The sequence below is a fragment of the Prenolepis imparis genome, unplaced genomic scaffold (genome assembly GCF_030444845.1).
Source record: "Prenolepis imparis isolate NDT839.2.m4 unplaced genomic scaffold, iyPreImpa1.0 SCAF_36, whole genome shotgun sequence".
NCBI lineage: Eukaryota > Metazoa > Arthropoda > Insecta > Hymenoptera > Formicidae > Prenolepis > Prenolepis imparis.
The window spans coordinates 211,791-283,879 of record NW_028141194.1 but is presented as its reverse complement, the minus strand read 5'-3'; the positions used below and the strand labels follow the sequence as shown (position 1 = coordinate 283,879).

The 72,089-nt window shown below is 31.9% G+C and overlaps 3 protein-coding genes across 5 annotated transcripts; 1 reads left to right on the top strand and 2 right to left on the bottom strand.

The window, feature by feature from the left end:
- Positions 1-12,311: 12,311 nt before the first annotated feature.
- Positions 12,312-26,845, bottom strand: LOC145947012 (uncharacterized). Its single transcript, XM_083056787.1, has 3 exons — positions 26,295-26,845; positions 18,834-20,418; positions 12,312-12,365 (listed from the first exon to the last, which is right to left on the bottom strand). The coding sequence occupies exons 1-3, from the start codon at positions 26,309-26,311 to the stop codon at positions 12,312-12,314; spliced, it is 1,656 nt and encodes a 551-aa protein (XP_082912913.1). The 5' UTR covers positions 26,312-26,845.
- A 2,411-nt stretch (positions 26,846-29,256) lies between these two features.
- On the bottom strand, positions 29,257-42,586 carry LOC145946988 (uncharacterized). Of its 2 annotated transcripts, none has more exons than XM_083056747.1 (8): positions 41,928-42,586; positions 41,673-41,787; positions 39,038-39,268; positions 38,731-38,937; positions 38,364-38,624; positions 38,017-38,255; positions 37,186-37,345; positions 29,257-29,379 (listed from the first exon to the last, which is right to left on the bottom strand). In XM_083056747.1, the coding sequence occupies exons 3-8, from the start codon at positions 39,234-39,236 to the stop codon at positions 29,363-29,365; spliced, it is 1,083 nt and encodes a 360-aa protein (XP_082912873.1). In that variant the 5' UTR covers positions 39,237-39,268; positions 41,673-41,787; positions 41,928-42,586; the 3' UTR covers positions 29,257-29,362. The 2 variants fall into 2 exon arrangements, with proteins under 2 accessions (XP_082912873.1, XP_082912872.1); XM_083056746.1 differs by lacking the exon at positions 29,257-29,379 and adding an exon at positions 36,520-36,942.
- Positions 42,587-45,696: 3,110 nt separating this feature from the next.
- LOC145946987 (uncharacterized) lies at positions 45,697-62,485 on the top strand. 2 transcript variants are annotated; one of them, XM_083056744.1, is made up of 9 exons: positions 45,697-46,099; positions 49,802-49,845; positions 50,037-50,156; positions 50,745-50,952; positions 53,925-54,400; positions 57,031-57,208; positions 57,347-57,568; positions 59,135-59,364; positions 62,246-62,485. In XM_083056744.1, exons 2-9 carry the CDS (start codon positions 49,825-49,827, stop codon positions 62,423-62,425), a joined length of 1,635 nt encoding a protein of 544 aa, XP_082912870.1. In that variant the 5' UTR covers positions 45,697-46,099; positions 49,802-49,824; the 3' UTR covers positions 62,426-62,485. The 2 variants fall into 2 exon arrangements, with proteins under 2 accessions (XP_082912870.1, XP_082912869.1); XM_083056743.1 differs by having other exon boundaries at positions 45,699-46,099; positions 49,647-49,845.
- Positions 62,486-72,089: the final 9,604 nt, after the last annotated feature.

The following is a 72,089-nucleotide window of genomic DNA, read 5'->3' as shown; positions in this document are numbered from 1 at the left end:
CGCATCTCGTAGCTAATTTTCGACTGACTCTCTTTCTTCCTTACGAGGAAGACCTTACTGCTGACCGTCATTGTCTACGCAGGCTAGACCGAACCCTTCGCGTTCTCCATATGACGGTCAGTCCTCTGTATGACGGCCAGGCATGAAAAACGCGGACGTCGTAAATTTCCCTTAGTAGTTGGCGTTCTCTCTTTTCTTTTTTTTTTGATACGAGTTCATATGTTAAAAGACAATAGAACAAAATGTAGCTACAACGACAAATCTGGAAATAATAAAAGTCAAAAAAAAGGTCTTAAAATATAGATCCTCCGATTCTACATATATATGTGTGTGTGTGTGTGTGTGTGTGTGTGTGTGTGTGTGTGTGTGTGTGTATCTACGAAAAATATTGATAAAATATTATACATTGTATATCAACAAATAGATTAATTATTCGTTAAAATATTAATGCAAATAATGGAGTTTATCCTTATTTCAGTTATTTATCATTTTATTTTTATCGATATTTTATCGTTTTATTGCATGTTCTATAATCGAATTATATCGATATGAATAGTAGAAGTTAATGATAAAATTGGGTTAAAAAGAAAGAAGAAAAAAGTTCGAGAAAGCATATTATGTATTATACATATGTATGTGTGCATGTATTTGTCAAACGTGCGAGGGAAAGAGAAAGAGAGAGACTGTGCGTGAGAAAGAAAATGTGTTCGAGCAAGCCAGCGAAAAATGAATTTGTTTTAAACGAGAGCACGTCAGAATAAGATTTCGAGCTGCGAAATGAATTACCGATCATAGAAAGAAGAGGCCATGACGTAGATTAAATTATCTTATAATCTTGTCTAGTGAACTGACGAACGCGACTTATATTTTCCAGATGTAACCTCATAATTTGTATACAAATCTGGAACAATCATGTGGTTTTTAGATCGCTTACTGTTTTTTTTATTTTTTTTTTTTTTTGGTTAAATTTTATTGATCATCGATTGATTGATCGTGAAGCGAGTTGTCGAACATTAATTTACGAGAATTCTAATTACATTCTCCGGACCTTTTTCCAAATGCACGATTTTCGATTGAAGTGTAGCGAATTGCTTTTCTATAACACATATTATCCAATATTTTTTATTTTTATATAAAGTACGCGAAAAAGGGTCAGAAAGAGAGATAAAAAGCGAGAGAAAAAGAAACGCGAAATAACAACAAGTAAAGACGAAAATGAGAAACTCGGAGAAAAAGATAGAGATAGAAGACTTGTTTTTTGAAACGAAACAATTGGCGTTATAGAGATGATGTATTACTTTTCGTTAAACAAAAGAAAAAACGAAAGCATATAATAATTAGAAAACAACGAAAGAATTTAAGCAGTACGTTGTACGTTTAGAGGACATTTCGAGACATCGCGGCTTATATAGAAAATCTGCGAACGTTATTTGTTCTTCAGTTTCTCTTTGAAAAACATCGAAGAAATCCGAATTTATTTAAAGTGAACATTGTAGCATATATGAGTGTTATATTTTTGCTTTTCTTCAAATTGTGTAAATTGCATTCTCCATCCACATTTTCTCGCACGCGATCAATCGTGGTCCATTCACTCTAGAAGCAGTAATTCACGGATGAGTTCGAGGTAGGAAATCGCGAGATGATTAAGTATAAAACGTTATTGACTGTATCTAAGTATCATATATCTTATAAAAGAGAGAGATGTTTTTGATGCCACAGACGGCTTGTGAATATAAAGTAATTCAATAATTACGCAGACAGCGTTTCAATCACTTTTCAAGTCACAGTTGTTTTTCTTCTTCATACAAAGAGCTGTAAATTCATATGTAGAATTATCATAACTCTTTAAATACGTTTAAGAGTTGACTCTTGTTTCTTAACTTTAAAACGTCTTCATTAGTCAATTGTTATTATCTTAATATACTATATTATATCATTTGGTAAAGATATTTACATAACGCTGTTACATTGCACTATATACTTTTTTCGAATTACTAATTATTTGATAAAAAAGTCGAAAGATAAATGAAAATTGATTATAATTGCTGCCATAATTGCTTATTTTTTAAACAATTGTATTAAATTGAAGAATACAAAGCGAAAAATAATGTTTATTATTAATAATAATAAAATCTTGTAATAAATATATATACATCGCAACATTACTTTTTATATAATAACATTATATAAGTAACATTACAGACTACAAAAGAAGTCATTTATTCTTATTTAAAAATAAAAAAACTGAATCGCAGTTTTGATAGAAATATATAAAAATATTTTTTATAATTTTAAAAGAATAATACAGCTTATTTGAATAATTTAATTTCAGAACATTTTTTGAGCACATTATGATTATATTGTTTTTTTTTTTTTTTTTTTTTTTTTTTTTTTTTTTTTTTTTTGTAGAAATGACAATAATTCTAAAAAATTATCAACGAAAAAGAATTAATTGCATTTTTTAAATCTAAATATATTATAGAATTTGTGCTACAGGCACAAAATGTCGTTACTTTAAGACATAGATAATTTGGTGCAAACTCGGCGGAACCTATGGTATATGATTACACAGGAAAAGTTGAATTTCTTTGCTTGTTTTTAACGAAAAAGGTAAGCGCATCTAAAATTCTATTAACCAGAATCGAGTCCAAGATAAGTCGTTGTAGAAGTTCCAGTGAGAGAGAATAAAAATATATTATTTAAAAAATTTTTTTTTATCGAAGCATTTGGTCATTCTTAGTCTCTAACAATAAGACTGTTTATTGTTTATGATGCAGTAAGCCTCGTGCTCTCTACAAAATGGAGTTAGTGTATACAATATCAACCGACTCGTCAAGAACGACTTAAAAACTGCAAATTATTTTTATATTGTGTCATATATATTTTCTCGCATAAATAATGGTTACGATAAAGGATTTGCCTAATGAGATTATTTTCACAATTCCGGAAAACGAGAATATTAGCTTAAAGGACTTTGAAAATTTTTCAGTGCTTAATCGATTATAATTTGTGGAAGAAAAAGTATGCTCGGAAGTAAGTATTTTATTTTTTTGTTATTTCACTTAATCGGCATTATTCTATTCTATATATATAAAAAAGAACTTTGCAAAAACCTGGCCAAAAATAAGAAAATGTTTCTTGAAATATTTGAAATTATATTCTGGCATTTAAAAGAGTTCAAAATATGAATGTAATTAGAGAAATTTTAAAATTTATAAATTAATTTGTGTTTTAAAACACGACTTTTTTAGTCTTTCTCATTAAAATTGTGTAAAAAATTTATAGCTAAAAGTTGTAAGATCGAATATATCTGTCCCGAATTAAAAGACTTATGAAAACTACAAAAATTCTATAAAAAATATGAAAATAATATTTTTGATTATATCATCAATAACTACTCGTGCACAAGATGTAAAAATAATAATATAACTATGAACTATGTTAATGAGGTGATTCTTCATGTTAGGATAATTCACAAAAGCAAACTGGAAAACTCAGAATGTAATTATTTTTTATACTAAAGAGTTTATATTTTAATTGAAAGAGAAAAATTAACTCGCGTAAAATATTTTTTATATTATTATCAATTGAAAAAATAGATAGTATATATACGTCATACATAATAAACAAAAAACAATGTCGTTAATAATTATTCAGCGTGCTGAAATTTTATACGAAACTTTTATGTTATCGAAGATTGATGCTGGATTTTTTCGTTAGATCGTTTAATGTTACAAAAATCTAAAAAATTATTAATATTTTATATTACTACCTACTTGTAAAATTAGGCAAACGTTATACATAAAAACGACAAGCATAAAAATTACCGGTAACATAATATTTGTAATATGTATATAACATGTGTATAAAATAAATTTATAATATAATTTATACATATACATATATATGTGTGAAACAATTCAATTATTGAATAACTTGAGTGGTAATATAAAATATTAATATCTTTTTAGATTTTTATAATCTGACTCTAAACAATCTGACGACAAAATCCTGCCTGAATCACCGATCATCACATCAAAGTTTGGCATAAAATTTCTACTAATTTCTACTAATATCTATTTTTTAAACTGATAATAATATAGAATATTTCACGCGTGTTAATGTTTCTCTTTCAATTAAAATATACACTCTTTTGTATATATAAAATAATTATTTTCTGAGTTTTCGAGATTTCTTTTGAATAATCCTTATCCCTCCGAAAAATTATTTCATTAACAGTTATATTATTATTCTTACATCTTGCACGGGTAGTTATATCGATAATATAAAAAAAAGAAAATTTATTCTTTTATTTTTTATAGAACCTTGAAATGTTCATCAATTTTATAAATCGGAACATATTTTCTATCTTTAAGCTATAAATTTTTTTAATTTACGAAATTTTATTGAGAAAGGCTGAACAAGTCATGTTTCAAAACAACACAATATCTGCAGAAATTTTGCAAGTTTGAAAATACTAAGTAAAAATTAATTAAAAAATTTTTTTAATTACATTAATATTTTCAAATTATTTAAATGTCGAAATATCATTTCGAATGCTTCAAAAAGCAATATTTTTGCATAAAGTTTTTTAATTTTATTTCTCGCTAGGTTTTTGCAAAGTTCCTTTTTATGCGATATGTCCATCTAGTAAAATAACTAATAAAAGGTTTATAAAAATAAAAAACTTACCTCTGAGCATACTTTTTCTTCAGGAAATTATGATCGATTAAGCACTGAAATCTCGTGCACGTGGAACTAAAATTTTCAGCGTCCGTTAAGCTAATATTCTCATCTTCCAGAATTATCAAAATAATCATCTCATTAGGCAAATCCTTTATCATAACCATTATTTATATGTATATATGTATATATGTATATATGACACAATATAAAAACAACTTGCAGTTTTTTAGTCGTTCTTAATGAGTCGGCTGATATTGCGTATACACTATATAACTCCGTTTTGTAAAGAGCACGAGACTTACTGCACCGTGGACAGTCACAGACTGACAAATGTTTAAAAAAAAAAATAATAAATAAAGTAAGAATAAATATGTCCTTTTTCGCTTACTCGAGTTTCCACAACGACTTTACTTGATACTCCTGATCCTGGAATCTTAACTACGCCTACCTTTTTCATTAAAGGGAAACAAAAAAATTTAACTTTCCTTGTGCATTTTTTTCACGTCTCGTCCAATTGTTTGCAGTGAATTATCTATGTTCTAAAGCTAAAGTAACGGCATTTTATCCCCGTAGCAAATTCTATGCTATTTATATTAAAAAATTATAATTGATTCTTCTTCGTTAATAATTTTTTAGGATTATTTTATTTTTGCAAAAAGCAATAATCGTAATATGCTAGAAAAATCATTCATTTTTTTTAAATTAAATGATTTAAAAAAGCTTTATTTATTTTAAAATTATAAAAAAGATATTTATGTATTTCTGTCAAAACTGATACAGTTTTTTTATTATTAATTAATAGATAAATGTCTTCTATTCTATAATTTATAATGCGTTATTTATATAAAAACTACTGTTGCTATGCATATTTATTACAAGATTTTATTATTATATATTGTACATCAAACACACTTTTATTTCACGTTGTACTCTTAAAATTACAACTTCTTGTTTTAAAATTAAGCAATTATGACAACAGAAATTCTAACTTTCAATTTACGTTTATCTTCTGATTTCCAGGTTATCAAGTAACTCATAATTATTCAGAAGAAACCAGTCAAAGTAGCGTTATTTAAATAGCTTTCTCAATTATCAAATATCAAAAAGTATTAATCGATAATCGTATCATCTAATGAAGACGATATAAAATCCCTGTCAGCTCTTCAGCGAATTAAGAAAATCTTGGATAATCTTACATAAATTTATTACTCTTTATATATAAAAAGAAAATTATATTAACTATGACATAAAAAGTGATCAAAATGTAGCGAAATTATTGAATTATTTTATTATCACACTGCATTTTGCATGGGGAATATTTTTTATCACACATATGATACTGGATACAATAATCAACCCCTTTCATAAAAAATCACCTCGCGATCTCCTATCGCGAACTATGCGTTAGTGAAATAACAGCCTTTAAAGCGATCCGTGGTTAGTCGCGTGCGAAAAAATATGGAGGAAAAATACATATTATAATTTGGAAAAAGGAAAAAAAAAAAAACGAAAATACAACTTTTATATCGTGCAATGTTCACTTTGAATCAATTTGTATTTTTTCGATGTTTGTCAAAAGAAAAAGATGAACGCTCGCAGAATATATGGACCAAGATTCTTCGAAATGTCCTTTAAACGTACTGCTTAAATTCTTTTGTTCTTTTGTAATTGTTATGCTTTTGTTCTTACTTTTGTTTCTTACTTTTTTTCAACGAAAAGTGATACATCACCTCCAATGACACAAAACGTTTCAAAAAAGCATGTTCTTCCTCTTTCTTTTTCTTCTTTTCTCTTATAATTAGTCTCTCTACTCTCGTTCTTTCGCATTTCTTACTTTCTCGCTCCCTGTCTTGTATCTTTAAAGAAATAAATTCAAACATTTATTTTGATGAAAATATATAAATATGTACACATCCACCGTGCACGCGCGTTTGCGTCTTCAGCAACGACGAACAACGGTATTGTATAATTTAAGAATCTTTCTTTTTATTATTTGACAGTAATAGTAAAACTTTTTTTACGCGCGCGCATATCATCTTACGACCGATTCGTAACTCATTTAAGAAGATATCGGATGATGTGTTAAAGTTAAAGACAAACAGTTTGCTATACTTCGATTAGAAATTATGCATTTGAAAATTGGGCTGGAAAATATAATTAGAATGCTCGTTAATTAATACGCGACAACACGATCAATCAATGTGATCAATAAAAATAAACTATAACAACGACATCTATAGAAGTAATCTAGAAACCGCATAGTTTTTAAGGTCCGTCCAAATAATATAATGTTACATTGGGGAAATACATGTCGTTCGTCAACTCATGACAACACAAGATTAGTATGTCATAGTATGTTAAAAAAAAATTTTCAATTCAATTTTTTCAGAGTTATTTAGAAACAAATATATTTTGCCGAAGATCTAAACATTAAATGCATATATGCGTTATAGTTTTGCGTTTTTCAACATTTCTTTATTCGAAAGTAAGGTTTATTCTATTAGAATATCAGAATATTTTCAAGCATATATATTGTTACATTTTCAAGAGAATTTAATTAATAGCGTTTTAATTTTATCATAAATTTTATTCCATGCGATATAGATATACGTAATATTATCCTTCATACGTATCTTTCTCGACACACTAAACTTTCAAAACGACGGTATATTTTATTGAGATTTTCCTATTATACATGCTATAGCATATTTTTTCTTCTTAGTGAAAAGTTTTAATTATTATTAGTGATAATTAAGAAGAAAAAAAAAGGCCGTAAGATCCAATCACAGCATAGTTAAGACACGTACATTTAATTGTAATTATAAAATAATTGCAAGTATATATATCACATTGTAACTTTATAATTGTCAAAATTTCTCAAAATTATTATTATTATTATTTGTATGTGTCATTTGATAATATTAATAGTTTATAGCCATAATTGTACCTATACTAAAAAAAATTTTTTTCCAGTTTATAGAAAGATAAATAAAATATACGATATTTATTATAATAAATTTATTATTTTTGCCGACAGCAAAAAATTTGTTGACATCATAAAATGGAGACAATACAAACATTTCAAAACTACCGAAAAAAAAAGATATTACTAATACAAACATTTTAATGTACATATACATATTCTTTATTTGTCAAAAAACAGACCTCTTTATATGTATGTATTTGATATATGTGTGTCATTTTAGAAGAAGAATTCTATTTTTTTCGCAAGATATTCTCGATAGTTTCTCATTGCCTTCCAAAAGATATGGATCTATTCGATCATCAATGATTCTGAATTTTAACTCGGATTTCAATCCGGGACTTTATTAAAAGGAGCAGATGCACAACACACTTATGTGCCACTCAAAGTATCAGAATTTATTACTACTCAATATTTTGCGAACGACTTCGGCATCGTTTGGATAATGCTTTTCTACTATTTTGTTTGGCACATAATGAGTACCTTCGAATTTACAGAAATATCTACCAATTTCTGTATCTTTGATCGATACCGAGATGCATATCGATGTTATAGCGCCTAAAATAAAATTAAAAATCTATTATGTTATGTAATGCAAATAATATATAAATAAAAATATCACAGAATATACAAATATAAAGTATGATGAAGCACTTAATAATATACTCGTACATTGTGGAACATAACACAGGCCATTATCAGTTAACAAAACATAGTATGGTTGGAATTTCCAATTATCGATGTTATATTTCTGCATACATTCGTCTTTAATATCATTCGGAGTACAACATATTTCCTGATACTGAAAGAGTTCACTTTGGCATTCGTATTCGTTGTGCCATCCAATTATGACACTAGCAATATCTGTATACGTATTATCTTCCGTTTCATGCTTATGAATAACCATCAATCCAATTGCATATTTTAAATTAGGCGGTCTCTTTTTGCAAAATGTTTCATCTGATGGAATACATATCGACTGAAAAATTAGTATAATTGACGTTTTTTCATATTTTGTAATTTATACATAATGTAATAAATTTTTAATTAAAAATAATTATATAATTAGTAAGATTACAGATATAATTATATATTAATTTGTTATATGTATAATAATAAAATGTCTTTAAAATTTGTAATATATATAATTTGTAATATTAACAAAATGAATGGATGCAATTATCTTACCGCATCATAGTCATACAATGGCATGTAATTATCCATTTCAATTAAAGGAGAAAATTCAATTAAATCAAACAAATATTGAGGAGTCGTAATAAATTTCATTGCCGACGTCCATCTTACTGCGTCGAATATCTGAAAAAAATTGCAATTAAATTTTGAATCAATCACGAAATCATCTGTAATCACTAAATTCCAATGACAAATGTGTATAGAAAAATAAAAAATATTTATATAAATTTGCCAAACTCTATAATCGAAAGCTAAGGTTGTAAATTATATGGCCTTTGCAATTTATTAGAATCAAGCTTATCGATTTCAAAATGTTTTCAAAATATTTTGAAGTTACAAACATCAGAAAGTATAAGTCGATCTCTTATGGCCCACAAACGATCCTGCCCTGGTAGACATTGTCTTATGTCAGAAACCCTTACATTGTCTTGATCATCAATCCAATCAAAGGTGAAAAATTCTCCATAACTTCTGAATAAATAGTAAAGAAACATAATTATACATATGTGTATTTTAAACTAATTAATATTTCCACAATAAAAACATCTTATTTAAAACCATTTCTCTTTTTCATCTATAATTTTCTCCAAAAGTTTCTCTGTCTAAATTATTAATTAAAATCCTGTCTTAAAATCAACTAACTTGTTGGAAGTACAAAGTAATCTTAATTGCTATTATATCAATTTAATTCATAAAATCCTCTAAAATCCTTAAAAATATATAAGTTTACATTAGAAATAAGAGAAAACTTTTGACTTGGATAACAAAAAATAATTATAAAATTATGAAATTCGAATAAAATAAAATTTGTATTTATTTATGCGTATAATACAAATATCAGAATAAATTAAGATAATCTCAAAGCTAATATTATATATCACCTGGGATGTCAAGCCAAATAAACCAATGGAGAAGGATGTAGTAAATAGATTAGTAATATTTTAAAATATAAACCCAATCTCCTTGCAACGCAGATATACATTATTATCCAAAACATTTCTCTATGTCTTAATTTTTCTTCTCGAGTCTGACGAAGAACAATAAATATGAAAATATAATAAACATAATTATAATCTCAATATAATAGAAAAATATTATAATATTTATGATAGTTTTAATTATTATAATTTATGATAGATAATAAAAAGACATCATATATATAAAAAAAAACATACCCACTGCTAGAAGAACAAATCCATTCGTATTTGATTCGGTTCCATCCATGAATCATAGGAAGCAAAACTTACAATAATTTTATCGAGAACACACTTAATCGCCTTTGCGTCCTCTTCGCTCCAGAAATTCATACGAATTTTATAATTTTTCCAAACCGAGAATTCTTCAAGTGATATCAACAATATTGGGTGCGAGGGATTTTCATTTTTCAAAAACTGTAATACTTTTTCCACAATATTATCTATGAATTTATATATAAGCAAGTCAGTAATAAATTTATCGGGATGACACCATTGTAATATTATGACAATTAAATCTTCCAAACGCAGTTTGTGTGCTTTTTGTAATTTTTCCCATCTTGAATTGAATATTTCTCTATTTACATATTGAAAAATTTTGATGATATAATACCATTCTGTTAAATTGGATTGACTGAAAAATAAACATATATTTATTGTTAAATTAATATAATAATCGATTAAACATACTAATAATATACTAATAGTATTTTAATATACATTTAGTCATACCGTGAATCTTGTAATATATACATGCTTCTAATAAGTTTATCAAATAAGATAAATAAATTCAGAGGATGCTTTTTTTTTATACAGACGGAGCCTGGTGGAAATACTTCTTATGATATATTTGTTTGTACGGTAATGATATATCTCAGACATGCGAGGCACATAACGCTTCCACAATATGTCTTTTACTCTTTTTTAAATCTTCAACCTTGGCGTAATAAAATTCGACATCCATTGAGTCTTTATAATATGCCTTCGTAAAAGGACATCTAAAATTTAAATACATAATAGTTTAAATAGTTTTCAAAAATCATAGAAAAAATTCAACACATCGTCCTATATTATGTATTGATAACATCAGATTTAAGAAACTGACGATGTTCAATCATCTTAAATACCGAAAATGCTAAGAGATGTTAATGAAGTCTCTGTAAAATATAATATTATAAAACGTTTTGCGCAAAACACTATTTTTAAATACATACCTATTTAGAAATACACGTTATATATATTTTGATTTGTTTTATATAGCGTTTTATTAGGACAAATTGATATTTTATGTTTGATGAAGTTGTTGCGATAAAATGCGTAATATAGTAAGAAAATTCTGCAATTACTATATTATAGCGCGACGAAATATGTAGTTTGTATTACACACACGTGTAAATTATACTATACATATTTATGTTATACACGTTATACATTACAAAGGTATGTTACCGATAATCCACATGATTGTTGTCGTTTTCATTATATAACGTTTGCATAATTTTCAAAACTAATAATAATATAGAATATTAAAATGATTTTCTGGATTTTCTCACAATATCAAACCTGACGAAAAAATTCAACGTGAATCATCGATCATATTATATCGAAGTTTCGTATAAAATTTCTACGACACATAGATTTTTAGTATTATGTATGACATACATATATGTATATTATCTATTTAAATTGATAATATAGTAGAAAATATTTCACGCATGTTAATGTTTCTCTTTAAGTTAAGATATAAACTCAAAGTTTCGTATAAAATAATTACTTTCTGTATTTTCAAGTTTGCTTGTTATTTATTCTTATTCTTACGCAACAAATTACTTTATTAACAGTTATATTATTCTCACATCTTGTATACGAGTTGTTGTCGATAATATATATATCAAATAAATTATTCTTATATTTTTTATACTTTTGAAGTTTTCATAAATCATTTAAACCGAAACAGATTTTCTTATATCATCTTATGCCTTTGGCTATAAGTTTTGCGAATTTTGGAAAAAACTAGGTATGAATTATAATTTTAAAATTTCGTAAATTACATTCAAATTTGGAACTTTTTTAAAAATGTCAGGATATCATTTCAAATGTTTCAAAATACTTTTTTTGTGTAAAGTCTTTTAATTTTATTAATTTTATTTGTGGCCAGATTTTATAAAGTTTATTTCTATGCGATATGCCGATTAAGTAAAATAACAGAAGATTCACAGATAAAAAACTTACCTCTGAGCAAACTTTTTCTTCCAGAAATTATGATCGATTAAGTATTGAAATCTCGTGCACGTGGAACTAACATTTTCAATGTCCTCTAAGCTAATATTCTCGTTTTCCAGAATTGTGAATATAATCTCGTTAGGCAAATTCATTATCGTAGCCATTATTATTGCGAGAAATTAAATATAACACAATATAAAAACGACTTGCAGTTTTAGTCGTACTTAACGAATCAGTTGATATTCTATGCACTAACTCCGTTTTGTAGAGAGCACGAGGTTTTCTGCATCATGGACAGTCTTAGACTAAGAATGACCAAATGCTTCGCGGTACAAAAAAATAAAGATAGAATATATATATATATATTTCTTTTCTCTCTCACTCTTCTACAACGACTTATACGACTCGATCCTGCTTAAGAGATTTTGGCCCTACCTACGTCTATCTTTTTTCTTAAAGAGAAACAAAGAAATTTGACTTTCTCTATGCGTTCTTCAGGTCTTGTCCAGTTGTTTGCACTAAATTATCTATGTTGTAAAAAGTAACGGCGTTTTCAGCCCGTAGCGAATTTTATGTTATTTATATTAAAAAATCATAATTGATTCTTTTTCGTTGATAATTTTTTAAGATTATACTTATATTTCTCTATAAAAGAAACTTGCACAAACTAAAATTTTCAGCGTCCTGTGAGCTAATATTCTCGTTTTCTAGAATTGTGAAAATAATCTCCTTAGGCAAATCCTTTATCGTAACCATAATTTATGCAAAAATATATGTGACACAATATAAAAACAACTTGCACTTTTAATCGTTCTTAATGAGTCGGTTGATATTATGTATATACACTAATTCCGTTTTATAGAACACGAGACTTACTGCACCCCCCATGGACAGTCACAGACTGACAAGAATGACCAAATGTTTCGGAACAAAATAAAGATATAAATATTTCCTTTCTCGCTCACTCGAGTTTCCACAACGACTTTTTTTGGTCCTGACCCTGGAATTTTAACTACGCCTACCATTTTCGTTAAAAGCAAACAAAGGGAATTCAACTTTCTTTGTGCATTTTCTTCAGGTCTCGTCTAATTGTTTGCAGTGAATTATCTATGTTCTAAAGCTAAAGTAATGGCATTTTGTGCCCGTAGCGAATTCTATGCTATTTATATTAAAAATCGTCGACGAAATTTTTTAGGATTGCTTTTATTTATGCAAAAAAAAAAAAAAAAAAAAAAACACTATAATCATAAGGTGCTAAAAAAATCATTCATTTATTTGAATTTAAATGATTTAAAAAAAGCTATATTTCTTTTGAAATTATACAAAATATATTAATGTACTTCTATTAAAACCGATTTAATTTGTTATTTTTAAATATTAAGTGATATGTGACTTCTCTTGTAATCTATAATATTATTTATATAAAAACTAGTGTCACGATGTATGCTTATATATTTTTTTACAAGATTTTATTATTAATCAAAAACATTTTTTTCATTCTTCAATTTAATACAAATGTTTTAAAATTAAGCAATTATGGCGACAAGTGCAATTCTAATCAATTTTCGTTTTTTATCTTTCAATTTTCAGTTTATCAAATAATTCGTAATTAAAAAAATGCAGTATAAAAGCGCTATATAAATAATTTTTTCAAATAAAATAAAAATATTTTTTTTTTTTAATTAACTAATGAGTACGCTATAAAGTCAAGGAACAAAAATCAGTGTATTTAGAAAATCATATGATAATTTTATATAAATTTATGACACTTTATAAAGAAGCAAAACAATTGTAATTTGAAAGTTGGATCGAAACGCTGCAAAATGATTTGAATCACTTTATTGTCACACGCAATCTCTGGCATCGGAGGTCTCTCTCTCTCTCTCTCCCTCTCCCTCTCCCTCTCCCTCTCCCTCTCTCTCTCTCTCTCTCTCTCTCTCTCTCTCTCTCTCTCTCTCTCTCTCTCTCTCTCTCTCTCTCTCTCTCTCTCTCTCTCTCTCTCTCTCTCTCTCTCTCTCTCTCTCTCTCTCTCTCTCTCTCTCTCTCTCTCTCTCTCTCTCTTATCAGATATATTATACTAGATACACTCACTAATGTTTTATACTTAATTATGTCGTGATTTCTGACCGCAAACTTTGTGAGTGAGATGACAGCCTTTAGAGCGATACGCGGTTGGTCGTGCGAGAAAATATGGATGTAAATTTAAAAAAAAATGAAAATACAATACATTCACATTGTGCAATGGTCACTTTGAATCAATTTCATTTTTTCGATATTTTTTCAAAGAGAGAGTGGAACAAATGTTCAAAGAGTTCTCGGCCAGGATTCCCCGAAATATCCTATAAATGTACTGCTTAAATATCACTACTTTTCGTTCTTTCGCGTTTCTTTCTCTCTCGCTCTCTGCCTCTTTCTGATCCTTTTTCTCGTACTCTTTATAAAGAAATAAAAAACTATCGGATAATATGTTAAAGAAAAGCAATTCGCTACACTTCAACCAAAAATCGTGCATTTGAAAATAAAACCGGAGAATGTAATTAGAATTCCTGTTAATTACCTCGATCAACCGATGTGTTGTGTGATCAATAAAAATTAGCCAAAACAACGACAGCAAGCGATCTGGAAACCACGTCATTGTTTAAGATTTGTAGAAATTATAAGGTTACATCTGGGAATTATAAGTCGCATTCGTCAATTCACGAGATAAGATTACAAGATAATTTAAGCTACGCGTGATGGCATTCTTTCTATGATCGGTTCCTTCATTTCACAGCTCAAAATCTTACTCTGACGTGCTCTCATTTAAAACAAATTCATTTTTTCGCGTTCTTGTTTGCACATATTTTCTTTCTCATACATTCTCACCAGTCTCTCTCTTTCTCTCCCTCGCACGTTTGACAAATACATGCAATGCATACACGCACACACATAGGTACATACGAGTATATGCGCCTTTACGAGATCTTTTCTTTCTATTTTTTTATGTCCCAGTGTTTTTAACTTCTACTATTCATACCGATATGATTCTAGAACATGCAATTAACGATAAAATCGAGTAATTAAAATAAGGATGAACTCCGATGATTCACATTAATCTTTTAATAAATAATTAATCTATTTGTTGAAATGCAATGTTGTATGTGAAATGTATGTGAAATGTTTCAGAATTACTTATTGTAAGAGACAAATTTATTTCGTTCGTTTATAGGCCTGAACGTTTGATTTATAGAAAATCTAACAATTATTAAATGCATATGGGTTAGTTATTTGTTTATTTCAACATTTTGTATTTTTGATAGTGAAGTCAATTTTACTAAATAGAATAAATATTTTCAATCATATTCTTACATTTTCTAGATAAATTTAATCGCACAATAATGTTAATCAACTTTTTCATAAATTTTTTAGTGTTCGGTGGTATACATCATTTATTGAATTGGTACATTTTATGAAAAAATTAAAAATATATAATATAATATTAAATATAACACTTGCTCACAACGAAAAATTCAGTCGATATCATGAAAAAGAGGTAACAATAATTTTCGAGACTTCGGAGAGATTTCATTCATTCGATTGATCGATCAAGCGAATAATACATAATGTGTATGTGTGTTTGTGTGTGTTTACAAATAATTTACAAATAATTTTAATGTTACTAATATAATTTTTTTTGATAATAGGTACACCCCAAACATTCACAAAAATTTGTTAGATTAGAAAGAGATATAATTTTGTAAACATATTAATTATATATACCTGGAATTTTTAAAATATATTACTATAATTTTTATGTATATTCTCTTTAACTAATAAATCATCTACATAAAGTATATCATATATATCTTAAAAACTTTAAACATGTATTAAAGTAATAAATTGAAAATATATTACTATTTTTGAAAAACAAATTAATAATAATAATAATTCTACTAAATTAATAATAAGTATATATTAATTCTGTAATTTTATAAATGGGATTATAATCTTTTGTCGTCTTGTCGATTTTAAATAACTAGAACAACACAAGCACGCGCTATTCCTCGATTTTATATAAAAAAGAATGATATTTTTATACATATAAAGTTTGTTTACACTTGATTGATATTTTTGACAAAAATATTACTAAAGCGTTAAATTGCTAATTAAATTTCAAAGTAATAATATACGTTGTAAATATACATATAATATGTTATAATACTTTATTTTCGATTAATATATAGTTTTTGATAGAAATCAGCTGATAACTGTCAAAAATATTAACCGAGTTTAAAGTATGTAATTTCTATCAAAAAGTATTAATAAATCTTTTCGCGTCAATAAAATCGTAATTAGTCTCGATGTTGTGATTATCTCGATTGTCAGAAGATTCTCTTGTAGAAAATTCTATCTTTCTGTTCGCACTTTCTCTTAAAGATTTGAATACTAATATTTTATGCACTGCATAATTAATTAATATACTGTTTTTTTATGCGTTGATTGCGATGCATGGATAAAAATATGTAAAATATGTGAATTATGCAATGCATAAGAATTTATTATTTAAGAAACTTTAGAATCAGATCAGAGAACAAAAGAATAGAATTTCTACAAGAATCTTTCGATCAAAATATCTGCGCTTCCATTATAGATTCGCGCCTCTGTATATGTATCCGCATCACGCTGCACGTCTCGCGTGAGACTGACCGCAAGACTCTGTTGTATGAGTAGCGGTATCGCCAAGTACAACCCACACATCCACCACGCAGCGCGTCTCGCGCGAGACTGATGGTCAGTGGTCAGTCTCGCAATCGTCGCAACGTCTCGAGAATCAGTCTCGCGCGAGACGCGCAGCGTGGCGGATGTGGAGGCTACGTTTGGCGATACCGCTGCTCAGAATCATGCGGTCAGTCTCGCGCGAGACGTGCAGTTTTGGTCGAAAGATTTTTTGTAGAAAATTTTATTTTATTTTTTTTTTGTTCTCTGTTAAAGATTTAAATAATGAATTTTTATGCATTGCATAATTCACATATTTTACATATTTTTATCCATGCATCGCAATCAACGCATAAAAAACTTATATAACTCGATTCCTCACAATATTCTGCATAAGAAGTTATAAGAGTAGGATAGTCCAAAAAATGAATAGTTTACGAGATACTTTATACTTTTGTTTGACACAAAATCTTATATCTATTTATCTATTTAATATTAAGTGTCTTATTTACAAGCATACATTTCCTCTGTAATGTATAAAATCTATATATGTTACATTGTATGCATAAAACGGAAACAGAAATTATTATTTTATATCTATATCAACTATCTGTATAATTTTTCTTTCAATATATGTACCAATAAATTATATTTCTTATATGACTCGATCTTTAAAGCCGCGTAAACTTTTATATAATATGCAAAATATAGTATGTATATTTATGTATATAAATATTCTATGTATAATATAATATACTACATATAGAAGTTTTGTGCTTAAAGCAGATGATTCGTACATACAATTTATATATTTGTTAAATGGTAAATATTAAACACGTAATATAAAAAGCAATATGAAAAGAGAAGTCTATATAGTTTATATATATATTTATTTGTTTTCTCCCTTTAAATTATAAAAATAACCGGCAAATTTTGCACAAGAGCATTTCTTCAATATTATATACATATCACATTTTTTTTTATTAATGAATAGATCTATATAATGATGTAAATGCACAAAAATTGCAAGAATGGTCTTAAGATTTTCGTATATTTTATTATTTTTCAAAAATAAATTGTTGTGTGCCTCGAACAAGGCACTGGGGTTGCGCCGAATTAAGGATGAGGATCCTCGGGTCGACCGGGATGTCGTAGGAAGATAGGAAGATTATTCTCTCTTCTTTTGATTAAATATATTTTTATTTCGGATTGAATATGGTTTCGCTTTATTTCTCGTCCTTTCTTTAAATATATATTCGCGTAACATTCGATGAGCGTATATTCGTATTCCTCTCAATAATTCAGGTCTTTGTTAGTGAGTCTCGTTCTGATGTTCTGGTTTCTTATTAGCGACCACGTCTTGATGTTTAGGAATTGTATTCGAGACTCCGTCTTGATGTTTAGGAGTTTTATTCGAGACTGCCTTCGCGGGCGGGCTCTCCGTCCTATCTCCTCTTTGTTTCTTGGATTTCTTTCGGGAGAGGCCCTTGGAAACAGGTCTCTGATTGGTTAACAATACTCACGCGTTTTTGATCTAATTGCAAGCGAAGCAGGTCGAAGTCCCTGGTCTTCGCTTGCATCTCGCGGTTTCCGGTGCTTCGCGCGTGTCTCGCTGCGTTAGCGTTTTCACGCGACGAGCGTTTGTCGAGAGCGCTCTTTTATAAGCAAAAATGCTTTACAGTATTCTATAAAGATATTCAGTAAATTCTAATTTCTAATAACTACTGGTTATAGTTCGGGCTATAACATTCCTCCCCCGTAAAAAAAAGAAAAACGGAGGTACGAAGTTTTTCGCTTTCTTATCTTATTTTTGTTAAGATTATTTCTAATGCTACGTACAGTTATAATTCCCGTTTACAATGTAGTTTTATAATCGTTTCTTATTTCTAAAATCTAGTACTTTGGCTTCTTCTTAATATTGACCTTGGTATGCCAGAGTCATCGACTATCCTAACTGATGGTCGTCTTTTGTTTTTATTTCTTTGTCGTATTATTATCCAAAATACTATAATGGTTATTATAATTAATATTATTATTATTCCGCTAGATGTCATCGGATAGATAAATTGTTTCGTTGCGTAGAAGTTTTGTTCGTTGTTTTGTAAGTCGTTATCTATATCTGTTAATTTGGCTTTGAGGTTTGTTAATTCTAAACGATGTTGTGAGATATTTTCTAGCGTGTCTTCGTTATGTCTTGTTATATTTTCGTCTCCTGGAATTGTTATATTGATACTAGGTAGAAAGGTTTCTAGAACGGTTTCGTATGTTTTTTCTTCTGTTTCTATTATTGTGTCTGGTGTTGTCAGTTTACAATTTCCGTTTAGCGTAATTTCGCCGGTATTTCTTATTATTTTATTTTCAAGCTGACCGTCACATTGTATGGTTATCGTTTGTTCGGCGTCCGTCGAGTATAACCAAGTGTGCTCTTGGTGTAATGCTATCCATAACATGTGGGTCGAGACATAGTGTCTTACATTACATTTGCTCTGATAATGTTGTCGTTGCGTATACATTTGAATTTCGCATGGTGCGTCTAAATCTACGCGGTGTATAGGTGAATTGCGTTTACATACATATTGTGTATTAATTTTATTACAATTTCGCAATTCGCTTTCCGTCATTGTCGCATATGTTAATTTTTCTTTATCTATAACAATTATTTGATTATCTATTTTGATATAATTGTATACATTATTATAGGATGGTGTGGGGAATTTTATTACTTTTACAATATCATAGGTCGGTTGCGCAATTAAAGGGAAACGCAAAATAGTATATATTGTTGTCGGATCACAGTACGCTGTTATCGCGGTGTTTTTTTCTATCGCTGACCAGTCGTCTGTGTGGACTTTAAAAGGAAAATATAATCCTTCAGGCAGTTGCGCTGCCGCTTCTTTTAAATGGATTACAATGTCATTAATTGGCATTAATTTAGGGTGCATTTCGCCTTTTCGTATATATGTTAAATATTCCATTATATTTTCTGCGTCCTTTACTAATTCGCTTAGAATTGTATCTATGGCCCTGAAATGGTCACGTATTTCCTCTAAAGAAATAGATTCGGTTATTGTTTTTCGCAATATTTTCTCGTTATGTTCAATTATATTTTCTAATTTATCTAAATGCGCTACAGTAGCATTTACTAATTTTAATTGGTTTCTAATCGCGTGTTCTGTTACTTGTCGATTATTTTCTAATAATTCTAGCTGTTCGTTTATGCGTTTTTCGTCATTTGCGTCCATGGTCCCGAATAATGTTTTCGCTATTGAGCCTATTCCGTCTATTAGTCCTCGACGTTTGGTTATAGGTCTTTTGTATATAGTGTTGATTTGATTCATTATGTTATTTAAATATTTTAATTTTCGTTTCGCGATATTATTTGAATTGATACATATGTTCTTATAATAAGGAAGTCGCAAAATCGTTGAATCGCACATTATTTCTGTTTGTTTTAGATAACTTTTTATTTGTTCTTGTCTGTAGTTTAGGGGTGCTAAGTCTAATTTTACTACTAATTTCCATGTTTTCTTGGAATAGTGTAGTTGACCAATTTGCTCAAAGTATATCCCTGGGCTATGCTTGAATTCCGTTATTTTATACGGTCGATTCTTCTCGCGTTGATTCGCGGATGCTGCAGCGTTGCAGATTAAGAGTGCGAGTGTCCTGTAATAATATATTGAGTGTTTATTTTATCTTTAATGGTATTGCTTTGGTTCGCAACTTTTATCAGGTGAGAAAGGTGTTAGTTTCTTATGTGACTCTTGAGTCCTGAGATGCTTCTGCATCTCATCGCTTAGTCTTATGACAACTTTGGTGCCGCAAAGATTGATAAAAAAAAATTTTTTATAATGAGTTCTGAATTGTGGTTCAACTGCGTGGCTTGTGGCGATTTTACTCCGTGGTGGGAGCCTTTATGCTCCGGGTGTAGGCGTGCGGTGCGTCGTGCACCGGTGGTGGGGCCGGAGCTACCCGCCACCCGTTTAGGACGGGCCCGTGCGGCTATCCGCCGGACCGCGGGCACCCCGTTTTCCCTTCGGGTGTCCGTTGACGTTGCCACTGGGGTGCGTACTGTGCAGGAGGTGGTGCCTGTGCCTCCCGAAGAGGCGTTTATGATTCCGGCCATGCGGACCCTTGAGGCCTTACAACAAGGGCGGCCTCTTCCTTACGGTTTCGCTGACCGTGACACCGACGAGGAAGATAATTAAGTAAGTATTAATTTTCTATAAATAGCTTTAGTCTATTCGTATGCATGCGCACTGCTTTTCTTCCTTTTTTAATTGTGTAGTTTACGTCGGAATTCTTTTCAGTTATTACGTAAGGTCCTGCCCATAGTGCATCTAATTTTTTCGATCGTCCCCGTCGGAGCGTCTCGTCGTATACTAGTACTTTGTCGCCTATCTTAAATTTTGTTTCTTTCGCGGATTTATCGTAGTACCCTTTGGCTTTTATTTTGTCTTCTTTAATATTCTCTTTCGCGAGTTGATTTGACGCCCGTATTCTTTCTTTTAATTCTTGCGAGTAGTCGTCGTAACTATACGTTAGTTTGGGCGGTCTCGCTAGAGCTGTCGGTAGGTCCGCTTGATGCCCGTATACTAATTCGAAAGGTGTATGCCCCGTAACCGTGTGTGGGGTCGTGTTATACGTAAACATTGCGTAGGGAATCCACTCGTCCCAGTCTGTTTGGTCGGCATTTATATAGTGTCTTAAATATTCGGCTAACGTACGGTGTGAACGCTCTAATGCTCCGTTGCTTTCGGGGTGATAAGCTGTTGTCTGAATTTTATCGATTTTAAGTAATTTGCACGTATTCTTAAATATTTCACTTACAAAATTTGTTCCTTGGTCGGTTAGAATTTTTTCGGGAATTCCGTATTCGAAAATTATTTTCGTGGCGAATTCTTTCGCGATCGTGTTAGCTTCTTGGTTTGCGATCGGTATCGCTTTGCTAAATTTTGTTAAATTATCTTGGAAAGTTAGTAAATATTTATTTCCGTTATTAGTAATTGTTAACGGTCCAACTATATCTAGCGCGCATTTCTCGAATGGTTTACTCGGCGTGTCCGTAATAATGAGGGGTGCTTTTACTCGTCGCGATAATTTATTTTTCTGGCAGGATTCGCATTTCGAGATATATTTTTCGACGTCTCTTGTTAATCCTGGCCAGTTATGTTTTAATCGAATTCTTTTTATTGTGCGTTCGATTCCCTGATGTCCTCCTGTGGGTGCATCATGATATTCGTAGAGTATTTGTTGTTTCTCCTCTTCGGTATATACTCTAGCGTTATCGGCGAGTTTTTCTTCTCTCTCTTCTTCCTCTTCTTCTACTTTGAAGATTTCTCTCTTTCTTTTCTCGCTTGCATCTCGAGTTACGTGTCGACTTAACGCGTCGGCGTTCGCGTTTGCTCGTCCGGCCTTGTGAATTATCTCGTAATCGTATTCTTCTAATTTTAATCTCCAGCGGATGAGTCTTGATCCGGGGTCCGTGACGTTAAATAGCCAAATTAGAGGTTTATGGTCGGTTATTATTTTAAATTTTGTTCCATAGACATATGGTCGAAAATGTTTAACTGCCCATACGATTGCTAACAATTCTTTTTCGGTCGTATTATAATTTTGCTCTGCCCGAGATAACACTCGGCTGGCGTAAGCGATAGGTCGGTCATTTCCTACCGGTCCCTGTGACAGCACGGCTCCGATTGCGTAGTCGGAGGCATCGGTGGTCACGTTGAATTCTTCGATGAAGTCCGGATATTTTAACACTGGTGCGGTCATTAATTTTTCTTTTAGGGTGTCGAACGCGATTTGTTGTTCGTTTCCCCATACAAAAACTTCCGTCTTTTTTGTTAGTTTTGTTAACGGTTTCGCGATTCGCGAGAAATCTTCAATGAATTTGCGATAGTAGCCCGCTAGTCCGATAAACGATTGTATGTCTTTTATTTTTTGTGGCGTCGGAAAATTTTTTACCGCGTCTAGTTTCGACGGATCGGGTAATATGCCGTTCTCGGAAATAATATGCCCTAAGTATATTACTTCTTTACGTAAAAATTCGCACTTTTCCGGTTGCAATTTTAAATTATGTTTTCGTAATCTCTGTAGTACTTCCACGAGTCTTTTGTTATGATCCTCCAAACTGGATCCGTATATTACGATGTCGTCGAGATAAACGAGACATCTGAGCCCTTGTATCCCTGTTAGTACCGAATTCATTAATCGTTGGAAGGTCGCAGGCGCGTTTTTTAATCCAAACGGCATTCGGTTGAACTCGTAGTGTCCATAGGGGGTTGAAAAGGCGGTTTTGTTTTTATCGCGCTCAGCCATCGGTATCTGGTGATATCCTGATGCTAGATCAAGCGTCGTAAAATATTTGGCGTTCCCTAACTGGTCCAATATATCGGTAATATTAGGCAGGGGAAATGAGTCGCCTATAGTTAAATCGTTAACTTTTCGGAAGTCTACTACTACCCTGAGTCTTTGTTTTCCTGACGCATCGGCTTTTTTCGGCACTACTAATAATGGAGCATTCCATTGACTCATGCTTGTTCTAATAATTTGGTCTTTTAGCATTCCTTGCACTTGCTTATTTACTTCTGCTTTATGCTTCTCGGGAAGGCGGTATGGTCTTACGTTGACGGGCGAGGTGTCGGCGCGCGCGTTTATCTCGTGCTTTATCGTCGCGGTGCATGTCAGTGGTTCTTCATTTAAATGAAATATATCGCTATATTCTTCGCATATCCGTTGTACTGAGCGTTTTTCTTCGACGTTTAGATGATCCGTGCGTAATAATTGTCAGATTCGTTCGTCGCGCGTTGACGAGTTATGAGTGTCGCCCGTGTGTATCGTGTATACTTTGTGTGCGTTATCTTCACATATGTCTTCTACGGTTACGAGCGGCGTACTAATCTCTACGGTCTCGTCGGTCGTATTAATTATACTGACGGGGCACACAAAATTTTTTGGTTCTACCAGGCATTGTCCGATATATATTCCCGGTGCTGTTTCTTCGGCCTTTATCACGCCTATCTTATTACGATTCGTTGCCGCTTGTATTATCGTTTCGCTACGCGGTTTTAATTGAATTTTATTGTACGGTCGTAATTTTAATACGGCGTTTCCTATTTGAATCTCCTGTTTTTTGTAATCGCACGGGACTTGTTGCTTTTGTAGAAAATCGATTCCTATGATCCCTTCGTATTCCATTGGGAAGTCGTCCTTTACGACATAAATCGCGTGTTTGATTTTTCGGCTGCCTAGATCGATAGTCGCGTAGAATTTTCCTATTGTTCGCGCTTTATGCCCGGTTATGCCGATCAAAGTAATTTTGTCGTTGTATATCTCGGTTTCACCTTTCAGGTGTTTAACTTTTATTAAAGAGACAGTAGCTCCAGAATCGTAGAGCATGTTAATCTTGCCGTTCTTTACTTCGCGTATAGGTAGAGTTATTAAATTCAGGCTCGCTGCTCCACGAGGCGTCTGTCGCACGTGAGTCACCTGATATTCTATCGCGCGTGTCTTTTTATTATTTTCTTCTTGCCGTTCTTCCTCGTCACTGCTATACTCGGAGTCGGTATCTCTTTTTCGCGATTTCGGTTTCTTACTGTTCTCAATTTTATTTATGCTTCGCGATTTTTTATTATCGGTTCCCTTATCGCGGTCCGGTGTATTTGTTTTCGGCCTTCCATTTAAAGTCCAACACTCGTCGCGATTATGTCCGCGTTTTTTGCAATAATTGCAGAATTTCTCTACGGTATTTGCGCGAGGGGGCTTGTCCGGTTTTGGGAGCGCGTATTTACTGCTGCGGCAATCGCGTCCGTAATGTCCCGATTTTCCGCATTTATAACATTGCGTGGTTTTATGTTGACCTTGTCGCGGTTGTTGCCCAGTTTTGCTTTGTGATGCATTTGTCATTCGCGATGCGTTAGATCCTATTAACTTTTCTTCTGCGGTTGCGCCCGTTATCGCTTCTTGGAGTGTTGTGTATCGTTGTGATCGCACGAGTATTTTCAATTCGTTACGTAACCCGAATTGGAAATTTAATAATGCTTGGCTTTGTATGGTTTCTAAAATAGCACGCTTATAGGTGCTCGAACGCTTTTCTCCCTCAATCATTGAGCTATATAATTTCCTGGCAAGTTTGTCGACGCGTTGTCCGAAACTCTGTGCCGGTTCGTTAAAGTTTTGCTTGAGCGAATTGAACTCGATTTGTAAATGCGCTGTACTCCGCTTACTTTGATAAGAATTTTCTAGTTGGTCTTTCAATTCTTCGAACGTTTGAATGTCTCGTGTCTCGAAATCTTGCATGGCTTTTCCCCGTAATTTAGTAAATAATATTCCTTGAATTAACGCTTCCTCGTCATCAGGGTGAATATTTTTAATTGCGTACGTACAGGAGTTTAGAAATTCTTGTAATCGGGTTCGCGTTGTGCCGTCGAACTCCGGTATCATTATTCGCGCCTCCTTTAGTGACATGTACCGTTGTGAGGCATTCCGCCGATTTCGGATGTCACGCTCGGTTCGTCCGTAAGCCATACGAGGCTCGTGCTCTTCGTCCGAATCTCGATCATAAGCGCGTTCGCGGGATCTAATCTGCCTATTGTCTAAGCGCCTATCCGCTCCCTGTTCGCGTGTGTGTTCGCGTAGATTCCGTCGATCTCCTGCGTCTCGATTTCGAGGGTAGTCGCGGTGATCACGTTGATTATTTCTGTCTCGCTCGGGAGTGAGTTCGCGTAGATCTTGCCGACTGTCGCATCTCTCTTCCGCATTTTGATTACGGGTGTGTTCACGGAGATGTCGATTATCGCGGTGCCTATTTGCATCCCGTTTGCGTGCGCGTTCGCGGGAGCTTTGACGACTGTCGTCTGATCTCTCTCCGCGTGACCTCCAATCGTACATTTTATTTATTTCTGTCCGCATTTCGATTTGTAAATCTCGTAGGCCTTGCAATACGTCGCGCATAATAGGATTTTCCTCGTTCGCGTTGTTTTCGACGGGTGTCCTATGTTCGGCGGGTGTCCTGTGTACGTCGACTTCTACGCGATGTACGTTTCCGCGCTCTATAGTTTCGCGTAGGCGACCAATTTCGCGGTCCACAGCACCCACGGATACGTCCGCTGCACCATTTGGTGGGGTGTGCATTACCGACATGTTATCTTCGTTAGAGTCAAAATCGCTACTATCGTACGTAGTTGACCATCCGCTTTTCTGTGACGCGTTGCTAGGGGTTTTGCTTGCGCGTATTTTAATTTCTTTTATATTTTCGTTATTACCGTCTGTTCGCGTCTTTAGTATACTTTCGTCAAAACTATCGAAGGGGAACTCGCGTTTAACAATGACGTTCGCGGGTAATTCGTTTTCGCTTTCGCTTGAATATTCGTTCTCTAATTTTCTACGAACTCGCTCGAGTCTTTCTACAGTTAAGGGTAACGCTTGAATCGCTCGTTTGGCTGAGTCGCTATGTAGCCAAGATTTGTTCGCTATCGGTTTCGGGGATGTCTTGTTCCCTTCCGACATTCACGCAGAAATATTATAAGGATCGGACTTACAGTATTACGGTTCGCATCGTTACGCTCTTTATCGCTCGGTACGGCTTGGCTGCTGCTGCTGCAACTCGATCGCTCGTGGGCTGATAACGGCTGGCGGCTCGGTGCTCGTGATTGATACGGCAGGTCGTCGCTCGGTGATGATGCGTTGTCCGTGAGATTGTCGCAGGTCGGCGTTGTCCTTGGGACGTTGGCGATCCTACTCGGTTCTCAGCTGCTTGCTTATCGCTCCTCGTACTGCTTGCGTTGTCCGTCCTTCACTTTCACTGCACGGTGACTTCTGCTTATTTCCGTCAGCTGTTTTTCTAACTGACGTGCCTGCTTCCACACGTTGTGTATGTGTGTATTGCGGGTCTTATTTTTTAGTATGCTGCTTTCTGTGTTGTCCGTCGATTATTTCGACGTGCCTGATTTTTCTAATACTTTTGTATTGTTTTCAGGTCTTCAGGTTCCTGCTGGTCCTGGCGGTCCGTCGGCGCAATCCCACCGCTGCCACCAATTTTGTTGTGTGCCTCGAACAAGGCACTGGGGTTGCGCCGAATTAAGGATGAGGATCCTCGGGTCGACCGGGATGTCGTAGGAAGATAGGAAGATTATTCTCTCTTCTTTTGATTAAATATATTTTTATTTCGGATTGAATATGGTTTCGCTTTATTTCTCGTCCTTTCTTTAAATATATATTCGCGTAACATTCGATGAGCGTATATTCGTATTCCTCTCAATAATTCAGGTCTTTGTTAGTGAGTCTCGTTCTGATGTTCTGGTTTCTTATTAGCGACCACGTCTTGATGTTTAGGAATTGTATTCGAGACTCCGTCTTGATGTTTAGGAGTTTTATTCGAGACTGCCTTCGCGGGCGGGCTCTCCGTCCTATCTCCTCTTTGTTTCTTGGATTTCTTTCGGGAGAGGCCCTTGGAAACAGGTCTCTGATTGGTTAACAATACTCACGCGTTTTTGATCTAATTGCAAGCGAAGCAGGTCGAAGTCCCTGGTCTTCGCTTGCATCTCGCGGTTTCCGGTGCTTCGCGCGTGTCTCGCTGCGTTAGCGTTTTCACGCGACGAGCGTTTGTCGAGAGCGCTCTTTTATAAGCAAAAATGCTTTACAGTATTCTATAAAGATATTCAGTAAATTCTAATTTCTAATAACTACTGGTTATAGTTCGGGCTATAACATTCCTCCCCCGTAAAAAAAAGAAAAACGGAGGTACGAAGTTTTTCGCTTTCTTATCTTATTTTTGTTAAGATTATTTCTAATGCTACGTACAGTTATAATTCCCGTTTACAATGTAGTTTTATAATCGTTTCTTATTTCTAAAATCTAGTACTTTGGCTTCTTCTTAATATTGACCTTGGTATGCCAGAGTCATCGACTATCCTAACTGATGGTCGTCTTTTGTTTTTATTTCTTTGTCGTATTATTATCCAAAATACTATAATGGTTATTATAATTAATATTATTATTATTCCGCTAGATGTCATCGGATAGATAAATTGTTTCGTTGCGTAGAAGTTTTGTTCGTTGTTTTGTAAGTCGTTATCTATATCTGTTAATTTGGCTTTGAGGTTTGTTAATTCTAAACGATGTTGTGAGATATTTTCTAGCGTGTCTTCGTTATGTCTTGTTATATTTTCGTCTCCTGGAATTGTTATATTGATACTAGGTAGAAAGGTTTCTAGAACGGTTTCGTATGTTTTTTCTTCTGTTTCTATTATTGTGTCTGGTGTTGTCAGTTTACAATTTCCGTTTAGCGTAATTTCGCCGGTATTTCTTATTATTTTATTTTCAAGCTGACCGTCACATTGTATGGTTATCGTTTGTTCGGCGTCCGTCGAGTATAACCAAGTGTGCTCTTGGTGTAATGCTATCCATAACATGTGGGTCGAGACATAGTGTCTTACATTACATTTGCTCTGATAATGTTGTCGTTGCGTATACATTTGAATTTCGCATGGTGCGTCTAAATCTACGCGGTGTATAGGTGAATTGCGTTTACATACATATTGTGTATTAATTTTATTACAATTTCGCAATTCGCTTTCCGTCATTGTCGCATATGTTAATTTTTCTTTATCTATAACAATTATTTGATTATCTATTTTGATATAATTGTATACATTATTATAGGATGGTGTGGGGAATTTTATTACTTTTACAATATCATAGGTCGGTTGCGCAATTAAAGGGAAACGCAAAATAGTATATATTGTTGTCGGATCACAGTACGCTGTTATCGCGGTGTTTTTTTCTATCGCTGACCAGTCGTCTGTGTGGACTTTAAAAGGAAAATATAATCCTTCAGGCAGTTGCGCTGCCGCTTCTTTTAAATGGATTACAATGTCATTAATTGGCATTAATTTAGGGTGCATTTCGCCTTTTCGTATATATGTTAAATATTCCATTATATTTTCTGCGTCCTTTACTAATTCGCTTAGAATTGTATCTATGGCCCTGAAATGGTCACGTATTTCCTCTAAAGAAATAGATTCGGTTATTGTTTTTCGCAATATTTTCTCGTTATGTTCAATTATATTTTCTAATTTATCTAAATGCGCTACAGTAGCATTTACTAATTTTAATTGGTTTCTAATCGCGTGTTCTGTTACTTGTCGATTATTTTCTAATAATTCTAGCTGTTCGTTTATGCGTTTTTCGTCATTTGCGTCCATGGTCCCGAATAATGTTTTCGCTATTGAGCCTATTCCGTCTATTAGTCCTCGACGTTTGGTTATAGGTCTTTTGTATATAGTGTTGATTTGATTCATTATGTTATTTAAATATTTTAATTTTCGTTTCGCGATATTATTTGAATTGATACATATGTTCTTATAATAAGGAAGTCGCAAAATCGTTGAATCGCACATTATTTCTGTTTGTTTTAGATAACTTTTTATTTGTTCTTGTCTGTAGTTTAGGGGTGCTAAGTCTAATTTTACTACTAATTTCCATGTTTTCTTGGAATAGTGTAGTTGACCAATTTGCTCAAAGTATATCCCTGGGCTATGCTTGAATTCCGTTATTTTATACGGTCGATTCTTCTCGCGTTGATTCGCGGATGCTGCAGCGTTGCAGATTAAGAGTGCGAGTGTCCTGTAATAATATATTGAGTGTTTATTTTATCTTTAATGGTATTGCTTTGGTTCGCAACTTTTATCAGGTGAGAAAGGTGTTAGTTTCTTATGTGACTCTTGAGTCCTGAGATGCTTCTGCATCTCATCGCTTAGTCTTATGACAACTTTGGTGCCGCAAAGATTGATAAAAAAAATTTTTTATAATGAGTTCTGAATTGTGGTTCAACTGCGTGGCTTGTGGCGATTTTACTCCGTGGTGGGAGCCTTTATGCTCCGGGTGTAGGCGTGCGGTGCGTCGTGCACCGGTGGTGGGGCCGGAGCTACCCGCCACCCGTTTAGGACGGGCCCGTGCGGCTATCCGCCGGACCGCGGGCACCCCGTTTTCCCTTCGGGTGTCCGTTGACGTTGCCACTGGGGTGCGTACTGTGCAGGAGGTGGTGCCTGTGCCTCCCGAAGAGGCGTTTATGATTCCGGCCATGCGGACCCTTGAGGCCTTACAACAAGGGCGGCCTCTTCCTTACGGTTTCGCTGACCGTGACACCGACGAGGAAGATAATTAAGTAAGTATTAATTTTCTATAAATAGCTTTAGTCTATTCGTATGCATGCGCACTGCTTTTCTTCCTTTTTTAATTGTGTAGTTTACGTCGGAATTCTTTTCGGTTATTACGTAAGGTCCTGCCCATAGTGCATCTAATTTTTTCGATCGTCCCCGTCGGAGCGTCTCGTCGTATACTAGTACTTTGTCGCCTATCTTAAATTTTGTTTCTTTCGCGGATTTATCGTAGTACCCTTTGGCTTTTATTTTGTCTTCTTTAATATTCTCTTTCGCGAGTTGATTTGACGCCCGTATTCTTTCTTTTAATTCTTGCGAGTAGTCGTCGTAACTATACGTTAGTTTGGGCGGTCTCGCTAGAGCTGTCGGTAGGTCCGCTTGATGCCCGTATACTAATTCGAAAGGTGTATGCCCCGTAACCGTGTGTGGGGTCGTGTTATACGTAAACATTGCGTAGGGAATCCACTCGTCCCAGTCTGTTTGGTCGGCATTTATATAGTGTCTTAAATATTCGGCTAACGTACGGTGTGAACGCTCTAATGCTCCGTTGCTTTCGGGGTGATAAGCTGTTGTCTGAATTTTATCGATTTTAAGTAATTTGCACGTATTCTTAAATATTTCACTTACAAAATTTGTTCCTTGGTCGATTAGAATTTTTTCGGGAATTCCGTATTCGAAAATTATTTTCGTGGCGAATTCTTTCGCGACCGTGTTAGCTTCTTGGTTTGCGATCGGTATCGCTTTGCTAAATTTTGTTAAATTATCTTGGAAAGTTAGTAAATATTTATTTCCGTTATTAGTAATTGTTAACGGTCCGACTATATCTAACGCGCATTTCTCGAATGGTTTACTCGGCGTGTCCGTAATAATGAGGGGTGCTTTTACTCGTCGCGATAATTTATTTTTCTGGCAGGATTCGCATTTCGAGATATATTTTTCGACGTCTCTTGTTAATCCTGGCCAGTTATGTTTTAATCGAATTCTTTTTATTGTGCGTTCGATTCCCTGATGTCCTCCTGTGGGTGCATCATGATATTCGTAGAGTATTTGTTGTTTCTCCTCTTCGGTATATACTCTTGCGTTATCGGCGAGTTTTTCTTCTCTCTCTTCTTCCTCTTCTTCTACTTTGAAGATTTCTCTCTTTCTTCTCTCGCTTGTATCTCGAGTTACGTGTCGACTTAGCGCGTCGGCGTTCGCGTTTGCTCGTCCGGCCTTGTGAATTATCTCGTAATCGTATTCTTCTAATTTTAATCTCCAGCGGATGAGTCTTGATCCGGGGTCCGTGACGTTAAATAGCCAAATTAGAGGTTTATGGTCGGTTATTATTTTAAATTTTGTTCCATAGACATATGGTCGAAAATGTTTAACTGCCCATACGATTGCTAACAATTCTTTTTCGGTCGTATTATAATTTTGCTCTGCCCGAGATAACACTCGGCTGGCGTAAGCGATAGGTCGGTCATTTCCTACCGGTCCCTGTGACAGCACGGCTCCGATTGCGTAGTCGGAGGCATCGGTGGTCACGTTGAATTCTTCGATGAAGTCCGGATATTTTAACACTGGCGCGGTCATTAATTTTTCTTTTAGGGTGTCGAACGCGATTTGTTGTTCGTTTCCCCATACAAAAACTTCCGTCTTTTTTGTTAGTTTTGTTAACGGTTTCGCGATTCGCGAGAAATCTTCAATGAATTTGCGATAGTAGCCCGCTAGTCCGATAAACGATTGTATGTCTTTTATTTTTTGTGGCGTCGGAAAATTTTTTACCGCGTCTAGTTTCGACGGATCGGGTAATATGCCGTTCTCGGAAATAATATGCCCTAAGTATATTACTTCTTTACGTAAAAATTCGCACTTTTCCGGTTGCAATTTTAAATTATGTTTTCGTAATCTCTGTAGTACTTCCACGAGTCTTTTGTTATGATCCTCCAAACTGGATCCGTATATTACGATGTCGTCGAGATAAACGAGACATCTGAGCCCTTGTATCCCTGTTAGTACCGAATTCATTAATCGTTGGAAGGTCGCAGGCGCGTTTTTTAATCCAAACGGCATTCGGTTGAACTCGTAGTGTCCATAGGGGGTTGAAAAGGCGGTTTTGTTTTTATCGCGCTCAGCCATCGGTATCTGGTGATATCCTGATGCTAGATCAAGCGTCGTAAAATATTTGGCGTTCCCTAACTGGTCCAATATATCGGTAATATTAGGCAGAGGAAATGAGTCGCCTATAGTTAAATCGTTAACTTTCCGGAAGTCTACTACTACCCTGAGTCTTTGTTTTCCTGACGCATCGGCTTTTTTCGGCACTACTAATAATGGAGCATTCCATTGACTCATGCTTGTTCTAATAATTTGGTCTTTTAGCATTCCTTGCACTTGCTTATTTACTTCTGCTTTATGCTTCTCGGGAAGGCGGTATGGTCTTACGTTGACGGGCGAGGTGTCGGCGCGCGTGTTTATCTCGTGCTTTATCGTCGCGGTGCATGTCAATGGTTCTTCATTTAAATGAAATATATCGCTATATTCTTCGCATATCCGTTGTACTGAGCGTTTTTCTTCGACGTTTAGATGATCCGTGCGTAATAATTGTCAGATTCGTTCGTCGCGCGTTGACGAGTTATGAGTGTCGCCCGTGTGTATCGTGTATACTTTGTGTGCGTTATCTTCACATATGTCTTCTACGGTTACGAGCGGCGTACTAATCTCTACGGTCTCGTCGGTCGTATTAATTATGCTGACGGGGCACACAAAATTTTTTGGTTCTACCAGGCATCGTCCGATATATATTCCCGGTGCTGTTTCTTCGGCCTTTATCACGCCTATCTTATTACGATTCGTTGCCGCTTGTATTATCGTTTCGCTACGCGGTTTTAATTGAATTTTATTGTACGGTCGTAATTTTAATACGGCGTTTCCTATTTGAATCTCCTGTTTTTTGTAATCGCACGTGACTTGTTGCTTTTGTAGAAAATCGATTCCTATGATCCCTTCGTATTCCATTGGGAAGTCGTCCTTTACGACATAAATCGCGTGTTTGATTTTTCGGCTGCCTAGATCGATAGTCGCGTAGAATTTTCCTATTGTTCGCGCTTTATGCCCGGTTATGCCGATCAAAGTAATTTTGTCGTTGTATATCTCGGTTTCACCTTTCAGGTGTTTAACTTTTATTAAAGAGACAGTAGCTCCAGAATCGTAGAGCATGTTAATCTTGCCGTTCTTTACTTCGCGTATAGGTAGAGTTATTAAATTCAGGCTCGCTGCTCCACGAGGCGTCTGTCGCACGTGAGTCACCTGATATTCTATCGCGCGTGTCTTTTTATTATTTTCTTCTTGCCGTTCTTCCTCGTCACTGCTATACTCGGAGTCGGTATCTCTTTTTCGCGATTTCGGTTTCTTACTGTTCTCAATTTTATTTATGCTTCGCGATTTTTTATTATCGGTTCCCTTATCGCGGTCCGGTGTATTTGTTTTCGGCCTTCCATTTAAAGTCCAACACTCGTCGCGATTATGTCCGCGTTTTTTGCAATAATTGCAGAATTTCTCTACGGTATTTGCGCGAGGGGGCTTGTCCGGTTTTGGGAGCGCGTATTTACTGCTGCGGCAATCGCGTCCGTAATGTCCCGATTTTCCGCATTTATAACATTGCGTGGTTTTATGTTGACCTTGTCGCGGTTGTTGCCCAGTTTTGCTTTGTGATGCATTTGTCATTCGCGATGCGTTAGATCCTATTAACTTTTCTTCTGCGGTTGCGCCCGTTATCGCTTCTTGGAGTGTTGTGTATCGTTGTGATCGCACGAGTATTTTCAATTCGTTACGTAACCCGAATTGGAAATTTAGTAATGCTTGGCTTTGTATGGTTTCTAAAATAGCACGCTTATAGGTGCTCGAACGCTTTTCTCCCTCAATCATTGAGCTATATAATTTCCTGGCAAGTTTGTCGACGCGTTGTCCGAAACTCTGTGCCGGTTCGTTAAAGTTTTGCTTGAGCGAATTGAACTCGATTTGTAAATGCGCTGTACTCCGCTTACTTTGATAAGAATTTTCTAGTTGGTCTTTCAATTCTTCGAACGTTTGAATGTCTCGTGTCTCGAAATCTTGCATGGCTTTTCCCCGTAATTTAGTAAATAATATTCCTTGAATTAACGCTTCCTCGTCATCAGGGTGAATATTTTTAATTGCGTACGTACAGGAGTTTAGAAATTCTTGTAATCGGGTTCGCGTTGTGCCGTCGAACTCCGGTATCATTATTCGCGCCTCCTTTAGTGACATGTACCGTTGTGAGGCATTCCGCCGATTTCGGATGTCACGCTCGGTTCGTCCGTAAGCCATACGAGGCTCGTGCTCTTCGTCCGAATCTCGATCATAAGCGCGTTCGCGGGATCTAATCTGCCTATTGTCTAAGCGCCTATCCGCTCCCTGTTCGCGTGTGTGTTCGCGTAGATTCCGTCGATCTCCTGCGTCTCGATTGCGAGGGTAGTCGCGGTGATCACGTTGATTATTTCTGTCTCGCTCGGGAGTGAGTTCGCGTAGATCTTGCCGACTGTCGCATCTCTCTTCCGCATCTTGATTACGGGTGTGTTCACGGAGATGTCGATTATCGCGGTGCCTATTTGCATCCCGTTTGCGTGCGCGTTCGCGGGAGCTTTGACGACTCTCGTCTGATCTCTCTCCGCGTGACCTCCAATCGTACATTTTATTTATTTCTGTCCGCATTTCGATTTGTAAATCTCGTAGGCCTTGCAATACGTCGCGCATCATAGGATTTTCCTCATTCGCGTTGTTTTCGACGGGTGTCCTATGTTCGGCGGGTGTCCTGTGTACGTCGACTTCTACGCGATGTACGTTTCCGCGCTCTATAGTTTCGCGTAGGCGACCAATTTCGCGGTCCACAGCACCCACGGATACGTCCGCTGCACCATTTGGTGGGGTGTGCATTACCGACATGTTATCTTCGTTAGAGTCAAAATCGCTACTATCGTACGTAGTTGACCATCCGCTTTTCTGTGACGCGTTGCTAGGGGTTTTGCTTGCGCGTATTTTAATTTCTTTTATATTTTCGTTATTACCGTCTGTTCGCGTCTTTAGTATACTTTCGTCAAAACTATCGAAGGGGAACTCGCGTTTAACAATGACGTTCGCGGGTAATTCGTCTTCGCTTTCGCTTGAATATTCGTTCTCTAATTTTCTACGAACTCGCTCGAGTCTTTCTACAGTTAAGGGTAACGCTTGAATCGCTCGTTTGGCTGAGTCGCTATGTAGCCAAGATTTGTTCGCTATCGGTTTCGGGGATGTCTTGTTCCCTTCCGACATTCACGCAGAAATATTATAAGGATCGGACTTACAGTATTACGGTTCGCATCGTTACGCTCTTTATCGCTCGGTACGGCTTGGCTGCTGCTGCTGCAACTCGATCGCTCGTGGGCTGATAACGGCTGGCGGCTCGGTGCTCGTGATTGATACGGCAGGTCGTCGCTCGGTGATGATGCGTTGTCCGTGAGATTGTCGCAGGTCGGCGTTGTCCTTGGGACGTTGGCGATCCTACTCGGTTCTCAGCTGCTTGCTTATCGCTCCTCGTACTGCTTGCGTTGTCCGTCCTTCATTTTCACTGCACTGTGACTTCTGCTTATTTCCGTCAGCTGTTTTTCTAACTGACGTGCCTGCTTCCACACGTTGTGTATGTGTGTATTGCGGGTCTTATTTTTTAGTATGCTGCTTTCTGTGTTGTCCGTCGATTATTTCGACGTGCCTGATTTTTCTAATACTTTTGTATTGTTTTCAGGTCTTCAGGTTCCTGCTGGTCCTGGCGGTCCGTCGGCGCAATCCCACCGCTGCCACCAATTTTGTTGTGTGCCTCGAACAAGGCACTGGGGTTGCGCCGAATTAAGGATGAGGATCCTCGGGTCGTGCAGGACTTCGTAGGAAGTTAGGAGTGTTGTACTCTTTTCTTTCTCTTAAAATACACTTTTATTTCGGATTGAATATGGTTTCGCTTTATTTCTCGTCCTTTCTTTAAATATATATTCGCGTAACATTCGATGAGCGTATATTCGTATTCCTCTCAATAATTCAGGTCGTTGTTAGTGAGTCTCGTTCTGATGTTCTGGTTTCTTATTAGCGACCACGTCTTGATGTTTAGGAATTGTATTCGAGACTGCCTTCGCGGGCGGGCTCTCCGTCCTATATCCTCTTTGTTTCTTGGATTTCTTTCGGGAGAGGCCCTTGGAAACAGGTCTCTGATTGGTTAACAATACTCACGCGTTTTTATTCTAACTGCAAGCGAAGCAGGTTGAAGTCGCAGGTCTTCGCTTGCATCTCGCGGTTTCCGGTGCTTCGCGCGTGTCTCGCTGCGTTAGCGTTTTCACGCGACGAGCGTTTGTCGAGAGCGCTCTTTTATAAGCAAAAATGCTTTACAGTATTCTATAAAGATATTCAGTAAATTCTAATTTCTAATAACTACTGGTTATAGTTCGGGCTATAACAAAATGCTTTTTTAATCATCTTGATACAATGATTTTTCGCTGAGATTTTCACATTTGAATAAAAAATAAAAATTTTACATCAGCTGAAGGTCAAATTTATATTTGAAATAATATAATATTGCATCCAGCATTAAATTAAATATATCAGTAAAAAAATTAATTTTGTTGTAGAACGATCAAAATAGGCAAAATTGAAAGAAAATATTTCATCTCATCTCCACAGTACTTTTTCGATCTATTTTATTTTATTTTAGCACTGAGTTTTGATTTACTGCAATTCCAATCAATGAATTTTGTTTCTGTGAGTTTTAGATATAGTTTTACTTTTGAATTTCGTTTCCTAAAGCAAAATTAATTTCTTTTTGTACTTTTCAACTCTAAGTTTTGTTTCGTATGCCATCCTTAACATAAACATTATTATAGCTTATTAATAATTGAATTTGATTATGTCGTCTTTTTAGTATTTCTGAATTTTGCTTTTACAAGCCATGCTTTAATGACTGCTTCGATGTCACACAGCGTGCTTGTGCTATGTGTTTTTTGCACTGCCACTATAAAATATTATATTAATTATTTATACTTTGTACACTAACCCGCATTAATTCAGTTTTTTTTGAATGTACAAATGTTATTTCAATAGCCAATAGTAGATATACAGAATTTCTAGAGTCTATTCGATAGCCAATTGATGCGTCAGAAAAATTTGCATTTCTATACTTAAAAAGAACTCAATTATCGTGGATCACTGTATACGCGCGTGTGCGCGCGTGAGTGTGTGTATGTATAATACTCACTTATTATAGCAGCTGAAATACGTAGGAGACAAAATTTATTTTTTCCTTTAAATCCAATCCAACTGTAACCTTCTGCTACTTCATTGGAAAATAATTTAAACATTATCCTTTTTATTGCATGCTTATAAGTAGATCCACCAATTTTTGTTAACTCCTGTACCTATAAACGTAAAATTATATGTTATAATAAAGATAAAAGAAATATTGTTTAAATCATACTGTAAAACTATAATTTTATCTCTAACATATATTATTTCACATAGATTCTTGCTAAATTTGTATTTGGCCCGGCCTTCAGTTTTGCGGCTTACAAATATCCAAATTTTTGAAAAAAATTGATGATATGAGAAAAATTATATTTTTAGCAACTTTTTATTGTAAAATTGAACATATATATTTCTTTGCCTTTAATTCTCTTGTATTAAAAAGTAGTGATAAATATATAAATAAATATTGAAAATCTAACTTATTGTAACAATTTTTCTATAGATCAATAATAATTACATCGTCGTTCGTGTCTATACAATCCTAAAAAAATTGCATTATAAAGATTAACAAACATATTTTAAAGATAAAATATTATGTTTTCAGACAGTATATTAGAAGTGTTAAAAACTCTGTTTTTGAAGTCTGTATAAATAAAGAATAAAGTGAAAATTGCTAAAAATTTTTTATATTTATTTTTTATTTTATAAAAAATTGGACGTAATATGTTTGAAGGCTAAGTTTTGCATTAGAGAACAAAATTTTGTGAAATATTGTATTAAATATAAAAAATAAAAAAGATTTAATTATTCTATTCTACAGTATATTATTTATTTCATTACTTACAAGCAAACCATAATTATTTTCGTCACTTAAGAACTCTTCTACTGCATCCAGTTCGCTTATATTTTTCAGAGGAAAAGTAAATTTATTAAAGATACTTTCCTTATCATTTTTTGTTAATATCTTATCATCTGCTTGCATGACAATTTTAGACATAATAGTTTGTATATCTTCCCACATTTGAGTTTGTTTGCAATTAATAATTTGCAACTGACGCAGAATTTGCTTTTTAAATTCAATATCTAGAATATTTAATAACACAATAATTACACATATAAAATCGTAGAAAATATTTGTTAATTTTTTTTACAATAATTAGCATTCAGTGTTAATAATTAAAAATAATTTACCTCTATTATCATTTTGATCATTATTAGAAGTTGTATCTCGCTCATTACAATGAACTGTTTTACTTATAGTACCTTCAGGCAATAATTTATTTTTAATATTATTAGATTTGTTTGGTTCTATTATATTTTCTATATCTTTAGTAATAATTGATTGTTTATTTTTAGATATTAATGGTTCCGAATCTGTGCACGTACTAGTTTCTATAACATTACTTTTAGATGTTGATGGTTCTGCATTTTTATTAATGTTAGCTTTTATTTCTAAAATATAAAATTATAGTATATATTATATTATTCAAGAATTATTTAATTATTACAAAATATTTCTGATGTATATTTTCCAAAAAATAGATAAAAGAAAAAATACCTGTATGATTAGGTATAGTAGGAAATTTTATGGGAGCTGCTACTTCATTATCAGATGAACTTTCAGTAGAAAATGCGCTTTGTGTCTCATCTGTACTACTATACAGATTTTTCTTTTTCTTTTTGATTCTTTTGCCATCATGATCGGATGCTAGATCTGACGTATCTTCTGCTTTAGAAGCCTTTGCTTTTGCTTTTGACAAATTATCTGTAATAAATAATATAATATATCATAATACATAGTATACATAATTAAATGTAAATAAGAATAAACAAAGTTTATTTCTCATATATAATTCATAACTTACCATAAGTACGTCCATTTCCCAATTGTCTAATTTTAAATAAATTCCAAGTAGCAAATACTGGCTTCTCACACATAGTAATAGCATTATTTAATCTTTTGCTAGTATATGGCGGCCAATAACATAGTTTATCATGCAACCATACTTTTGGTACGGTTTCGACCATAGCTTCATCAATGAAATGTACTATAGTCCACTCCATTGTGATTTTATTCTACACGCTGTTATCTTAATCTACAAATATATACATAGTATATACACATATTATATACATAAAGTTTTAAACGCAATATACATATAATTTATTAAACAATAATATTTAAATTATACTTAGTTAACATAGTACACATAGAATACACAGAGATTATAAAGAAAATGTATGAATAAGAGGTAACACAACATGAACATCATTATATGGAAGTATCACAAATTTATGCAAAATATCTTTCACTAACCACATTAATAATTCACTAAGGTTGTATACTAAATATATATCCAAAATTGAAGATTTAAATGGTTCATCAATAAAATCTGTTTTATTAATAAATTTCTTCCAATTGCATAGTAGTTATTGTCTTGTTGAACAAAATTTTCTATTAATACAATACTTTTATCTTTTAGATAACAACAGTTATCTCCAAAACGTATACTAAGTGAAATATTATTTATGGTGAGCTTTTTATATTGAGTAGAAAAATTTCCTGCTAGCAAAGGACCTGTACAATGTTCTTGTTCTACTTGCAGTTGTATTTTTTCTTGTGGTTTAGTTACAAATATATTTTGTGATTCTTGTATACGATTTATAATTTGCACCAATGGAGCATCAGGTTTTCTAACTAATTTTTTTAAATATTGTAAGTAATTTTCAAAAGGGAATGCACTGTAACAATCTAAATTTCCAAAAATCTTACTATCATCAACAACATGACTTAAGCCATGCACATTGTGTGAAATATACTCTTCTCCGTAGATAACTATAAATTGTTTTATAAAATATTGTAATAGTGATTGTGCATAATCTAGATATTTTGTGTAGAGTTCAACACTCATTAGAATTCTAATAGCAACATGTAAGGTTATAAAATGTAAGTATTTATCAAATGGCAAAATATTTTTTAAAATAACTGCACCACAATATAATAAAAAAAATCTAAGTTCGGTTGCTTTCCAACGTTTAAATTCATTTAAAGAACGTGTTTTTCTTACAAAATCTGATGGAAGACAAGATCTTATAAGAATAAGATAATTTGAAATTTCTTCTATGTTTGCTTTTGATAATTTATGTGCAGCAGGTCCAAAAAGCCATATATTCAAAATCTTTTTTACTACACCAAGACATATTAAGTGCATATATTCGAGAGGAAAACTATTCATCATATTAACAAATGGTATATTTTCTAAAATTGATTTTCCTAAATGATGTTCAGGTTGGGCTCTCCTACGAAAATTTTCATCTGTTCTTTTCTTAGAATTAATTTTAGGGTAAGAAACTCTTGTTTTTACATATTTTCCTTTCTGCATACATTTAGTACATGAAAAGAAGCCAGTATGGCCTTTGCAATGAGTAATAAATGATTTTGCAGGAGCATCACAAATAAATGCTTTGATTAAAAATGGTATATTATAATTATTATATGTAAAACCTTGTTCTGATAGTTCTGTAGCTTCTACTACAAAATCTGATAAAAAGTCATTAGCATTATTAGGTTTCTCATAACCGTGATATATTCCAATTACAGATACATATTGAGGATACTCAGCTAATGAACATAAAATAGGATATATTTGACTGTTGGAACTTTTACTCAGAGGCAAACCATCAATATTAATTAATAAATTAATTTTTTCTGGTTTGTTATCTAAGAAATTAATAAGTTTTTCAACTGCATTTTTAATCCCAATATGTGAATAAGTTCCTGGTGCTACAGATTTGGAAAATATGTGTCGAGGAGTACAAAGTAATGTTCTAGGATCCTGAGGCAAATTAATATTTGGTATTGATTGTAATAATTTTAATAGACTTCTTAAAGCGTTATGTGGAATTTTATAGGATACTGCCCATGATCGCAGTCTGTTAATAAAAGTATCTTGGATATTGTCTTTTGCAATGTGTTTCAAATATATTGAGTCATTATAGTTAATGTCAGAATTATCAAAAGATTGGCTACTCGAATCATATAAATTATAATCTGAATTAAGGAAAGAATGTGATTCATCCTGCTTGGATTCATCATTATCATCAATATATTCTAAGTCTTCTACATTTTTTGTGTTTGCATTAAGCACAGAAGTTTTATTATTAATATTAGATGTTAGTAATAAATTATCATTATTAAAGGAACAATCTTGTGATAAATCTAAACATGCAGCTGTTTCTCTTTTTATTTTTCTATACAAAGAAGCTTTAGAATATGTACGTTTCATTTTTATTCTATTTTACAACTATTTTAATTAAACTATTTATTATTAAACTAATTATTATAAGTTATAGCTAGCAGTATTATTATTGCTAGCAATATTATTCTTCCACTTATTTTATATTTTCTCAACAGCTAGACAAAAAAGTATAAAAGGTTCAAATTTAAAAAATATGCTTGTAATTATTTAATAATAGAAATTTACTTGTAATAATTCTTACCGTAAAAATGTCTCACGTTCCTCTTCTTTTTCTATTTTCTTTGCCAGTACTGGTGTAGTTTTTCCACCTTATATAAATATGTATGTTATCTTGTGCGACTTTCTTCAAGCGTAACCTTAAAATTTTTAAAGTGTTTTATCCTGATGAACTGTTATATATAAGTACGTGAAAAATATTACTAAAAATATATAGAAAAATAAACTTTATTTAATATATTTGATAGAATAGAATTAATAAAAGAAAGAGGATAATTACCTCTGATTAAAATATGTTATCACACACGCGACGCGTGTACGAAAAGGCACGGCGAAGACACACGACAACAAAACTGCGCATGTGCACTTAAAATGTGCAATAAATAAACTCAACGAATATTCTAAGAATGTTCTTCTCTATTATAAATATACGATTTCCGATTGTAACATTCTACGTATGTTCATATAATCTATTCAAATATTACAAAATTAAGAACATTCGCACTATACGATTTCCGATTGTAACATTCTACGTATATTCATATAATATTCTATTCGAATATTCCAAAATTAAGAACATTCGCACTATATTAGAATATTCATAGAATATTGTGTGCTATCTGGAGCATATACACGCGCACGTATGCAGTGATTGATATATTGCGCACACATATGCTCGCGCGGTGCTCTAACACGTACAGCAGTACGTAACAAACAGCGCTATTATAATGCGTTAGAACGTGTTGTAAAAGATTTTGTGAAATTGTGAAGTTTTATTCCTGTGCTGGTTACATAAAATAATCAAGAGACGATATACTCGTGTGTTGATATAGAAATCCAGAAGCGATATATTCGTGAGCTGCTTGCTTTTAAAAATATCTTTTCTCAAAAACAATTTGCATGTGCATTCTGGTATTAAAAAATAATATTTTATGCTATAGGTATGGTATATTTGTGTGCTGTTTGCTTTTTAAAAAGTATCTCTTCCCAGAAGCGATTTGCACACATGTGCGTTCTGGTTTTTAAAATAAGATATTTTATACCAAAGACGATATATTCATGTGCTAGTTATTTAAAAAAATATCCAAAGGCGATATATTCGTGAACTGGTTATTTTAAAAATATTTTCTATTTTCTCGATTATATTAAGTGGGAAAAAAAGCAAATTGTATTGCATGTATTGTAGAAACTTATAGAAAGTTACATGTAATGTAGGTATATACTATATCATACCCATATGTATATACAGGATGTATCAGACCACCCGTTTACCCTTTTTATTTTGAAAACGACTCAAAATTATGAAAAACCGCGAGATACGTGTTTGATTATTTTGAGAGGCTACATTTTTAAGGGGGTTTCAATGATTTAAAATGGAAAAAATGTAGGGGTAACTTTGATATGTAATAACTCCGTGAAAAAAAATCATACAAACCTTGTTTTTTTTAATTTATAGTAAAAAGTCGACATTTTACGATAATTATGATAAGAATTGCGAAAAAAATTTATTTCATCCCGTGGAGTGCGTCAAAATACGCAATTTTTTAGAGACAAAACACGTCCTTACTTTTAAAGCAGTGGCGTACGGGGGGAAGAATAAATTAAAAATCTGACGAATGCTTTTTAAAGTAGAGACTTCAAGCTTGACAGTGAAAACAAATTTTCAAATACGATTATTTTTTGCGGAGTTATGCTTATTTGAAATTATGCGAAATTTTGACTTAAAATACATATGCGTTAATTTTGTTGATGAGTGTATATATATATTTTTTTACATACCATATATATACATGCATATGTACATCTATATGTGCATACATAACATATACATATATTTAAAATTATTCCCCTTGAAAGATACATATATGAAAAGATAATATTGAAATTGTGTTCAAATTACGTGATAAAGATACCTATAGAAAGCTAAATATTTAATCGATATATACTGAATATCTGTATATCCATATAATGTCCATATATCTACTATGGATAACCAATAGATATCTAATAGATGTCTAAAATGTCTATATCTCTTGAATAACCAGCAGACATATCCATAGGACATCCATATATTCATGTCCACTGAAAATTTACCAAGGGTATCCAATAAATATTCACATAATATTTGCATATCCATTGCCACTGAAAATCTGTATACGTGTATATAAATATATAAATATATATATATATATATATATATATACGTATATATAAATATGTATATGTATATGTATATATAATATTCGCATATATACAGGGGGTTTCAAAAATGTCGAGACCCCAGAATATCTCGAAAAATATAAGTTTTAAAGCTGCTAGTTGCAAATTACATACTTTTTATTCAAAACAATTGTGTTTTCTTTGGACCAATTGATTCCTCTCATTATTTGGTGCATAAAAGTGTTGAGATAAATAATCGGAAAATGAATATTTTATGAGATATTTCAAAGTTTATGTAAGAGTATGTCAAATTAAAATACAAAATAGTAAACTATTCACTTTTTGATCATGCTATCCTTATAACTTTTATTGCTTTATATTGCCAGAAACTGATTTATATGATAAAACAAATGTAGTAATTGCATTTAAAAACTTCAAGATCATCTTGCTTTGACCTTGGCAACGCTCCCCAAAGTGATAAGATCAATAAATAGATATTTTTAAACCCTACAATTTTTATCTGAAATACTAATTTTTTTTATAAAACATATTTTTCGAGATAAATTTTTTTCTACTTTTTTGGTCCCGACACTGTATATTTTACGTTCAATTAACATCAGTTATATAAAAAACAAGTTACATTGAGAACGAGTTTGCTTTTTTTTTATGTAAAACATGCTATGTGCGTAATGATACGTGATGCGAGTGATAATAGCGTTTGAAAAATAACTTCTTGATTTATATTGATTCAGTTGATTCAGAATCAACTTAAAGAGGAAAATACATTAATTTATAGGTTTAATATTAAATTTAATTAAGCTCTTGAGATTTATCTGTGTGACATATGTGAGATAAAACAAGATAAATGTAAAACAAATCGGTATTCTCATTTTTCTAAGGAACATGAAAGTGAAAATCATCAGCAAAATATATTCTATTGTAAATAATTGCCTTAAAGAATTATATACACATTATGTTACATATAATTCAATTATATATACATATATATATATATATATATATAATACAATAATAATAAAACTGATGTGCGAATAATAGATTAATTCCACACTTTATAACAAACATTTTAATTTTATACTTTATTTAACTTTTTTTATAAAAAATATTTTTCTTATACTTTTAAATAAATATTTTTTGCAAATAAACTCTATATTCTTTCTTCTGCTCGATTAGAAAATAAGCTATGTGAATTATATTCATATTTTCTTAATATATTTTAATATTTTTCTATTTTATTTTTCAAACTTTGCATTATTGAAATATTGTTACGAGATGTGTTTAGAGTCTATAATAGTGATATAATGTAACGTATTAGAAATCAATTAGTAAAAAAGGACAATAAAATGTAACAATTAAAAAAAATTAAGGTATGAATCAGATATGATTTTAGAAAAATTGTGCTGACTCGATCATGGTTGGTATCTGAAATAAGTATTCTTTTATATTGCGTTTAAGCATAGTGCACGAATGTAATTATTGTCAAGCAAAATATTAACATATACAATATGCTTAGAGAGATTACATAATTATGAGAAAATAATGATATACGATCGAGTAGTTGTCAAACATTGAGATAAGAAAATAGTATTATAATTATATTTATCATAGAGAAAATTATAATTATCATAATTTATAGTTATTTTTGCTGCACTCTATACATATATAAGGATATTATTATTACATATAAAGAGAGAGGAAAGAGTTATTAATATATGTACATATTCAAAAGATTATACTGTCCAATTAAAATAAATAATAATAATAAATAATTCTTTTATTAAAGAAAATTTATGGCAATAAAGTTTAATTAAAATCATAAAATGGCGGAAAAATTATCATGTTATCCGGAGTACAATATTTGCATTTTACATAAAAAAAACTTTCATATCATCATATCACTTTAATTGTCTTCTGTTCAATACGTTTGTGTTTAGCCTATCTTATCTCGTGTAAATAAAAGTAGAGCGGATACATTTTTATTTTCCATAACTTGATAATGCCACAACTTTGCGCAATGTCGGTGAGATTAATCTTCAAATAGTGTTGCGAATAACAGGATACTGTTAGTATTTGCATGATGCATGCATCACTATACATGATGCAACCAGTGAACACAAGTATCTCAGCATCATCGGTAATAATAAGTTTTTTCGCGAGCAGTGTGTGATTAATAAAATACCGAGTCAACATTATCGTATGAATAAATAAAACTTAGTCTTCTCAAGTCATTAGAAAGAAACTGTGCATAACTTGTGTTCTCGAAAGAGACTGGTACGTATTTTCGCGTTTCGATATTTATTAGATTAATATATCATTTTATGTATTTTGATCTATCAACAAGTTCTTAATTCTCTATTTTTGACACATATAATATACATTTTAATTTTGATGAGACAAAATATTCTACGGAATGTACAAAAAAGGTGATTCAAATTTTAGGAATATGTAGTATTCGTGAAAACAATTCAGAAAGTCTTAATAAGTAATATTTCAAAAACCATTTACACTATTCAAAAAAATAAGAAGCACTTTTCTTATTCTAAAAATTATGCTATTTGCAAATTATGTTATATTGACCGAGTTATTGATTTTGAAATTAAACCTGTATTTTTTAGAAATGATGTCGATATTCGGCGAAAAAATCATCGTAGACAAAAAATTAAAAAAGCATTTTGAAGCTTAAAGAATCAACTTTAACGTGCGGTCGATAATTTTATAATTTTTTTTATTTTCTTTGTTCTAAAAAAATACAGATTTAGTTACAAAATTGTGTAACTCGGTAAAAAAAAAATTGTAGAAAAATATTTTAAATAGCGTTTTGTAGGCAAAATGTTATAGTTTATGAAACTTGAGTGGAATTTTCGAAAAAAATTTTTTTATCAACATGCAGAGTGTCAAAAATATGTAATTTTAAGGAACAAAACAGTCCTTTTTTAAAGCATAGAATGGAAAGATAAAAAAATTTGTAAAAACCACCGATTCCGCGTTAAAGTTGAAACTTTAAGCTTCAAAATGCGTTTTTAATTTTGTACCGAGTTTCAGCGGTTTGAAAATAACATAATTTTTAGGATAGAAAAAGTGATCCCTTTTTTACTTTTTTTTAGTAGTGTATTTTTTTTTATCTTTATGAAGCAAATCAGTTTTATAGATGAGATGGCTTTTTATTTTTGCCGGTCACTGTAGATATGATACTTTATTGTATTGCATTTCATGATACCTTTTTTAATTTAGAAGCTGATAATAATCGTGTTATCTGAAATTTTTGTTTGTTTAGCTTGTATGAGAACATTACACATAAATGTTATTACAACAATGTGTATCATTACCATGTCTCTTTATCTCAGAAGAAAAATAACAAAATTTTCAGAGTTTTTTTAATTGTTTAGTTATACCTTCATATTCGCCTTTTTCAGATTCCATTTTTATTCATCATTGTCATAGTTTTGATTATAAAAATTTTCTTCAAATAAAATTCTTATTTAACTTGTAATAGTGTCTAAATATAATTTAGTAAGATAAAAATTCAAGAGAAATAATAGAGCTCCATTTTTATAGATTTCGAATATTATGATACTCTTGAATAAGAGATTACATCACTTTCACGATGGCATTAATGCCATATATGAAAAAAAAAGAATTTTGTTTTAGTAAAACCATTGCTGTAAACTTGATATTTATATTATAAATACATTTTTTAAGTAAAAGATTACATCACTCTTACGAGAGCATTGATATCATATATAAAAAAGAAAGAATTTTGCTGTAGCAAAATTATTGCGCTGTAAATTGGACATCTATAAACAAATATTTATTTTTTTTTTTTTAAATTTTTTTTACATGTACTTATACATTTTGTACATAATATTAAACTATGTATTTTTGTAAAATTTTAATGCTATAATCATGATACATTTAAGAAAATTTTTTAAGTTTATGCAAATGCTCTCTCTCTCATTCTGAAATTACTATTATATATATTTAGAATCTTTCAGCTTTTAAACAAATATTTTTAAGTTTATAATTATTACATACTTTAATATATCTATATAATATACATGTACATAATATATACATAATTATTACTATAAATTCTTTGTTTTTTCTTTTCTTTTTTTATTTTTACTTAAATATATTTTTGAAATTTTAACTCTTTTCTTAGGATAATTTTTTTCTCTAGAATTTACAAATTTATTTACAAAGAAAAATACTATAATATTTTTTAATTTATGATTTTTAAGACGAAATTAGGTAAAAGTCATACGACGCTGAGTTACATCCTGTATGAAAATAAAAGATTTTTAAGAGTATGACAATTCCTCATAGTGTATAATATGTATAAAAATATTAAGGTGTACAAAAATTAAAAATAAAATAATTTAATGCAAGAAAACTTTGCACTGCAATCCCAATAAAAAATAATGTTTCTAAAACAATGTTATAATATTTGCATTAAATTTTACAGTTTTACAACGTTTAACGATGTTTTCATATAGCTACATTAGATTTTGTATTGTAATATCTTTGTTCAGAGTATATATAGAAAAATAATATAGATAATTCTACTTATATAATATATGTAAATTCAAGATTGATTAAATCTATTATAAACACGAGTTTAAGCGTTATTGCAATGAGATAATCTATAATTATAAGATACACAAATGTTTTACACAAAAGTGTATACGGTGTGTTTTTGTATGTATTTTTATTATTGTATATACTTTTTTTAAAATATAAATTAAGAAATATTTTTATCGGCTCTCGGTATTCAATAACAAATGTGATTCTTAAATTCGGCCAATAGAGCCAAGCACGAAAATCAAATTTTTAATTTCTCGAAACTGTATCTCTTGATTTGAGATTACTAAGTTCGATCAATTAATAATCCTCGAACTTACAACGGGAGAATAGGCGAGAAAAATATTGGTCCGTTTTTTTAAAATCTTATAGTATCATGTCTTATATGTTCCCTTTTTACGTACATTTACTTTATATTGCTGCAACTTTGATTAAAAATAAGATAAATCTTCATGCATGTTGTTTAACAAAAATAAAAAATGAAGTTGCAAATTGTCTCTACAATAATAAAATTGCAATGTAAATTTATTTATAATATAGGTGTATTGTTTATATTATAATATATATTTCTACATTATTTATATTATAAATAAATTTGTATTGCAATTTTATTATTGTACACACAAATTAAATGCGCGCGCGTGTGTGTGTGTGTATGTGTTGTGTGTGTAACATTAAAGCCTTTTCATTTTATATGAAAATTTTTTTATTTTATGTTCATATTACATTAATAATAAAAATTATTTAATTAAATAAGATGGCCATAAAACAATTTATTGAATGCAATTACAGTCGAACTTCGCTAATTCGAAATTGAAAGGAAGAGAAAAATTCTTCGAATTGTAGAGGTTCCGACATAGAAAGTTTTTCGAATTATCGAGGTGTATAAAAATAAAATTCGAATTATAGAAGTTTAGCTATTTTGTTTATTTAGCTACAACATAAAACTAATCTATGAAAATAATCGCAAATGTACATTAAAAGTATATTAAATTTAAGGATTTTTTTTACAGTGTACATAATGTCAGATAAATTCAAACAAACATTTAACATGGTAATGTTAGAGTATTAACAGTTTGTTTTGAATTACAGAGGCTTTGTCTTTGAAAATTCAAATTACAGAGTCTTTGTTTCTAAAGATTCGAATTACGGAGGCTTCGTTTTCAAAAATTTGAATTACAGAGGTCAAACGCCGCTTCAAAAATTTCGAATTAATCTAGTATTTTTTTTCGACTTACAGATATTTCCTTAAGGGAAACGAACATTGTTTCGATTTGTAAAGGTTTTCGAATTAGCGAGGTTCGAATTAGCTAGATTCGACTGTATTTATGTTGTGCAGGGATATCATCGAATTACTACGTCGGTTTTTAATCATATTTTAAACATTATACCTAGGATCAAAAATTTACTTCGACAAAATGGATACAGATAATTTGAGGGTAAGTGCAAAAACAATCGCGCAAATATTATGAATATTTTTTATATAATTTTTTTTATATAATATTTAAATAAAAAGTCACCGTTAATATAACATAATACATATATAGATTAAAGACACAAATACAAGTTTACTACGACTTGCAAAAATATTGTAATTATTTAAAGTAACAAACTCATTTAATAATTTTAGGGTTTTACCGTGCAAAATAATATTTACAAAGGAAAAGTATCGCCTTATGTAACTAACTATAAAAGCCTTGCAGAGTTAATATGGATTAAAATGAAAAGCAATAGAGATAAAATTGCACAAGTAAGTCAATCTTCACGTGACGTCAATGTAGAATATTTATCAATAAAAGAGAACTTTCAAAGTACTCAAACAAGTTATAAAAAAGTCATAAAACAAAAAAAATATGAAAGTTGTGTAATACTTGTTAAAAAATATATAAGTAATGATGAAAATATTAATATCTATTTATATTATTATCGCTCTTCTATCAATGTGTTTATAAGAACAATAACATAGATCCATTCTAGTAAGACAAGTGTTCTTATGAATACAATTAATAATGAGAAAAATCAATACATAAACTAAATTTTGCTTAAAATTTAATTGCAAATTTTTATAAAATTTTCATTACTTTTTTTATTATTCTTTATTCTATAATGTTGGTAATAAGTATAGAATGTATCCATATACAATTTTGTAATATTCGTTATACAAACAGGTACGTAATAAAATAGTTAAATAATATTAGTTTCCAATCATACAATTTAATTTTAATATTATTAAACTTAACTTATATAATCTCATATTGAATAAATAATTAAATAATTTACAATAAAACGCACATCTAGTGATTTTAAGACACCATGTATACTAGCAATAATTTCATAGGTGGATGCATGCACTGAGAAAGTAGTTACGTATACGGAGCTACAAGACAAAGTCGTGAGATGCGCATTATGGCTACAAAAACAAGGAATCAAACCCGGCGATATTGTTAGTTTGTGCACACATAATCATCTCAATTCCATTGTGCCCTGCTTGGCAGCGGTTTATGTCAACGCTATTTTTAATCCGTGGAACGAGAACATGGACTTGAGTAAGTTTTACTACAATGACATAAAAACATTGCTATGTTATATTAGATTAATAATCAAAAATAATGAAATTTCAACGTTGGCGCATGTGCGAATTTGATCTATTTTATATTAATTAGATTTTATCTTTTTTATTTATTTTATTTAATTACATAGTAATATGTATAAGTGTAGCATTTATGTTATTAAGAAATTTCTTATACATATTGTTGCGTCCCTGGGTGTCACCCCTTTGAGCGTTTCCGGGATATCTTCGTCAAGGGGGGTTGTGGATAAACAACCGACGTGTGGTTGTTTGACAACGGGATATCGGTCTGGATTGACAGCTGTCGAATTGTACGGTCGTGCGGTCTTTCATTGCATTTATTAACGTGCTCTTGTAATTCTGAGATTAGTAAAGCTTCCGAGTTCTCTTATTAAATACGCCTTGTTCATTTCCCGGCGCGAGTGTGTGTGCGAGTGTTGCGTTGCGTTGCGCGTCTTCGAGATATCGCGAGGTCGTCGCGCGGACGTAACAATATTATTGTTTCTTTTAATGAATATAATAAATTTAATAAATATTAATAATAAATATATATTATAATTAATAAATATAAATATATGTAATTACTAATACTTATATACTATAAAGCAATGAATGGCTGCCTCCTGATAAAAGACTCGCGAACCTATAAATTCTAATTTTGATGAGCTTTGAATATGTTGTATAGATCAAAATAAGAGACACATATTTTTTTATATTGGCCCAAATTGCCGTTAAAATGGTGAAATACTCTTGCAAAAAAATTGATTTTCATATTTCTGAGCAAATACCATTAAAACAGTAAAAATATAAAAACATGTTTTAAATAAAAGTTTTTAATTATGATTTTTAATGTATTTTGTAACAGTGTGTATTAGATTTTTTTTCGAAATTCCCCACTTCTCTAATTTTTGAAAATATTGAGTTTTATCTTACAACTAAAGTTAAAGCATATTTAACGTCAAATTCAACCATATATATGATAAAGTTGTATTTCAAAACGCATTTTTTTTTAGAAATAAACTAAAAATTATTCTATGTGCGCCTTATCTGTTTTTACATTATATGGTTTTACATATTCGCTATTCAAGGAGACAATTTTTTTCTTTGTAATGTCACGTAGACAATTATCAATTATAAATAAATAATTTAAATATTTAAATTTACGTATTTATATTTAATATTTTTAAACAAGGTTTAAGATTTTATTGACCAACACTGACTAAGACTAATTCTTATATTATAAGACTTTATTTGGGAATAATCTCAATTCGAGATTTATTTCCCGACTCCCCTCTAACCCCCCTATAAAATTATAGGCGAGAAAAATATAGATCCGAAAGTCGCTGAATCGGGAATCGAACCCGAGATATAATCTTAAACCTTGTTTAAAAATTCGACTGGCAAATCACATCTTACATATTGTTATTTACACACCTGGACCTAATAATGGTGTTGATTGAAATTGTTTATCAAGGCAGAGAAAAGTATAGAATCGAAGGGTCTGAATAGCTCAGTTGGTGAGAGCAGTTGCCCGGCAAGCGAAAGGTCTCGGGTTCGATTCCCGATTCAGCGACTTTCGGATCTATATTTTTCTCGCCTATAATTTTATAGGGGGGTTAGAGGGGAGTCGGGAAATAAATCTCGAATTGAGATTATTCCCAAATAAAATCTTATAATATAAGAATTAGTCTTAGTCAGTGTTGGTCAATAAAATCTTAAACCTTGTTTAAAAATTCGACTGGCAAATCACATCTTACATATTGTTAATATTTTTAATTTATAATAATCTATTTTTTTGTACTTATATAATAATTTATAATAAATAATTTATAATAATTAAAATTATGCTATTGCTTAAATGTCATCTTTTCGATATTTTTCATCACATAAGCATATTTGTTTATATATTGCATCGTATTATTATAGCTATTTATTAATCTATTCATATCTTATCAAAGAAATTTTTTCTTGTTTGGTTAGTTCTATTCTTACAAAGAACATATTATTTTTTTCATATGTGTAAATTATTTTTTGCCATCATAATTGTTATAATATATAAATATATATATATATATATATAAATTATATTAAATTAAATTATTTATTATAAATTATAATATATAAGTAAACATAAATTATTATAAATTTAATTATTAAATATAATTTATTAAATAAATATATTATAAATTATATATTATATATTATAAATAAATTATTACATTTAAATTATTTATTAATAGATTATAATTATCTATGTGAGGTTACGACAAAAAATTGTCGCTATGAGTAGCAAACGCCATAAGGCTCTACAGATAGAGCGTGTGTAAAAGTATTTCTAGATTATTTCTTGAAAAAAAATGCGAAATATTTTATCATGTACATACATATATAGTTAATTTTGGCGTTAAATTTGCTTTAACTTTTGTTGTAAGACAAATTTAAAAATATTCAAAAATTAGGGAGGTAGGAATGAAAATTTTAAAAAATCTCATACATTCTTACAAAATATATTAAAAATAAATTAATAACTTTTATTTGAGATATTTTTTCATATATTTATATTGTTTCGATTAGATTTGCTTACTATTAGAAATATAAACATCGATTTATTTTCAAAGGTATTTCATTTTTTAACGACAATTTTGGCCATATATAAAAAAATATGTATCTCTTTGTTGATCCAGATTACATCATTTCCAAAACTTACGAAAATCAGAATTTATAAGTGCACGAGGTTTTTTAGTGAGAAGTTCTAGAATTGACAAGAGACATTTGTTATTTAGCACCAACAAAAAATTGTTTCGTTATTAGAACATACTATTCTATAATTATGTAGTTTTAGATTTTTTGAATTTTTGCATTGCTAAATGTCCATTGTGAGTCTCGGTAAAGGCAAATATTTTTCGTCTGCTATAATATTTATGATACTTATGTGCTGTTTGTCATTAGAAACCGCGATGCATGTCATGCAAATGACTACTCCAAAAGTAATTTTCTGCAGCAAGAAACCCATGAATGTTATATTAAGCGTGATGAAAGATAGCAATTGCAACTCTACTATTGTGGTTTTCGGTGATCATTCCGACGCCATCTCTTTTTCCGACATTTTGAGCATGTACAACAATACCGAAGTGGCGAATTTCCGGCTTGTCAAACATGACGACATCAAGAAAACAGTGTGCATTTTGTACTCATCAGGCACCACTGGAATGCCGAAAGGCGTCGAAATATCCAATTATTGTCTATTATTCCTCAGCGAGGATACAAATATAAATTTGACCAATACGGTGTCAATTTGGTTCTCATCACTTTATTGGTTGAGCGGAGTAATGATGAATCTAAAATCGATCGTGCAGAGAGCCAAAGTGATCATTTATCCGGAATTCAATGAAGAGATGATGTGTACACTAATCGAGAAATACAAGGTGCGAATCGTAAGCTAACGAAAAAAATTGAGATAATATACACATATATGTAGTATCCTAGGATAGGCACGGGAGCCGCAGAGGATTTATTTAAATAACTTTATCGTCTCTTTATGAAATTTATATATATTCACACAACGCCTCGGATACTTATAATGTCGGAGCAATATTGCTTCACAAATATCGGCTATTACACAAAGATTTAACTGTAATTAACGTTCGTAATATTTCTAAGTATGGAGACAGTCCTTCGCTCACATACGTCTCTCGAGCTAGGCGGTCCTTTGCTAACTGTCCCCTCTTTGCGCGCCTTACTCCTAAAATCCGGCAATCGGGTATATTATAAATACTTCACGCTAGATGGAAGATCGATGCGGATTTTCGATATGAGCTTACGGTTCGCGCTTACATATATGTATACATAGGTATATACAGGGTGTTCCGTAAAGACCGGATCAACGCTTAAGAGTTGATTCCTGGAATCATTTGGAGACGATTTTTCCTCAGCGAAAATGTTGAGAATGGCCATCATTTTTTGCATATTCCCTATTATTGCCATCACGTATCTTTGTAATTAAACCTTAAATTAAAATTCTGTTACAGTAAACTTTACTTGAAATTAATTGAAGAATGTGTTTTTTAAATATTTTATTTACACAAAGCTTAGTTTGCAAAAAACCCTTTATTTTCAATTTTCAATCGCTTACAATTAAAAAATTATTGATGCTTTGACATTTTTGCTGAGGAAAAATTGCTTCTAAATGATCCCAGGAATCTACCCTTAAGCGTTTATTCGGTCTTTACGGGATACCTCCTATATATATATACAATATAGTATATATTATATATATATATATATATATATACATGGTGTCCCGAAATTAAATATCAAAACTTTGGGAGCGTGTAGGGGATTGATAAACTAAAAAAATAGTTATTAGAGATTTGCTCGTTTTTGCTTTGTTTTGAGGAAAATCGCAAAAGAAACAAACAAAAAGATTTTCACCAAAAACATACTTGAATTTATGTTTACATTCCTGCCTTTCTCCTATGATTTAGTCTGTTACTCATTAGAAACGTTCAAGTGAATTGCACTTGTGACAATATACCGCGTACATATTTTAACATTGAATCTGCCGACATGGTTTTCGTGTACGGTTTCTGCGACGGTAATGCATCAAAGGCGATGCGAGAATATGCGCGCCGATTTCCAAACAAAAGAACCGACGCTGAACTGACAAGTCTTTACATTGACTTTTAATAAGTTGCGAGAGACTGGTTTATTTTTATTTTGTTAAGAAGGCGACCAATTCCAGACAGCATTGAGAACAGATTTGCGGACAAAAAATCGTATCTTACACTATTTTGATGACAATTCTAAGACCAGCATTCGGAGAGCATCAGCTGCATTATCATCGCAGAAACCGAAAACCATCGGTATTTAACATTAGATTATGTTCACGGCATATTGTCACAGGTGTGTGTAGAGTTTGTATTATAATGGGCAGCACGAAAAACGATAACTGTAAGCGCGCGGGGCATGACAATAAAGACAGATTTAACGCTATACTTGTTGAATGCCTTATTCCCGTTTGTCGAGCTAGAAATTAGAAACAATAAGCGAATCTACAGTGTGTAATTCACTTGAAGGTTTCTGATAAGTAACCGACTAAATTATATGAAAAAGGCAGGAATGTAAACATAAACAAACCCAAGTATGGTTTTAATGAAAACCTTTTTGTTTGCTTTTTTTGCGATTTTCTCCAAAACAAAGCAAAAACGAGCAAGTTTCTAAATAACTTTTTTTCTTAGTTTATTAATTCCCTACACGCTTCCAAAGTTTTGACATTTAATTTCGGAACACCCTATATATATGTATATGTATTCATATAAAATAATATATATCTTGTTTCAATATTTATCATTTATTTCATTTATAATAGATTTATAACAGATTTTATTTCTCTGAAATCATAAGAGCAAATATTTTTAAATCTCTGTCCTTTTTGTGATTTAAAAAACAATTATATAACTAATTGTAAGATACATATGTATGTCAGAATTATATGACTTATTGCTAGATATCTTTTTATCTATAAAGCAGTAAATATTAATGTTGCTCTTACGAACTTACTCTGTAATAAAATTAATTATTTCTTTCAAGCAAAATTTAATGTTTTCAACGTTGTATATAAATTGTATTTATATAAATTTATTATTCTTAGAAGAATGCTATTATATATTTATATAAATTTATTATTCTTAGAAAAATGCTATTATATATTTATATAAATTTATTATTCTTAGAAGAATGCTATTAATTTGCTGAAAGAGTCTATTTATGTACTATCCGGAGATTTTCGATTGTTAATAAAAAATGTCTACCATTATAATAATAAATCATATGTTAATATAATAATTTTATAGCTGACATAAATTTAAGTAAATTTACATACATAAAAGTTTTTTTTGGAAAATGTTAAAAATATTATCTTACATATTGTTATAATGCATATTTACAAAGTATGCATAAAAGTAAATTACAAAACATGGGTTTTACAGTTTCACGTATGTAATTGGCGTATTGTAATACTAAAATATGAATCATTTTTTCTTATTTTACTATTCAGGTAACGGTGATTTTTCTAAGCCCGAGTATGATCAATCGATTTCTTAAAACGGGTTATGCTAAAAAATATTCATTATCATCTTTAGAAGCCATAATCTTTGGCGGTGCGGTAATTAAGTCAAAAGTACAGGAAGAAATGAGACGTACCTTACCTAATGTTCAGATGATACAAGGTTTTGGTAAGCATATTCTAGGGTAGTAAAATGTTATAAATACAATATTAATATATAAAAAATAAGATAATATACATATAATAAGTAATAATTAAATAAGAAAGATTTATCTTGGAAATTTGATTAATTATTTTGTATTTCTAGGAATGACAGAGCTCTGTGGAGTCGGCACATTGCAGCTTCCGCACCACAAGGCTGGGTCTTCTGGGACTGTAGTCGCAAATGTGGAAATAAAAATCATAGACCGAAAAAATGGAAAGGTTCTTGGCCCGAATAATCCGGGAGAATTGTGGATAAAGACAGCAATGATAATGAATGGCTACTACAAAAATCCTGAAGCGACTAATAATATTATTGATGAGGAAGGTAAAAAATCTTCTTTTTTTTGCGCGTACGCGCAACGTTAATGATAATATAATTAAATTAATTTAATTACTTATGTACAAATATTTATTTATACACATGTATTTGTACGCAAACCAGCCAGTTCAAAGTATCTTACAATAAGAATAAAAGTTTATGCTAATTTATTTTTCTTATTTCTTTAAATAGAAATTTTTCAATTAAAAAAAAACTTAAAGAATTTTTTTTATTATTCACAAATACAATATACAGGGTGTTCTAAAAAGGTGCGGCCAAACTTTAGGCAGATATTTCTCACACCTAAAAGATGAAAAAATGTTATATGAACATAGGTGCGGAAACGCTTATTTTAGAAGTTAGAGCCTTTTTTTCGGAATATGCGACGTTACAGCTAATGAGGTAGTGACCTTATCTACCAGGTAAAAATAAGAAAAATATTGACCTTTAATGTTATTAAAGGTTCATTTTTAATGTTATTAAAGGTCAATATTTGTTATTCAAAGTCAATATTTGTTGTTCTGCCAACTTCAAGAGATGCGCATCTCTTGAAGTTGGCAGAACATTGTGATCACATTTTAATTCAGTTCTGTACTGTAGATTATCCGTGAAACAACCCATACAGCATCAAAACAAAAACATGTCTAAAATCGGAACATAAGACATCTTTAAAACGTTTTTAATACGTCTTTAAGACATTTTATGACATAATGTCTAAAAGACATCTTAAAGACGTCTTATGTCCCGATTTTAGACATATTTTGGTTTTGATGCTGTATAGGAAGATTTATTGTAATTGTACAAAATCACAGCCATGGTTATGTATGTACACAAATGCGGAACTTGCAGCATGCATTTCATTTATGGCTTGGCAGATGGTAATGGCCGGAACGCGCAGCGTTTATACCAGCGTGTATTCAGGCGAATGGTGGACATTTTCAACATTTGTTGTAACCGTACTCAAGGTCACTTAAAAAAATATAAATAAACCTACTGATTAAACGATTGTCGTCCACAATGATTAATCCTAAATTGTTTCTTGTAAGTAATACAGTCAATAGTATTTTCAACATAACTCCTGAAATAAGCGGCGTTTCCGCACTCATGTTTATATAACATTTTTTCATCCTTTAAGTGTGAGGAATATCTCCCTAAAGTTTCGCCGCACCTTTTTAGAATATCCTGTATATAAAGAATCTGTTGTACAAATAATTGTTTTAATTTCCTACAAAAATAATAATATTATAATTAAAAATTTATCAAAAAAAATAAAAAATGAGAATTAGCACAAAAAAGAAATAAAAGTAAAAAAAACTTTAATTAAAAAAAAATTGGCGCTCTAAATTTCACTAGTATATTATTCAGATTGATAGCATTAAGTTTTTAAAAATTTTTTAACACTGCACAGATTAAAATAATACTATTTTGTAAAACAATTATTTCTAGTTAATATAGTTTTTCACAATTGGCGCCTATATTTATTAACGCCGTATATTTAGCAATTTTTTCAAAAAGATAAGTTTTTAGGGAATAAATATACCATAATAAAATAAGTTTGCATTTTTTTTTCAGGATGGTTGCATTCGGGTGATATGGGTTATTTTGACGAAGACGGGGAACTTTTTATTATCGATAGGATAGGAGCATTTATAAAGTACAGAGGATATCAAATTTCACCTGGAGATATTGAAGGTGTCTTAGTGACACACCCAGCAGTGATGGAAGTTGCAGTACTAGGAGTGCCTCATCCAATAGATGATGAACATCTTGTTGCTTTTGTTACTAAAGTGCCTGGTGCAGAGGTATAATCTTGTTGCAATTATAATGAAATCACAGAGCGAAATTCTATAAAACGGTAAAATAATGATAGCAAATTGAAAAGTTTTGGACATTGTTTGAATCATTTCTTTAAAAATTTTTATAACAAATAAACTTATTCTCATATTTCCATTTTTTACTCTTTTAACTCTTTAAACAATTTAGAAATAGTACGTAAATTTCTTAATTTTTTAATGTAATAATTATGTCTCAGATAATTGTATGATAAATATTAATTATACATGTACAGAGTATATGAGAACAAGTGGTACAAGTAAAATGGAGGTGATTTATTATGCAAATGTAAATTAAAAATATAAAGTTTTTTTACACAAGTTTTTGAAAAAAATTGACTTCAAAAATATTTTACGATCATGCACAAGTTTCAATATAATTCATTTATTTTATTAAATCATAAATTGCTGAAAAAGTCACTCTTCTCGTCACACATAATGTGAATTAAATAAGCTTGACCTCATAGTAATGTGTTCTGAATCTTTATTGCGAATGTTTATATACGAGGCGCATTTTTAAAGTAACGTCCGTTTTGAGAAAAAGATCTTAACATATAAAAATAATTTATTTTAGCCAAAAAACTTTTACAAGCTTACTTTATTTTTCCACATAATCACTATTGACTTCCAATTGTTGTAAAAGTCCGCCGTCTGTGTCTTGAACCAGTTAGTAATGCTGTTCTTTAGTTTGCTTTTCTTTTCGTTTTTTAGTTCGCTTTAGGAAATTGTATAGACAATTCTGAAACCGTAAACCACTGATTTTCAATAATTTTTGTATTCACTTCTTTTTCATTAAACCTTCTATCATCATTGTTGGGCGACCGCTACGCTCTTTGTCATGAACATTTGTTTATCCTTCTCTAAACAAACGACACCATTGCCTAACTTTATTGTCACTCATAACATTTTTTGTCTAAAAACCTCACAAAGTTGTCTATTCAATTGTTTAATGACAAACTAAAGAACGGCGTTATTAACTGGTTCAAGACACAGGCGGCAGACTTTTAAGACAATGGAATTAGAGAGAGAGGAAGCTGTTGACACACAATATCAAAAATGTGTGGAAGTCAATGATGATTATGTGGAAAAATAAAGTAAGCTTATAGAAGTTGTTTGGCTATAATAAATTATATTTATATGTTAAGATCTTTTTTAAATTCAAAACGGACCTTACTTTAAAAATGCGCCTCGTATTATATATTATAATTGAAAATATATTATAATTGATTTTGATCAGTTTTAGTCCATATTTCCTTATTGTAATTCCATAAATACATAAAAGGTTGGGAATAATAGTAAACAAAATGTAACATTCTTTATAAATGTGAACAGAAATAGTTGTACGTAAAGCGATCTATTGAGCCAATTTTCCTTGTTAATCAAATGCACTTGTATTTAATGGAATTTCAAAATCAAATTTCTAGAAAATATTAATTATGAATAAAAAAAAGTTCATTCTACATTTTTGACTTACATTTACATAAAAAATTACTTATTAAGTATTCCACTTTAATCAATCACCTCTGATAATTTCGCAGGAAGATCAAATAAAATAATGTTTAATATAAAAGTTGTTTAATTTGAAGGGAAATAGAAGATGAGGCGTTATACTGATTTTTTTCTGAAGAGTGCTTTTTATGGTCATTTGAAGGTTATTTATCACAATTTTCAAATAGAATTATTATAATATTTTTATATATAAATCAATTCCTCGCAATTTTCCGGATAAAAATTTATAAAAGTAAGATGACTAAAAAATGAATAGTTTACGAGATAATTTATACTTTAATTTGACATAATTTTACATAAACTATGAGATATTTTGTATAATATTCATTTTTTGACGATCTTACCTCTCCATACTTTTATGCATAAAATAATAAACAAACTTAATTGGTGTAAAGAAAACACATAGTTGTTTGTAAGAAAAAGTATGTAGCTGCTAGTTGCAAATTACGTACTTATTCTTATAAACAACTATGTGTCTTTTTTACATCAATTGATTTCTATCATTACTCTGTGCATAAAAGTATTGAAATAAATGAGAATAATCGGAAAATGAATATTTTACAACACTCAAAAATGTTTCCACTTGGAATAAGACTATACTTACAAGACGTCCGCCGCGGAGTTGTACAATTTTTATATGAAAGGTTTTTTCGTATTTTTGAGATTGGAAAAAATGTATGGGTAACTTTCATATGTAATAACTCCGCGAAAAAAAATCGTACAAACTTTTTTTTTTTAATTTATAGTAAAAAGTCCACATTTTACGGTAATTATGATAAGATTTGCGAAAAAATTTATTCCACCCCGTGGAGTGCGTCAAAGTACGCAATTTTTTAGAGCAAAACACGTTCTTACTTTTGAAGCAGTCGCGTACGGGGGGAGGATAAATTAAAAATCTGACGAATGGTTTTTAAAGTAGAGACTTCAAGCTTGACAATGAAAAAAAAATTTCAAATACGATCATTTTTAGCGGAGTTATGCTTATTTGAAATTATGCGAAATTTTGACTTAAAATACATATGCGTTAATTTTGTTGACGAGTGTATTTGCCTAGAACATTTAAAATCGCGCGCGCGCGCACACACACACACACACACACACACACACACACACACACACACACACACACACACACACACACACACACACACACACACACACACACACACACACACACACACACACACACACACACACACACACACACACACACACACACACACACACACACACACACACACACACACACACACACACACACACACGTATATGTATATTTCGTATATGTGTTGAAAGAAATATACAATTATTTTTATAAAATATACAATTCTTTTTTGTATAGGTAACGGAGCAAGAATTAATAGATTTGGTGGCAAATAACACGATGGATCAATATAAGCTTCGTGCCGGAGTGATATTTTTGGATGCTTTCCCATATACAGGTACTATAAAAATCGCCAGGAATGAATTGAAAACAAAGGCTAAAAAACTGGTGTTAAATAATAAAAATAATGAAAAATAAATGAATAAAATAATTAATTATATTCAATTACTATCGTATTCAATTACTAAATCGTATATTCAATTACTTATCGTATTTAATTATGTTATTAATAAAATAATTAGATTATTAATTATTATTATTATTATTAATAAAATAATTTTATTATTATTATTATTATTATTAATTCATATGTTTATTAATATAATTATCATATTCAATTATAATTATTAATAATTCTATTAGTAATTATCACAATTTTATAATTATAATTTTGTATGTGATTTAAAAAATTATAAATAAAAGGAAAGAAAAGACGATTCAAAAAAAATTTTAATGTGATTCAAACACAATGCAAATTCAATGAATTATGGTTTATATAATAGATTAATTTAGGACTATTATGCTAAATGTTTTGCTTGTTAAAAGAATGAGGAATACAAAATAAAAGATAAGCATATAGAAAAAAATAATGATTAATAATCTGTAATCATTAATGATATCTTATTCAAGCTGATTGTTATTGATATGTATTAATTGTGTTAAATCTAATTGTATTAAAATGTATAATTTTATTTCAAGTAATAATATTTTTGTTTTATTTTTTAATTTTTTAATGAAAAATATATTTAATTATGTGTAATAGGTCGCCTAAAAAGTTTTGTTTTGTTAATATTATAAATATTTGTATGTGTGTCTTATAATATAATGAAACATAAATATGTATAATTGCTACTAATTGCTATTAATATAATTAAAGTTTTTAAATACATATATTTAAATATATTTAATAATGTTGAGTAACTGTCATATAGAAAAATGTATAGCGACATAAATAAACGCATTATTCTATTTTTTAAAGAAAATAAATTATGATAAATTGCTGTTTGGTAGGTGGTCTGTTGCGTATATCAAAATAAAATTATAATATATCAGAATAACATCTAATCGAAATTTTACAGCAGAGAAGTGTTCGTTATGCTTAAATAAAATGTAAATATCTACTTGCACAAAATATTGTTAATGCTATCAAATCAAGGATAACGAAAAGTAAATTAGTCAAGATTTATGAATTGAACGGAATTTATTCTATATCACATACTTGAAAAGAGATTGATAAAAACAAGACAGATATGTATAATCTAGTAACATAAGAAGACTATTGTTTTCATAATAATATCAATTATACTTATACAGTTCCATGGTAACGATTAATAAAAAAATAAGGGTGCGAATTGTTTAATCTCTAATAAACATGGCAAAAATGTTAAGTATTTGCATAATATACAAATATATGTAGTAAGATGTGGAAATTACGGCGATAGGATATACATACAAGCAATAGTATGATAAAATAATGGTGTTTTACAAAAAAAAAAAAAAAAATCTACAGTTGCAATTATAAAATTTCTTCCATAGGACAATATTGAATAAGTAAGTAAAATAATAAAATAACTGCCAATAACTTTCAAGAAACAATGCGAAACGCTCTTTAAATACAAAGATACATTTATTTTAATATACATTTATCAATCCCCTGGTTAGTGCTTAATCTCCTGTTATATTGTTTTCCAAGAAACTGAGAATAGGGACTGAAAACCAGGGGACTGAGAATTTTGAGGTTTAGAAATAAAAAATATCTTGTTTGAATTATATATAGAGGTTTAAATAGTTGAGGAAAACTTAAAAGTTAAACTTATACATAATTTACATTAAATGAAAGTTAATATAAAAACAATAAACTTTTAACATAACACTTACCAGGGGACTGAGAAGTTGACTGACCCAACATGTATTCATCATATCAAATCACGCGAAATGAAATTGTTACGTCCGGCGGACTTCACGATTCTTTTCTTTCCCACGACCAAGGCGAAGTTTGTTGTTAAGTAAGTAAAAAAGGAAGAAAAAAGATAATAATAATCTAAGCGGCACGTATATAATAAAACGAAAACGTGCCCAGCGAAACGGACAGCTGCAGATATCGTGAGCGACCGATAAATATTACAAAATCGGTAAATAAAAGAGACCAGGCGGAAAGATGCCGAAAGCGGATTCTTGCCGACACCCTCGCGAATAATAAGTTAAAATCACATATCGGCAAAACATAAAGACGGCGAGAGCGGGCCGAAAGCGAGCCCACCTTTGAGGGGAAAACTAGAACAACGAATTGATAAAATTAAACGTGCCAAGCGAAGCGGCACCGCAGCGGAAACTCTCGCGAGAAACCGACAAACATTGTAAATCGGGAAAACACAACGACGACGAGAACGCGCCGAAAGCAAATCCTTCCCTAGTAAAATTAGGGAAAAACAAATAATGAAAACGAAAGTGTGCAAAATAAGATAGCACACCTGCGGGTATTCTCGCGAGAAAGCGGCGAAAAATATAAAGATTAAAAATATGCCACACGCATCGCCTCTCAGCAAACAAGCTCTAAGCCGCACGTGAGGGCAATAAAGCGAGAACCCGGCGATAAAAGCGGCACTAACAAACGACAAATATCGCGATATAGGAAAAACTAACAACAAACACCGCCGCCGATATCGAAATCTCGAGACATCCCCGTTTTTGGGAAAGCGAGCTCCGATTCGCAGACGCCTGCACTAAACTTTTGATTCGTCGATCCTTGCAACGCTCCCCATAGAAAGGGAAAGTAAAAATATTAAAAACGCGATTATGAACTTCTATTCGCAGGATTTTGTCAAAAGGCGGAACGGAGGGCGTGAATCAAAAACCGGGATATAAACGCGAACTTCTCTGCGGAGCGTCACTTATCGTTCTTCGTCGAACATCCACAGTTTCCTTGCGTTTTCACCGCAACTCTTAGTGCGCGAAAGAATTCTCAGTGCGAATTCTCAGTGTGAAATCAGCGTGAACACTCAGTGAGAAACTCTGTGAACTTCCGGCATAACAACAATTGGATATACCAGCCAGACCTAGAGGCCCACTGATCCTACAACGGGCCGATCTTGAACCGAACATTTTATCGACGCACGCCATAAGTAGTAAGTCCCCTTATATGCATATACAATCTCACTCTACTAAAAAGAGTTCTTGAATAAATTAATTTCTTTTATTCAAAGCTGTTACCTAATATTCGAAGAAGTTCGTATTAATTATTCCTGAACCCTTCCTTCCCCCGCTGAAGGCTTCCTGCATAATTGCAGCGCGAGCCCTGGTTTCACGGTTTCCTGCATGATTACAGTGCAAGCCCTGGTTTCACGGTTTCCTGCATAATTGCAGTGCGAGCCCTGGTTTCACGGTTTCCTGCATAATTGCAGTGCGAGCCCTGGTTTCACGGTTTCCTGTATAGCTGCAGCGCAAGCCGCGACCTTCCCTAGTATCCGTCGGGTTTCCTGCATAACTGCAGTGAGAGCCCTCGCAAAGTTCCCTCACCCTAAACAAAATTGCAAAGATGCAAATTTCTTCGGAATAAATATTAAAATTTCACTTCTTAAATAAATATTGAATTCAAGGACTCTTTCTCGAAGAACAGCTCTCATATATCGCTGTTGTTAGTGGAGACTACGCGCCATTCCCAACGGGTCATAAAGCGGTCCCGAAATCGTCGCAATCGTCGTCTAAGGCGAGAGTTGGCTCGGGCTACGGCGGACTTATTTTCTACAACCGACGACCATAAATTACTCCGCGAAAAACTCGAAATATTAACTAGAGAACACATTAACACTATTAATAGTTACGCCAAAGAAAAAAATTGTAATACACCTATCCGCTACCTATCTCATTACTCTCCGATTTCATCCCCTGAATACGCAGGAACCCCGCGAATTCCCTCTCCCTCTCCCTTCGAACCCACCGAACAGGAGCGAACTCCTCCCTTCCTTCTCGCTGATTCACCTGAATCACCTGCCGAATCTCAGCGGAACCTTTCTCCTCCACCTCTCCTGTCTCCCGCACGCCCAGATTCATCTCGATCTCCGTCCCCGGTTCCCTCCATTATTACCCTTGGGGACTCACCTCTCTCTTCCCCAACGCCCTCCGAAAACCGGGAACTATCGGAAGATTTTGAGACGATAAATCTCAGCGACGACGGTTCGGAAGAACTAGAATCGCACGCCGAGCTCACCTACGATCAATTCAGAGTTTGGTTAATTAATCAATTCCCGGGGATAAGAGAAGTCCCGGAAGGAACCTTTACAATCGGTCCGGGGCCAGTAGAACATGAGGCCCTGCGTCAATATCTAATCGACGTAAATCCTGAAGAGATTATCCTTTGGTATGTTCCTGAGCGTAGATATCCCTTGGCCGTCCCAGCGCAAGTCTTATTAAGATCCTATCCTCCCTCCACCATCCAGATTCGGGAACTCCCATGACACATACGCACACACGCACACACATGTATACATTATTACTATTTGTTACCTATTAAAGTGAAAAATTATTGTAATAACCAATCGGGACCATAATATATTTAGACAATAAACTCTCCCCCCTTTATGTCCCGATTGACGACCTCCGTACTTATGTAACACCCGCGAAACACACACACACACACACACACACACCTTTTTATAGATTAAATCCCGCGCGCGAGTTAATTGTTACTTATGTATCCGTCTCTTCACCGTTTTTATTTATATAAATAAAACTTAATTTTATTATGAACTCGCGTTTAATTAATTGATTAACCCGCTCTCATTTCCTCCGTCCAGAGATCGCACTAAGGTCCCATCCCGCGCAAAAGAGATTAAATTCTCTTGCCGAAAAGGGACCACCGAGCGAACGCCCTTTAAATAGCGTAAGAGCGACCCTCGCGGTCGTTGACCTATTTGGGGCCTAAACACGTTCGTTCGGCTCGAACAAAACGCACTACCTGGCGTTGTTCGATTTAAGTAGTTACGTCCTTCCTTTCGACTCTTCCTTCCTTGAGTCTGGACGTAACAAAATGAATAAAAACCAAAATAAACAAAAATGACTGACGTACATTAACTTTACTTCAAACTCATTCATTCGGTACGAATAGCTATTTTGCTGAGACCATATATGATTTTACAATGCAAATAATTTTAATGTCAGGGGACTGAGAATTAAATCTTGGGACAAAGTTTAATAACGTTGTTTATTAATAAAATAAAATTAGAAAACATAAATAATACAGTTGTTGATATCAATGACTAATGTAAATTAGTTATCACTCATAAAAATTTTATATAATTCTAAAATTATTTTGTGACAATGTATTATAATTTAAATTCTGGGTTTGTGTGTGTGTGACACACCAGGGAACCGAGAATTTCTTAATTATAAGATAAGTTTTGAAAATAAAAACATTACTTTACCTCTTTTTTATTATATGTCTATATGTATTCTAGTATTGTCTTCATTTTAATTCAAAATAAAATTCAATTTAATGTTAATTAAAATATAAAAATACAGGAGCCGCAAAAAATTCCTATTTTTGTAGAATCACCCATATATCACTAGACTGCTAACTCCTTATGTACATGGGACTCGACTTCTTGTAAGTAACTATGTAATGACATATATATAGGCTGGATTCCGTATGTGTGTATGCATGTGTCTATAGTACACGTTACGTATACTATATGTACATGCGCAGAAAGAACCATTTTTCTGCGCAGAATGAGATATTGTCATACATACTTTCTGCGGTCATTTTACATAAGCGAAATTAAGGGAGTTAGCAGTCTAGTTTATATATAAATGTCTGTCGCTCCCATTTATGTTTATAATTAAAACCACGTTTACGTGCGCTTTCTGTCTGTCCGTTTCTTTTTACCAATTAAAGCAAGTTTTTCATTCACTGCTATTTTTATTACCCAAGAAAACCTGCTACACTTTCCCTGCTTTTGCTCGGCTACGATACAATTTATACAGTTTTTTACGACTCTCTCAACCTTCTCACGCATACCAGAGAACCAATAGTTGCTACGCAAAATCGCCTCTGTTTTGTTTATATTGAAATGACCACTCTCATGCGCTTGACGAATAATTTGAGTTTGCATTGCTTTCGGAATTACTAGTAGAATATCGTCATTTATATCTTTATGCAGTAATTTGTTCCTTATCAAATATTCAGTACCTACATTCTTCACGCTCCACACTCTTAATCACACTTCGAATTTCTGGATCTTCATTTTCTGAGCTTAGCCACAAGTCCGTCATTATTCTCTTCGTTCAACAATGTTTCGGATAATGGATTTCTACTCAATGCGTCCACATGCAACGTATTCTTGACTGGACGATGCTAAATTTTATAAACATATTTCTCAAGTTGCAATAAACATATTTCTCAAGTTCCATCTAGCTACACGCACACACAGATCTTTTTTGTTCATAGTCATCGTAAACACTTAACAGTCGGTTACAATTTTAAAAGAGATTCCGAGTAAATAGACACGGAATTTTCTCAGTACTTTCACTATTGCTAATACTTCTAATTCATAGCTAGAATATTTCTTTTCGGCGGATGACGTTTTATTCCGCTCGCATAATATATTGGATGAAACACATTACTCTCGAAATCTTTTTGCAACAGAATAGCTCCGTAGCCATACTTATTGTTAGACGCGTCTGTATGTAATTCTGTCTCTGCTACTTGTTTATATAATCGCAAGACGGGACTACTACTCAAAATATTTATTAACCTATGAAACGCGCTTTTTTTTCGTCATCAAACGCGAATTTTACATTTATTCAAAGTAAATTCGATAGTGATCTTGCAATTTGAGGATATTGCGAGATAAATTTTTAAAAATAACCCATGAGACCGAGAAAACTCTGACCGCGGACACATTTTGGCTCCGCAAACTTCATAACGGCCTTGACTTTATTTTCCGACGGCCTAACAGTATTACCTTCAATAATACGCCCAAGATATTCTATTCGTGTTTGCAAAAATTTACATTTAGCTCAATTTATGTTAAGGCCGGCCTGCTCTGCGATTTTGATAACGAGATTTAGATTTTTCAAGTCTTCTTTAATATTCTGCGATGGAATAGTTAAATCATCCATATATGTAAGTACTATGTTTTTGGCAATTAGGTCTTTAAAAACAGCATTAATATACTTTTGAAAAACGGACGGCGAATTACATAATCCAAACGGATTTTCCTAAATTCGTATTGTCCTGTAGGAGTCACAAAAGAGGTATACTTTCGTCTTTCTTCTACGACATTGACATGGAAAAATCCGTTTTTTAAATCAAGTGCTGTGAAAAGCTTCTTGCAGTCGATCTAATTGATCTTCAATTAGTGGCAAAGGATACCGATCTTTGATAATTTTTTGGTTTAGTTTTCGGAAGTCCACGCAAATTCTAGTTTTGCCATTCTTTTTCGGTACTAGCACGATTGAACTCGTATATTCAGAATTAGACGGGCGAATTATTCCGTCTTCTAGCCAGGACTTTATTTGTCGTTCAACCTCCTGTTTCTCCGACTGAGATAATCTTCGAGGTCTTTGAAAAATAGGAATTTTATCATGTAAAATGAGTCTCAAGCTTATCTCTACTTCTCGCGTTTTGTATGACCGGTAATTATGCACAAGTCCTTCAATTTCCTTACGCCCGTTATCGTCCATGACATTTGATAGGTCTATCGCATTATCTTGTTATTATCAATATCGATTTTTAATATTTCGGGAACGTTGGCATTGTCTGTTTGAGAAAATCTGCACCAATTAATACGCAATGTTTCATTAACGAGTAACGAGTCGTCTATTACATGGAATTTTATTCTATAAATCCCGCTATCTACAATCATATCCGTCTCGAATGATCCCATGGTACAATTATTATTTGCCCCTAGCCCATCGAATTTAGTCTTTTCGTAGAGCTACGGCGCGCCTATCTTTACGTACTTTACACATCAAGCTTAAATCGGTGCCGGTGTTGATGATCGCCGAATACTTCCGATTTGCTATTTCTACTTCCTTGAGTTGCTTTTCTCGTGGCTGCTGGAATGTCGCATACGCTGAAGTAGGCTTTTCCGTAGGCGTAGCAATTGACTATCATCTTGTGCTTTTGTCATCTCGCTTCTTTAACTATTTTATATCATTATCTATTCCTTGTTCAAAATATACGATTAATATATGATTAATATTTCTTCTTCAAGTCTTGAGTTCACGTGTTATTCTTTCATAACGTTACTCCGCAACACAGTTATTTTAATTTCCTACACAATAATTGTATTTAAAATTAGAAATTTATTCATATAATAAATATTATAAATTAAGAAAAAAAAATAAAAATAAGAAATCTTTTTTTTAATTGACGCTCTAAATTTTATTAATATATTGTTCAGGTTGAGAGCATTAAATTTTTGAACATTTTTTAACACTGATCTGTGCAGATTAAAATGACATTATATTGTGTAAAACAATTTTTTGCAGTAATACAGTTTTTTACAACTGGCGTTTTTTACAACTTATTGTTAGCGCCAGTTGTAAAAAATTTGTATTTGGCAAATTAATTTTTTTTCAAAGAAATAAATTTTTAGGGAGAAAATATACCATAAAAGAAAATTCGAATTTTTTTAGGATGGCTGCATGCAGGTAACATTAGTTATTTTGACAATGACGGGGAACTTTTTATTATCGATAGAATAAAAAAAAATATCATAAAGTACAGAGGACATATCAAATTTCACCTGGAAAAATTGAAGGTGTCTTAATAACCCAGCACTGATGGAAGCTGCAGTAGGAGTGCCTCATCCAATAGATGGTCATCCTATTGGTTTTGTTACCAAAATACACAGTGGAAAGATATAATCTTGTTTTAGTTATAATAAAATCACAAAGCGAGGCTCTATAAAATAGTAATTGTTTGAAAATAGTTTGATTAATTTCTTTAAAATTTTTTAAAACAAACCTTTTAATAAAATTATTTTCAAGATTTACATTTTTTTATTCATTTGATTTTTTAAACATTTTAGAAATAGACATGTGTGTACATTTCTTTATTTTTTATGTAATATAAATATGTCTTAGATAAATTAGGTAAAAAATATTAATTATACATATGCAGAGTATGTAAAAACAAGTGGTACAAGTAAAATGGAAGTGATTCATTATGCAAATGTAAAATTAGAAATATAAAATTTTTTACATGTTTTTAAAAAAATGGAATTTGAAAATTTTTTGTGCGTATGCAAGTTTCAATATAATGTAATGCATTTATTTTATTAAATCATAAATTGCTAAAAATATGACTTTTTTCATACATAATATGAATTAAAGAAGCGCAAATTAATAGTACGTACTGAATATTTATTTCTTTGAATGTTTAAAAAAAAAAGATAAAATAGGGCGCCAGTTGTGAAAAACATGTACCAGTGAAAAATTAAGTTGCAACCTTACATAGAATAATAATAATATATAAATAATAAAATAATAATAAATCTTAAAGAGAATTGTGTGTGTGTGTGTGTGTGTGTGTGTGTGTGATCAATAAAGTTTAATTAAAGTCATAAAGTGCTGAAAAAATTATCATGTCATCCGGAATTAATATATGAACATATATGTGATTTTGCGTTTGTTGCTTAATAGAATGTCAAGATGAGTAGCAATTTTCATTTTCTTGTAGTCACATTTACTTTTCTCGTAATTCGTGTTTTACAAAAAAAACTTACATATCGTCATATCATCACTTCAAAATATTTTGTCCGATACACGTGTTTAGTGCTTAACCTATCTTATCTCGCGT

What these genes read in the sequence shown, in the direction of transcription:
- LOC145947012 (XM_083056787.1), bottom strand. An exon ending in ACAACGAACAAAACTTCTAC is followed by an intron (nt 12,366 to 18,833) that starts GCAACGAAACAA and finishes GGTCATTCTTAG; the next exon opens with TCTAAGACTGTCCATGATGC.
- LOC145946988 (XM_083056746.1), bottom strand. Translation starts at nt 39,236, where the DNA reads ATGGAGTGGACTATAGTACATTTCATTGATGAAGCTATGGTCGAAACC. An exon ending in TACTATACCTAATCATACAG is followed by an intron (nt 38,625 to 38,730) that starts GTATTTTTTCTT and finishes TTTATATTTTAG; the next exon opens with AAATAAAAGCTAACATTAAT. An exon ending in TATTTCAGCTGCTATAATAA is followed by an intron (nt 36,943 to 37,185) that starts GTGAGTATTATA and finishes AATATTTTATAG; the next exon opens with TGGCAGTGCAAAAAACACAT.
- LOC145946987 (XM_083056744.1), top strand. Translation starts at nt 49,825, where the DNA reads ATGGATACAGATAATTTGAGG. An exon ending in GAACGAGAACATGGACTTGA is followed by an intron (nt 50,953 to 53,924) that starts GTAAGTTTTACT and finishes GTTTGTCATTAG; the next exon opens with AAACCGCGATGCATGTCATG. An exon ending in TCAGATGATACAAGGTTTTG is followed by an intron (nt 57,209 to 57,346) that starts GTAAGCATATTC and finishes TTGTATTTCTAG; the next exon opens with GAATGACAGAGCTCTGTGGA.